We start from the raw sequence: 72,089 nt of genomic DNA on the forward strand, positions 1-72,089 counted from the left end.
AAAAAACTCAGTTTTTCTCTCAATAATCCCTTGGATTTTTCATTGGTGTTCCCCTTACTGGCTTCGATAACCTCTCTAATTTGTGAGATTTGTTTTTACTTTCTCTCCCCCCTCCCTCTAAGAAGCAAACGCAGCCTCGTCGCCTTCAATCACCCAACGATTGGATTCATATATGACAACGATTTTATGTGTATGAGTTGTAGCAACGAGCTATATGGCAACTGTAGAGTCTCTCTTGCTTGGATCTGGAACAAGTCACCCTCCATCCTCTGCCTTCAACCCAAAGGCAAAGGCAGCTGCTGCCTTCCCTGAAACTGCTCCTGGCTTAAACCCAAGGGCAATCATGTCTTTTGCACAAGATCTGGAACAAGTCACCCTCTTCATCCTCATCATTGAAGTTGAATTGATGAAGTATTTTATGAATCAGATGAAACTTAAATCATTTCATGCTACCACTTTTTAACTAACTGCTTCAAATCCTTTTATTTTTTCAGATATTGTGAGGGTTTCAAGTATGCTGCCAAATCAAGGGTTTAATGAGCTTGATAGATTGCGCCATGAAGTCCAAGTCCCATGGCATCTTCAAATGTTATGTAAAAAATGTTCTTGGGAGTAGGATTAGTGGCTAGAATGGTCTTCCACCAAAGGTACTTGTGTATTTTAATTTACTCTTTTTCTTATTATGTCTTATTAATCAATAATACTTTGTTTTAAGAGATAAATACAAGTTCATGGTATATGTGTATGATCATGTAAGCCTTAATTGCATCTATTGTTGATGTGGCTCCTTCTTTTGTTTAATTAATGGTTCAGTAGGTTCCTATCATTTCATCTCACTGTCTGTAATCGCATCCTTTGTTGATGTGGCTCCTTCTTTGTGCTTAGTTGTTGTTATCAGAAGTTGCCACCTCATTCTTAACTACTGTGTTACCTTGTTATTCATGGTTGTTGTCTCTGCATGTTGTCCATTGATGTTGAGTTGTTGACAGAAAAATCTCACAATGTCATTCTGACCTAACACTTATTGTATCTAAATTCAAGTTAAGTGCTATTATCAGAAGCCGTCATCCATGAATCCATTCCTCAAGTTTCTTCTTCCAAATGTTTGTGACCTTTTGGCTGTGGCTGCTTTTGTTATTCATCGTTGTTGATTCCCCATGTTGGCCATTTGATCTTAACAACTGGATCTCATATTATCTCATCTAAGAAATATGGTTCAGGAATAAAATTTGGAATTTAGACACATACGACCTAACCCTTTTTAACAGATTGTAGCTATTTGTCAGTTGTTGAATCATATATGACCTTTCATTTGTGATGTGAAGGCAAAGATTCAGAAGAAAGAGGGGATTCCATGGCATCAACAGATTTTGATCATTGATGGAAAGATCCTCGAGGATGGTAAGACTTTAGCAGATCATCACATCCGAATTGGATCTAGATTGGAGTTGGTTGTGAGTTTGGGAGGACCATAAAGTTGTTATGTACAATCACCCTATCATGTCCCAAGCCGATGTCTCCTACAGGTATCTACATCGATCATGATTCGAATCTTATTCGATCACTTCTCATTTCAATTGTTCTACACAAGTACCTGTGTCGATTGACTTGATTTTCATTTGATCACACATAATTGACTGATCTTTGTGTGTCCGTATTAGTTTACACCAGAGTTTCTTAGGTTTTGTTCATTCATTTCTGTATCTGATTTGGCCAAGTTTATTTTAGGTAAAATCGTGTTATTCAAAAGTGTATTCTTGTCATTTTGTTATTCTCTTCCGGCTTTTACTAATTTGGAACACACAACTAGGATGATTCAAAATCAATCAGTAACTTCAAATTACTTTCATTTATATTACACACTATTAACTTAAGCTCTGTATTTTCCTAAATTCCTATTTATTGACTGAAAATTTAGCTGATTGTCAGTTGTTGAATCATATATGCAAGTTTTTGTTAAGACTTTGACAGGGAAGACAATAAAGTTAGAGGTGGAGAGCTCAAAGAACATTGATACTGTGAAGTCAAAGATTCAGGACATAGAGGGGATTCCACTGCATCAGCAAAGGTCTTCTGCCTATTCTTTCCTCTAAATGGTGTACCACCATACAACATCTCATATAACAAAATACATGAAATAAAAAAAAGAATATGATAAAAAATTAGTTAAAGTATTGAAATGGGTAAAAGAAGGTAATTCAAATAAATGGTGTATATTTTAAAGAAAAATTTTAATTCATGAAAATTAATAAGCTTACCCACTGCCCACCAATCAATAGCACTGGAGTGGCCAGCTCCTGTTATGACTTCCTGAAATATCATCATAATTTCAAAGGGTAAAATAAAGAGACCATAAATAAGTGAAATTACGTAAATGCCCTTTGAGTACTTTTCATACCAGAGGTGGTGGTGAGCCCTCCTTTTGTGTTTCTTACCTCTGTTAAAAGTGAATTGAGGCCTGAAATCCAAGTTGCAGCTCAAAATTGTTGGGTTAAGAAGGGTGGTGCATTCACCGGTGAGGTTAGGTATGTTTCAAAGTGTCATTTATCAAATTACCATCTTTTTTTTTTCTAAAACTTTTCAATTTCCTATGTCTGATTTCTTCTTCTTGATTCTTACTAAATATTGAAGTTGGTTTTCTATATTTACAGTGCTGAGATGCTTGCCAATTTGGGTGTCCCTTGGGTCATCCTAGGTCACTCTGAAAGGAGAGCCCTATTGAATGAAACTAATGAGGTACCCTTTTCCTTGTGTAGATTTTACTCAGCCTATTCAAATCAATTCACACTTTTCCTTGTGAACATCTTAATCAGTGTTGTATGCAAGTTACTGAAAAAGTTTTTTTTTTCTTTTTCTTGTTTCATTCAGTTTGTTGGAGACAAGGTTGCATACGCACTATCTCAAGGTTTGAAGGTTATTGCTTGTGTTGGGGAGACTCTTGAGCAACGAGAAGCTGGAACCACCATGGAAGTTGTTGCTGCACAAACCAAAGCAATTGTTGGTAATTATTTTAAAACTAAACTTGCTTCTACTGTATGTCAAAAATCAAAAATCTTGTTTTATCTTTGATATAATAAGTAACTTGCACACAAAAGTTATGATTTTGGTGTTTAATGCAAGAAATCACAATATGCCTTTTCTATGTGATTCTGATTTTGGTAATTTTTTGTTGCAAGAGGAAAAGAGGAAAAGAAAGCTCAAGCCGAAAGAGATAAGATGCTGCAAATGCAAGTGTTGCATTCTTCATTTCAATTGTTAGTATGAAACACAGAGTAGATGGGCCAATGTAAACTTCTTATCCATATAACATCTGTTTGGAGCATTGGTCTTAAAGAATTATGAAAGGCAAGATGCAACTTTACTTAGTTGGAATTTGATGTAGAGAGTAGATTAGATGCAAATTTAGATATTGTAAAAAATAGAATTGTATGACATTAAATTTTATGCAATGGATTGTATTTTTTGTATATGATATTTTATTTCTATTATGAGACATTAAATGCAAATTTAATTTAAAAATTAATAAATATATAAATATTTTTTTAGAACATTTAAAATTATGATACGCAAAAATGTGTGTCATCTTCATTTATGACATGGCCTTTCTTGACAGGGGCTTCCTTGATACGCATTGCGTGTCATAAACACGCGCGTCGTAAGGTTACGACACGCAAATGCGTGTCGTCTTCCTTTATGACAGGGCCTTCCTTGATACGCATTGCGTGTCATAACCGCGCGTCGTAAATGCGCGTCATAAATGCGCGTCGTCTCTCTTTATGACAGGGCCTTCCTTGACACACATTCGTGCGTCGTCTGAGCATTTTACGACGCGCAATGAGCGTCGTAAAAGGCCTTTTTTCTAGTAGTGTATTCAACACAGGGTGAATATTTGGGTATTCGATAATTGTTGATGACATGTTCGGATTTGTTTATAGTAACATAATTTCTAGGGAAAGTTTCAGTTTGGTTATACTTGTTGTAGAGCAATGGCTCATTCATCTGGTATTCTTTCGACTTAGGGTCTATCTGTGTTGGTTGTGGTGCATAAGAGGTAATTGATTTGTTTCCTAATATTTTCTCTATTGCTTTGAATAGAAAATAGTTGGATCATAATGTGATAATCAAAAAATGATTATTTTGATTATATCTTATTCCTTTTATATTATTCAATTTCACTACCCAATCATTAGGTTCATGTCATGGGGGCGACAAAGGAGTTTTTAACCTTGATCAATATGAGAAATTTATATTAACTTCCATTATATTGATGATGTGGCTTTGGAATCATGGAATGTTCCTACCAGGTGTGATAGATATGTCATTGTAAAAAACAACATTTTAGTCCAAAAAAGATTATATTGAATCGGGTGCCAACTAAATTAATTTTTGTTAATATGGGCGTTGATCTGGATTTGGTTTTGTGTCCAGGTTGTTCGGACCATATTCTCATTCTTTAGTTGCTAAGTGGAGAGATAGGCTAGTATTGTATTGATCATTGGCGAGATCTTGTGATTCCTAATTTAGATTATGTTAGAGACTTGTTTATGGGGGTTGATTCTTTGAACGTGTACATTATGAAACAATCGGCTTTTTAAGTGGTTTTGATAACAACTATATATATTGGTGCTTTGGAGTTGCCAAAATGCGACGGTTTTTGGCTACAACAATTACTGTAGGGATGTCATTCTTCATAGAATACTTTCATATTTCTATTTTTGATTTCTTTCACAAAAATGACAAACTTAAAGTCAATTAAGTTTTCTTGGTTACCAAACTCATTGTTTGTCTTTTTGTAATTGTTTTGTTCTTTTTCTGTAGTTTCATGTTAGTTTTGAAAATTCAGTCGTTTCAAAAAATGTTCTCAGACCCTAGAAGACCACCAAAGTACTTAATTTACTTCACACACAGGACAATAAGCTTTAGCTATTCGATGTGGCCTGATTCAAGCTGCGGAGATTCAACTAGGGGTGAGCAAAAACCACACCACAACTAAAATTATCTGCAAAAATTGTAACTGTAATGAAAACTGATGGTGAGATTTTCTATTTTTCAAAAACCGCAAATTTGCGGTGCTGTGCAGTTATTAGTTTTCAAAAACCGCACTGCACCTCATATATTATATACAATTTTTTTATTAATTATTAATATATTAAATATTAAAAATAAGACAAGTTTTATGGATGAAAGAAGGATAAATTCTAGAAGACAAAAATGTTGGGTTTTTTTTATGTTTAACTTTGGAAAATGATGAAATTTCACAATTTTAAAATATTTATTATTAATTACTAATGATTTCATGTTTTTAAGATATTAGTAATTGTCTTATACCTTATTCTTTTTTTTATTATTACAAGTAATATGTTTGAACTCTAAACTGTGGTTAAAACCACACAAAATAACTACATCAAATCCATGCGGTTAATAACGGAAACACAAAAAAATAAAACTGCACCGTAAAAATAACCGCACCAAACGGTTTTGAAAATGGATTAACTGTATTTACGGTTAATTGTGAGGTTTTTGTCAATAACCACATGGAACCGTATTAGCCCTTCTTTTTGCAATGAAACGTGTACTAATTAAACCATTAAACAATTAAAGTTAGTTACCTTTTAAGTTATATCACAGCATTATGTTTGTTAAGCAAGCTTTATGTTTCATTTGACTAAGACAACTTCCCATAAACAACGCTTCTTATATATATCGTAATCTCTTTGCATTTATTTAAAAAAATAAAACTTACTTAGAAAATAAAAAATAGCAAGTTTGAATCTCATATTTGTGTAGGATCGAATAAATTAATAATCGTACGTCACTAGTTTCTTGTTCTTGGCTCTTTTCAAGTCTTCAAAACAAGCTACGTGATTGCCCCCACCTCAGTACGAGATTCGACAATTTCAAGAGTGCACACACACACACAAACATACATACTTAAATTATATACACCTACCATGGTTTTTAATTTGGAATTATCTTCTAAATAAACAAATTTTGCCTCGTATCCTATCCATCATCAATAAGACAAAACCAATATGTAAAAAAAAGAAATAATAATATGATGTGCCAACCGACCATTAACAGGTGCATATCACGTATCCTCTCCCAAATTTGTTCACACCAGATGTCCGCATCTTATTGGTTCTTGTTTTTTATTTTTCTGACAGTCTCTAAATTACAAGTTTATATTTTATATCTTTCAAATTTTAAAAATAAAAACACAAATTTAATAAAGAAAACAATAGAAATATATATTTTTTATACTAGTTTATAACCAGTAGGAACCACTGTTACAAAATAAATTAATTTTTCATAGTAAAAATTCAAAAACTATGTCAATTATTTTAAATCAATCATTAATTAAGAGATATACCAAATTTTTAAAATTATTATACCTTCAAACATAACATATAATTAGAAAAAATAAATTTGAATTTTTAAGTGTTGTCTAATATATCTCTTTGACATATGACATAATATTAATGACGAGTTGTATTAGAATGACACATGTCAAATGAATATTAAAATTATTCTTTTATTAAAATATAGATAGATAGATAGATTTAGTAATCATAAAATAATAACGTTTTGTCTTATCTTATTACTTTATTAGTAATATGTACAAAATATTATAAAAACATTCTTTAATCAGAGAATACTAGTAGCTATAATTAAACATCTTCGATATAAGTTTTAAAAGTTTTTCTTTGGTGAAAATGCTCGAAACCTATTGTGAGAGCTTTTTAAAAAAAATCTTCATATTGTAATTTACAAGCTCTTGTAGAGATAACCATTTTGATTGGCACTATTAATTAACCAATTTATATTAGAAATAATAAAATGTTATAAAAGCTAATTTACAAGTTTCATAATAAGCTCTTAAATTTAACAGTAATGATGATTTGACACCAAAAACTTGTGATTTTTTTATACTATGGATGATCTTTGTGTTTGATTTAAGAAAAAAACAAATTAAAACCAATCTGATTAAAATTAGGAAACTAAAATATTAAATATCAAATTAACTCTATAAAAAACCAAATAGCAAATCTAATTTACTAATGATGACAATGTCATTTAGTAATAAAAAATGAAATTTAAATTCCTCTCACATAAATGATAAAATCCATCATATATGGATTTTGGAAAAATCTAAATCCTTTGGAAATACCAAGCGTTGCCGTTATCAATACGGATACCATAACAAAACCATCACCTCGTAAATCTTAATTTTTTTTTTTTGGTCTTAAAATAAAACTTCCCTTAGCTAGCTTTTGGTCAAACTTGGATTCCACCATTATTCGGTGATTAGCAAACGTAATTAAAGAGGCGGGTATTATTTAAACAAGGTTTCTTAATCTACTAATTAAACTCTATACAAAAGTACGTATTTAAGCAAGTTGAACGTGGAACGTGACAGAAACTTTCTTACGTACGTAAAGGAAGTGAAATATTCAATATGTTTAAAGGAATGTTCATTCTCAAGCATGTGATAACGCCTCTATATAAGCTCCCATCCTTTCTTTCCAAATTTCATATCACAAACACAAAGAAATACACCAATATATCTCACACGTTTCTTTACAAAAATGGCTCAAATACTTTTTTCTTCCTTGATTTTCTCTCTCACAATCTTTATTGGGTTTTTTGGGACGATAGAATCTCGTTCTTCTGCAAGGATGTATCTTCAGCAACAGTGTCGAACAGCAATATATCATGATCTATGCGTCCAAACTCTTTTACCTTATACAGTGAAAACCGTACCTGGCCCACAACAATTAGCTAAGATTTCATTAGCAGTGTGCCTGTCGAAAGCTAGGCAGACGAAGGAGTACGTGGATATGGTGGCAAAACAATTCAACAAAACGAAGAATTATAAAGATAGCCAAGCTGTGCAAGAGTGTTCACGACAAATCAATAATGGAGTTAACCAAATAACGCTATCAGTGAAGGAGTTCCAACGAATTGGAAAGGATGCTGAGGAAAATTTCCCACTTCATGAGGATAACATGCAAAGTTGGGTTAGTGCTGCTCTAACGGATATTGATATGTGCATTGATGGAATACTTGGGGATGTGATCGGGGGGAGGGAGAAGGCGATTATGAAGGCAAAGATCTTGAACGTGAAGCAACTCGCTAGTAATTCGCTTGCGATGTTGAACCGGTATACTTTAAGACACCGTGCTTCTCATATCGTCAAGAATCCCTAAATTTGATCAATGCACACACCTATATATATAGACGTACACACAAAGTTATATATAAAGTTATATTCATAATGTATAATTAGTTCATGTTCTGCCGTTTTGTATTATATGTTATTCAAAGTGTATATGTAATTGTGTATCCTCGATGGTAAGTGTGAATATGAAGTTATGAGAAATAAAGAAATCTTATAAAACTTTTATTCAAAGTGTATATGTAATTGTGTATCCTCAATGGTAAGTGTGAATATGAAGTTATGAGAAATAAAGAAATCTTATAAAACTTTTATTCAAAGTGTATATGTAATTGTGTATCCTCGATGGTAAGTGTGAATATGAAGTTATGAGAAATAAAGAAATCTTATAAAACTTTTATTCAAAGTGTATATGTAATTGTGTATCCTCGATGGTAAGTGTGAATATGAAGTTATGAGAAATAAAGAAATCTTATAAAATTTTACCGCAACCGACACCGAGAATCTTTTTAATATTGGATAGGGGACGTAGATATCAATTGTGTGTTTCATATAAGACCTCAAACATGTAGACGAACTAGGACGCCATAGTTACTATCTGACTACTAACAATTATCATAATTACTATCTAATTACTTATTATTATATGTAATTGACAAAACTGCAAAAATGGTCCCTATGTTATGCATTTTTTCTGAGTTTTGTCCAAACCCCGATTTTTTTAGATTGACGATCTTTTTAAACTACTTTGTTTGTGGTTTTGGTCCCTCGTAAAATTAAAAAGACAAAAATACCCTTCTGATACATTTTCTATGTTTTTTTCTATTTAATATAAAGTTTTATTAATAAAAAATATGTGACCTACATCTCTCTCTCTCTCTCTCTCTCTCTCTCTCTCTCTCTCTCTCTCTCTCTCTCCAAAAATCCATAAAAACTCCTTTACCCTCCTCCCATTTTCTCCACCATAGCATCACCACTGCCACCACCTCCTTTCCCCACCTGAAACCACTATCCCCACCCTATTGTTTTCTGTCGGAGCTCTTTCCTCCACCACCTGCAGCCTCTTCCTGCATTATCGAGAAACACCACCACCAAGGTTGGTATTGTTGCTGTGTAACCACCGTAGTTCTCCCCTTTATGCAACTGGCCGGAGAAGGCTGTCAGACACCACCCATCTTTACCTCCCTTCGTTACTCTACCCCGTTTCTTACTTCACCGAGGAAGAGGACCACCACAACCAACAGTGGTGTAACGCCGAAAATTTCAAAACAATTTTTCATTTAAAAATAATCGTTTAATTCTTAAAGTACTTTGCTTAAAATCTCATTCATAATCGAATTACAAAACATAACTCCATTTTCACTTGCATAATAAACCATGATCCTCAAAACATGACTCTTTCTCTGGTGTGTACAATCGAGCCGGTGCTGTCCCGTGATCCTGCGAGAAACCTGAAACACATAACACAAAACACTGTAAGCACGAAGCTTAGTGAGTTCCCCAAAATACCACACATACACATATTAGCCACTCGAGGCTATAACTCTGTGGGTCCGTGGACCCTACTCTATGAACCCTCTGGTTCTAACTCTGTGAACCTTCCGGTTCTAACTCTGTAAACATGCACAGCATAAATCACATAGAAATAATGCAGTACAACACATAGCATACAAATACTCTGTCACATAACTTTGGTTACCTACTCGATGTAAAGTATAGTGAGAAGACTCACCTCGCGTATCTCGATAACTCGCAAATCCCGAAAATCACTCGTGCTCGATCCTCCGAGCTATAATCCTCCTATAACACAATATATCTCTAATTAACACTTTCACAACTAAGGTTGACTACCCCTATCAAGTCAACACTGGTCAACTCTGGTCAACGGTCAACTTTGACCGGACTCGGCGAGTGCACTAGAGCGACTCGGCGAGTCTATACGTGTTCACTGACTCCCTAGGATCCTCTATTGACACATCGAGTACTTCCCTGACTCGACGAGTTCCACCTGGCATGAATCGTGGGGCCACCACGACTCAACTCGCCTAGTCTCAAGAACAACTCGGCGAGTTCCAGATTGACTCAGTCCACCTGTCAACCCTCTCTGACTCTCCCTGACTCACTAAGTCAACCCTTAACTCGGTAAGACCACTCACTGAGTGGTTATGGACAATCTTCATGCTACTCGTCGAGTCTGTTCTTCGGACTCGGCGAGTCTAAGCCATGCATGAACTCAAACTCACTCATGAGGTCAGATCCGTTCTAGTAACTCATAGATCCAGTCCTTCCAAGCACATTTATCACGTAAAGTTACAATCTTGGTGCTCATGCAAAGGTCCAAAGGCCTTATTTGATGATATGGTCTCTAGAATGCTATTCTAAGCTCATGGCCTTTATTAACACTCGTAAAGCTTGAGGGAAAAGAGTCTCTGGACCTCTTTGGGTCCAGATCTAAAGCATCAACACAAAAAGAGGCCAATTACTCCATGAATCATTCCACAAAGAAGCCCTAACTCTAAGATTTACACCAAGGGCTGAGAAAGGAACGAATGGTTACCTCAAATGAAGTCTCTGGACTCAAGAGTCACTGGATTAGCACCTCCTTTGGTCTCCTCTTGCCTTAATCCTCTTCTATATGCAAAATCACCCACAAGTAATCAAGGATCTTCCTTTTTTCTCTCACAAAACGCTCAAGGACTCTTTTAGGGTTTTCTCTGGGGTTGGTGGCCGCAAATGACGGCCATAAGCCCCTTTAAATAGGTCTCATACCCTGAAATTTAGGGTTTCATTAAACAGCGTGGACTCGCCGAGTCCACCTTTTGGACTCGCCGAGTCCGGACGCGAACCCTTTCCCAAACCGCGATCATACTCGGCGAGTTTGAGCTCCAACTCGCCGAGTCTCCTCACAAAACACCAAAATTAAGAAGAATAAATAATACCTGGGAATCCGGGCTGTTACAAGTGGCAGCCCCTCCGCCTCCATCCTGTCGTAACCCGTCACCACCAAACTCCATTGTCGTTGTTGCTTTCTCTTGGTCCCTCGTCGAGCATCCGCCAATAGAAACGAAGCAACAAGGCCTCCCACGCCCAACAACTGTTGCCACCCATCGTTGCCCGTTCCCTTCCACCATCGTTGCAGTCCGCCACCGCTGCCTACTACTGCTGGTTATTCGTCGCCACCTCTTTCTTGTATTCTCCATCATCGGTATGACTAGTCGAGACCAAGAGACCTACGGTGGGTCTCGATTTTTTTTGAATCCCAAACCTACGACCTACCATTCCTCCGAGTTTCAATTTGGGGTTAAGAATGTGATTCAAAGAAGTGGAAAGATGGATGGTAGTAGTGGTGTTTCTTGGTGGCCGGAAAACGGCTCCACCTCCAGTGGGGTGTTCCTAATTGTAAATGAAAAAGAAGGTGGGGGCGAAGTTGGTCTGGTGTGTGTGTGTGTGAGGGAGACTAGAGACTATCTTTATTTAATATATAAACATACTTATAAAAAAGATAACGGAAAATAAATCTAATAAGGGAAATTTAGTCATTTGAATTTTACGAGAGACCAAATCTACGTACAAACATGGCCAAAAGGACCGTCAATCCAAAAAGTCAGGGTATGGACCAAACCTCAGAAAAAATACATACCACAGGGACATTTTTGCAGTTTTGTCAATGTAGTTTTAAGTTGTTCTATTGTATTATATTTTATAATTATTATGATTTATGATACAATAGAATGAAAAAGTTAAGCTAATTCAATCTTGTTAACAAACTTAAATATATACTAAAAGTTCAAACTTAATAAACAATAGGCTTTTATGTAGTTAGAATATCCAAAATAATATAGATTTTAATGTTATAGTTGGAGTTTATAAGATTTGATTTTAAGTGAACAAGTTTGCACCAAGTTAGATGTAAAAATAGATCTTCATATTAAGATTAGAAAAAACTGCACAAATGGTCCTTGTGGTTTGCTGAAAATTGTCATTTTGATCCAAAAAGTTTTGGACTAGCACCACAGGTCCAAAGTTTTCATTTTGTTGCGAGTTTGGTCCAATTTACTATAAACTTTTTGTAATGATGATTTTACCCTTGTTTTTTGTTTTTTCAATTTATTTAAATATTTTTATGATTAAAAGAAAATCTCTCTCTCTCTCTCTCTTGGGTTCCAAACTTCCAACATTCATTTTCCCCAGTTTTGTTTCTTGGAAACTCAAATGACGTTCTTCAAACCTCATACAGTCCCAAACACCAAAATTTAAACTGACAATTTGTAATAAGGAATATTAGCCTCGATCTCGAACTTAATATTCTAGCTCGATGCTTACGATCCATTATCTAAGCATATAACCTGTTTCGCCTTTATAAGTTTTACAACCAAAATTTTCAATTTTTTTCATCATAATCTTAAAAGGAAATGAAATCGCCATAAGTATATTAATGATTGAAACAATGATTTATGGAACCTAAAAACTCGATTTCCCCACCATCATCATCTTTATCATTAGCTCCAACGAGACCATCATCAACCACTATTATCACCGATCTGCAGATTCTTACTCGCCAGTCAGATATGCAAACAAGATCTGGTTCAAGGTGGAGAAACCAGACGTTCAAATGGTGGAGAAATTGAGCATGTCGTCTGGTTCAAGATTAAATTTACGAATGATGTTTGAGATTTACGAACCCACAAATCCGTATTTTGCTTCACATTTTGCGAATCACTAGTCTCGATTTCTCGATTCAAATCATGTGCAGATGAATTCGCATTTTTGCAACTCGTTTTAGAGTTCCTCAACACCGATTTAGAAGATGCTTAGTGTAAGATCTAGATGAGTTGCGAAAACTGACCGACTTGATGTTTAAACTCGGAGATCCGCCATTTTTGCTTGATTCGAATGTCGATAAGGTTAGAAACGATGAATCTGGTGAAGATCTGAGTTTCAAATCATTGGTTTCGTCGATCTTATGCTTTTTACAAGAATCAAAATGAGTTACTAGTGGTTTAAACCTGAAACCTTTTGCGAGCTTGACAAACTCTAGTCATTCTTCACCATCAACATCGAAAATGGAATCATCCATTCCTGGGATGATTTTGGGTGTGTGGCGGAGATGAACAGATCCGAGAAGGGTTTTCCGATCTATAAATGGAGAGGGGGTGAACTCATGAACAAACCCATATTTTGTGTATGGTTTTTGTTTCTGTGATGATTTTTAGGCGGGGATAAAGTAGAAAAAATTTAGTCGGAGATGGAGGTAGCAAATGGTGGTGGTAGCAGACGATGGTGGTGACAGATGGTTGTTCAACGATGGTGGTGGGGAAGATGTTCTTGAGTTTATGACATGTTCTTGAGTTCCTGAACGATGGTGGTAACCAATTTTCAAGAAAAACTCAGATGAGAGAGAGTGAAAGAAAGAGAGAAACTTATTTTTTTTTTATTTTTTTTAATTATAAAATTAAATAAATAAATAAAAATGAAAAAAAAAAGTATAATCATTATTACAAAAAAAATTTAAAATTAACTAATCCAAATTTTTTAGATCAAAGTAGCCTAAAACTTTTTTCAACTAACGGTGGGGATGCATTCTTAGATAAATTTCAATAAAGACCTCAAAGTTTCCGGTTTATCGAATTTGATCCTAAATAATTTTGAGATTAACACTTAGACCCAAATAATTAAAACATAAGGTTTTTCCGAAGGTTTGCAGGGAGTTCTTCAAAACGAACCAGCAAATCAAAGCATAACAGCGCGGGAAGAAGAAGATCATCGTTTACTCTGTCTCATGGCGGCAAGAGAAGTAGAAGATGCAGCAAAACCTTCGGTGGCGGGTGAAGAATTGGAAGAGGACGATGAACACGATTCAAAAGAGGCGGTGTTTCAGAGATACTTTCTACTAGAATGGAAGGTCGTCAAGTCTATCCTCGACGACATCGTTTCCAATGGCCGAGTTGTAGATCTCTCCTCGGTCCACAAGATCCGATCAATTGTATGTTCTAGTTACTATTTAGCATTTCAGATTTCTATTACGTAGTTTCGAAATTGGGATTCGCATTAAACTGATCTCATCAGCTCTTTATGTTCTGGAAAAATTCCTTAACATTATTAGAACTGACGTTATGTTGATAGCATTTTTGGTTATATCGTTGGTTTTTGATGCTTTATTGGAGAACTTTTCACATTGGGTGAAAATGAGCTGCATTTTATATGTTCAGTTACTCATTCACAATTCAAATTCCTATTAGGTAGTGTTCGCTATTAGAACTGGAGCTGCTTAGTTCGAATTTGAAGTGAAATTTGTAGCACCTTAGTTTAAATGTTAGTTGTTCGTGATAATGTTTTGATGTTTTATTGGAAAATTCGTCACTGTTTGTAAAAAAAACGCATTGTTTATTCTGTTACTCATTAGCATTTCATATCTATGTTGCTTTTCATACAGGTGGACAAATATCAGGAACAAGGACAGCTATTAGAACCATACCTGGAGACCATAATATCTCCCCTGATGCTTATTGTTCGTTCAAGGACACTTGAACAAGGTGTAAAGTCCAATGAACTTCTTGAAGTAATCAAGCCTCTATGTATTATAATTTATTCATTAGTGACAGTTTGTGGGTACAAGGCTGTGATCAGGTTCTTTCCTCATCAAGTTTCTGATCTAGAACCAGCAGTGTCTCTTTTGGAGAAATGTCATGGGACAACTACAGGGACAACATTGAGGCAAGAAAGTACTGGAGAGATGGAGACTAAATGTGTTATACTATTATGGCTATCAATACTTGTATTGGTTCCTTTTGATATATCATCTGTTGATACAAGCATTACAGATACTCATTCTCTTGAGGCAAATGAACCACCCCCTTTAGTGAGTAGGATACTAGAGATCTCAAAGGAGTACCTTTCAAATGCGGGTCCCATGCAAACTATAGCTGGATTGCTTCTTTCAAAGCTTCTAACACGTCCAGATATGTTGCCTGCTTATACCAGGTTTTTCTCATCAAGATTCAGATATTACTTAAGTTTAAACTTTATCATGTGCTGTGAAACAATTCTGAATACAAGTTGCAGCCACTGAAATGAAGAGATTTTCCAGTTGTCATGCTAAGCTTATATTTAATACAATTTCTGTTTCTCTTCAGCTTTATTGAATGGACTCATGAAGTTCTATCTTCTGCGACGGAAGATGTAATACATCATTTCCGTTTGCTTGGTGCTGTAGAATCCCTTGCTGCTATTTTCAAGGTCTGTGTTTTTATATCAATTAGCACATCAATCTCTTTAATAGCTATTCATTTGTAAGATGTTACTATTAGTTTCTGTAAGAAACTACATAACATAAAGGGTTAAATGCAAGAAATAACAATGTACTTTCATTGATTTGTTTATTATAGCATCCTACTATCATTTATTCTTATTACAGCATTGTACTTTCAAAAACTACCCACTTACATCAATGTCATCCAAATACTAAGCAATTTTCACTAGTTTTCAAAGTATAATGTCCTGAATCCTGATAAAAAAAAAATGAAATTACAATGCGATTATTAGGTAGATTTTTCAAAGTACAATGCCTAAATAAGGAAAAAAAATTGAACGCACAATGTTGGAACAGAAAGAAATGAAAGTGGGTTGCTATAATACACAAATAAATCTAAGTATGTTGTGATTTGTTGCATTAAGCCCTAATATAAATAATTAAATGTAGTCTAGCCTAGTAATATGAATCATGAAATATATCAAGCTAAATCTAATGTCTTATATACCTTACTCCCTATTCTGCTGTTTGTTTCATTTTGTTTATTATATGATTTTTTGAGCTTGCCTTATAATCTTTCTATGTTAGAGTGGAAGCCGGAAAGCATTACTTGATATTGTTCCTGTTGTTTGGAATGACACATCAGTCTTGATCAAGTCTACCCCTGCAGCTCGTAGTCCTTTACTTCGCAAATATTTAATAAAGTTAACACAACGAATGGGGCTTACTAGTCTACCCCATCGTCCAACAACCTGGCGTTATGTGGTAAGAGATTTGAATTATCTTCAGTTGTTAATCTTAATAACATGCATGACATCATAATTCACTGAATGCACTAAGGAGGAAGAGGGACTTATATTCTGATATTGCTTTTTTTTTCTTTCAATGTAGGGCAAACACACTACACTTGGAAAGAATATATTACAAAATGCATCACTAACTGATCACAGTCATGCATCCAATTTTGGTTCATCCAATTCAGAACAAAATTCCTACCCTCAAAATGAAGAGATGGATGTTCCTGATATTATTGAAGAGATCATCGAGTTGCTATTGTCTGGATTAAAAGATACGGTAGGTTTATAAAATGTTTTTAGAGATATTAAAAATGGTAATCCGTTCTCTATGTTAAAGGAAATAATTATTTGTATTTCTTATAATTGACTTTCAGGATACTGTTGTTCGTTGGTCTGCTGCAAAAGGTATTGGGCGTATAACTTCACGTCTTACATATACACTAGCAGAGGAAGTCCTTTTGTCTGTATTAGAACTATTTTCACCTGGTGAGGTATGGAAAAACACACTCTTGCTTTTTAATTACTGTGTACTTATAAGCCATGTCATGTTAGCTTTTTCATTTATTCTTCAGGGTGATGGATCATGGCATGGTGGATGCTTGGCATTGGCTGAGCTGGCACGTAGAGGATTACTCTTACCTGTTAGCCTTCCTAAAGTCGTACCTGTTGTAATTAAGGTTCTCTACTTGTCTAGTACCTATTTATAGCATTATACTCTCAATTTTTTTCTTATTAGGACATTAACTTTAAAAATCTATCCAGTTATACCAGTGAAAATCGCTTTGTATTTGGATGGCATTGCTATAAATGGGTAGAATTTCTGCTGTAAATTGAAGAAATGGAAAAATATACAAATCAATGAAAGTACATTGCTATTTCTTAACCCATAAGCTATATGATTACCTTTTGTTTGTAGGCACTGCATTATGATGTAAGAAGAGGTCCACATAGTATTGGATCACATATCCGTGATGCTGCTGCTTATGTTTGCTGGGCATTTGGTCGTGCATATAGTCACACTGACATGAAGGGCATACTGGATCAACTTGCACCACATCTTTTAATAATTGCATGTTATGATCGTGAGGTGCCAACTAACACTTTTTCATGATTTATAATTTTATATCATATTGTTATTTGTTGCATGTTTAGTCCACTTAATGAAATAATTGTTGTATTGTATGTAATGAATTTTGCAGGTTAACTGTAGAAGGGCAGCTGCAGCTGCTTTTCAGGAAAATGTTGGGAGACAAGGGAATTATCCTCATGGAATTGACATTGTGAATACGGCTGATTATTTTGCACTTTCTTCACGTGTCAATTCTTACCTTAATGTTGCTGTCATCATAGCTGAATATGATGGCTACCTTTATCCATTCATGGAGGAACTTCTTTTTAACAAGATCTGTCACTGGGTATGTTTGTTTCTCCATTAACTTTTTTGTAGCTTGGTGAATGTGAAAAAGTTAGACCATTTTGCAAATACAGTAATTTCTTATCATTGTTTTTTCAATTATATTTTAAAGATCATATATTCATAAAACACAATATCCAAATAGCACTTAGGGGCTGTTTCTTTTTGACCTTAATGGGTCTTGATCTGGAAAGCTATACATGGCTGATGACTGTTTCTTTTTTACTTAATCTAGACTGAATGGTTAAATGGGTTTAGCCAAAAAACTTGGCTTAATGTTTTCCTCCTATTGTTGCCTTGTTGGTACTTCTAAGCATTCAACTAACTCACAAGTAATATTTCAGGAAAAAGGATTGAGAGAACTTGCCTCAAATGCTTTATCAGCTCTTGTGAAGTATGATCCAGAATATTCTGCGAATTTTGCACTTGAGAAGTTAATCCCATGCACTTTGGCTTCTGATTTATGCATGCGACATGGAGCCACATTGGCAGTTGGAGAGCTTGTATTAGCTCTACATAACTGTGGTTATGCTCTTCCTTTAGGTTTGTACCCTTTGCACATTTAAATAATTGAATCCAAAAAACATCAAATAAGAACATGCAGCAAATAGCAACATGTTTTACTCTTTTTTTCCCAGGACAGACAATGTACTTTATCTTTACCCATAATAGCAATGCTCTTTCATTTATATCTTTTGTTCGAATTTGTGATTACAGATAAGCAGAAAGTTGTTGCTGGAGTAGTCCCTGCAATTGAGAAAGCAAGATTGTACAGGGGAAAAGGTGGAGAGATAATGCGAGCTGCAGTTTCAAGGTTTATTGAGTGTATTTCTATCGTGAACATAACTTTAACAGAAAAAATAAAAAGAAGTCTGCTTGATACTCTTAATGAGAATTTGAGGCATCCCAATGCTCAAATACAGGTAATTCTGTCTACCAAGTTTTTTATTTACCAACTAACTTTTTATAATTTCAAGTCTTCAACTCCTAATATCCTTCCTTTTTTTTTCTAATATGTGCAGAATGCTGCCAATGAAGCTTTCAAACATTTTGTACCAACGTATTTTGCTAAAACAAAAGATAAAGGGACATTTGATATTACCCTAAGATATCTGGAGCAGTTGACTGATGCAAATGTAGCTGTGAGAAGGGGATCTGCATTGGCAATTGGGGTTTTACCCTTTGAGTTTCTTGCCACAAGGTGGAAGATTGTGCTTCAAAAGCTTTGCAGATCTTGTGAAATAGAGGTAACTTTTTATTGATGAAACTCCATGCTAATTGAAACTAGGGTTAAATGCAAGAGATAACAACGTACATACTTATATTTATTTGTTTATTATAGCACTGTATTTAGAAAAAATTTCCCTTTTAATAGATATATCGTCCAAATACAAAGCATTTTGACTGCTATAATTTGTAGATCTCTCAAAATACAATGTCTCAATAAGAAAAAAAGTTGGAATTACAATGTTATAATTTGGTAGATTTTTCAAAGTACATTGTCTTAATAAGGTCTAAATACAATAAAATAACAATGTACTTCCATTTATTTCTTTATTACAGCATCCTTTGTTAATTTCTTTCTACTACGGAATTGTAGTTTCAATTATTTTTCTTATTACGGCATTGTACATTGAAAATCTACCAATCATGACATTGTATTTCCAATTTTATTTTCTTATTAAGTCATTATACTCTAAAAAATCTATCCAATTATAGGAGTGAGTTTCTTTGTATTGGGAAAAACTGAAAGTAAAAATGCTATAATAAATAAACAAATAAAAGTATGTTGCTATTTCTAGCATTTACCTATGAAAAAAAAAGTTAAAAGTATAATGTTAAAATAAATAAATGAAAGTACGTTGCTATTTCATGTAGATATGCCTAGAAACCATTTGATGAGTATCTTATTTGCGTGAATAGGATAACCCAGAAGATAGGGATGCCGAAACACGGGTAAATTCTGTTAAAGGACTTGTATTAGTGTGTGAAACACTCACCAATACTACAGAATCTTCCGGATTCCAACAAGATGAGTACACCTCTCTTTTTGCAACAATAAAAACCCAAGTGATGCAAAGTTTGTTGAATGCACTTGAAGATTACTCTGTTGATAACAGAGGTGATGTTGGGTCTTGGGTTCGTACAGCTGCAATGAATGGGCTTGAGAAATGTACATATATTTTATGCAAGAGAGATAAATCAGTTGGAAATGAGACACTTTTTGATGCTGATATTGCAACCAAATTAGTTGGAGGAATTGTTAAACAAGCATTGGAAAAGATGGATAGGTTAAGAGAAGTGGCTGCAAAAGTTCTTCAAAGGATTTTATATAATGATGTTGTTTTTGTTCCTCTAATACCATATAGAGAAAAACTAGAAAAACTTGTCCCCAAGGATGGTGATTTGAAGTGGGGGGTAAGCTAGTCGATTTTTTTTTTTTTTTTGGACATGTCATTAACAGGTTGTACTGTATTTGACATGCATCAGACTAGGACTAAGACTGACGTCAATGAGACAAAACTAGAAAAAAAAATGCATTCTTTTCCCATTGACGTCAGTCTCAGTCCTACTCCATTGCATACCAAACACAGTATAATATGTGTGACATGTGGGACCCTATTGATGTATTTGTGTCTTGTATTAACAAGAAAACCATCACGATGTACTTTCCTGCAGGTACCAAGTTGTTCTTTCCCTCGCTTCGTTAAGTTGCTTGAGTTTGATTGTTACAGTAAATATGTTGCGTCAGGGTTAGTAATTTCCATGGGTGGATTAGAAGATTCTTTGAAAAAGGTTTCACTTGGTTCTTTGTTAGATTATCTTGAAGCTATTAAAGTTAAAGACAAGAGTGAAACAAACGCCAGAGAATCAAGCTTGTCAAATAACATTCTCTGGGTTCTTCACAAGTACAAAAGACGCGACAGAGTCATAATTCCCGCCTTGAAGGTATTATTGTTTCAACTTTATATATTGTATCAACACAACAAACACCCAAAAGGATGTTACTAAAATGATGTGGTGTTGTTTTCAGACTATAGAGATTCTTTTCAGCAAAAGGATCTTCTTACACATGGAGGTTAGTCCACTAGTGTAACATGTTGTGTCATGTGATGTGGGCCTACATGTTGGTATTAAAGTGAGGTGTGTGGATAATGATTTGCAGGGTCAGACGGGAGTATTTTGTGGGGGTGTTCTGGAGTGTCTTGCTACCGAGTTGAAAGGAACAAAGGACTTCTCCAAGTTATATGCTGGGATTGCTATTCTTGGATACATTGCTTCAATTTCAGAGCCTCCTAATACCCAGGCTTTCGCTCATCTTCTGTCTTTCCTTACCCATCGATATCCCAAGGTATGTGCTTTTTTTTCTTCTTATTAAGACATTCTACAATGCTGTAATTGGAAGAAATGAATGCTATAAATAATAACCGAATCAGTAAAAAGTAAATTGGTGTTTTTTTTTTTTTTTGTTGCATTTAACAATCTTTTATTCCTTTGGTAATTCCTGTTGACAGATTCGAAAGGCTTGTGCTGAGCAAGTTTATCTTGTACTTATACAAAATGGGGAGGTTGTGGGTGAGGAAAATTTAGAGAATGCAATGGAAATAGTTTCTGAATGTTGCTGGGAAGGTGACGTGGAGGAAGCAAAACGACAAAGATTAAAAGTATGTGAAATTGCGAATATAGAAATGGGACAAATTCTTATGCATACCTCAAGGACATCAGGTGCATCATCATCATCATCTCAGCAGAAGCCTAAAACTAATGATGAAAATGCATCATACTCGTCGTTAGTAGGATCTGCTGGATTTTGAAAGCTTTTTAATTCAATTCAATTTCATAATGTATGTCAAACCAATATTTTTTTTTAGAAATTATATTTGAATTTAATGAGTGATATCATTACTTTTGCTTGTTCTAATATTTTTTCATTTCATTTTTATTTAACAAACCGCCCGAGAATCTCGGTTCTGGACTAGCCAAACAAGTTCCAGCGGGTTCGGTTTGTCAAACGGCTATTAAAAAAAAAAAACAAAAAAACAAATACAGCAACTACTATATGTTAGTGTTAAAATACCATACCATATTCTATGCTAGTTTACATGTACAAGCTTTCAAGCATAAAAAGAAAATTAAAAGTGACCAAGAACACCGATCATCTATCCAGACATGCCCTTCAAATGGCTTTAGTGTTAATGGAAGGAATAGCAAACCGAGTATAATACGTTTACTCTGGTTTTAATTATTATTATGTATTTTTTATTTTTTTAGTTTAAATTAATGAAAATTTTCCGATTTTACTAATCATACAACTGCAAATTGCCAAATTGTTTATTAGGTGGTTATCTTGTCTCTATCTAAAAGAAAATCAAAACGATAAATTCCCGTTGAAAAATTGGTCAGTTTGTGATTATCCCTAAACCAGAATATTAATATCAACCAGCTAACTTTCGAATATACATATTCATGTATTCAAATATAAATATGTATAAAATACACTTCTGATCTGGTCAACGTTAGAATCTTCAAACCACAAACCAAACCATGAAGGCATGAACTATCTCAATTTTAATTTTTAAGTTTTATTCCTTAAACCAACCGAATTGTAGTAATTTATTGGGCCGGCTTATCTAGTTTTGACCACATCTCAACACCCCTTATTCAATACTCTTGCGGTTTCAAAATTATTCTTTACAGACAAAAAAAACATACGATTAAGGAAACATTAATTATCATTAACTTTATATAATAAAATAACAGCTTTGTCTATATTTTGCAAACACACAGATTAAAAAAGCATTTATTATCACTAACTTTATATAATAAAATAACAATTTTGTCCTTATTTTATATTTAATATTCTATTAAATATTTAGTTTGTTAAGTAATAATAAGAAGTATTTTGGCAAAGATATTATTTATTTTTAAAAGTAGATTATTATTTTAAGACAAACCAAAAAAAAAAAAGATGAACTATAATTTTAAGACGAAGAGAGTATAACACGACCTATCACCATTTTCAAAATAAATAAATAAAACAAACAAATTTACAAACATCAAAGAGAAGCATCAAATTATGATCATATATTATGAACACACCAACAATTGCTTATGGTCCAAAGACCCAAACTATATGATATATCATTAAAAAGTGAAGAAAATAATATCAAACCATGTGAAAATGTGTACAAATTGGAAGCCAAAATTCTCAATCAATTCTATCATTATTCATACCAACGTAACGTCACAAATAATTTAAAACCTCTCTCCCTCACTTTTAAATTTTAATCTTATCAATCATATTCCTCCTCTTTAATATTACAAGGTGGGCCCGGCCCATCCCACTACGAGCTTAGCCATGGGAAAACCTTGGGAGATGTGGGCAATCGCCCTGTAAGAACTTCCACTCCCGTCTCAGTTACCTGAAAACATAATTATTTTTTAAATAAATAATAATAATCTAGTAATAATTTCACAAATTGATTTATGATAAGTGTAGCAGCCATATACCAAGAGAGTATGCTCAAACTGAGCGCTGCGCTTGCCATCGGCGGTGACAGCTGTCCAACCATCAGGCCACATTCTGTCACGCCAGACACCTATAAAAAAATAATATATATATTAATTATATTATATTTTTAGTAAATAGAAATTGGAAAGCATCTATTTTGTGTATTTTTTTTTATAGACAATTACCAGTATTTATCATAGGCTCGATAGTGAAGGTTTGTCCAGCTTTCATCACACCAACGGTTTTATTTCCTACTTCATGTTAAGGTCACAATACCAATAAACCAAAGGAATGGAATGGAATAAACAAGGCAACGGAATGGAATAAGTCATTACATTCCATGATCATGTTTGATTGGCATCGAGGCTTGTAGGAATTAAATTTAACATTCCATCATATACGAAACAAACACTAGAATGCTAATTTTAGGATACTGGCATAATGGGGTATGTTTGGTGCACAATGGAAGAGTTCTCCGATACCATGCCCGCAATAGGATTTCACCTGAAATTTAAAAGAATAAACATCTTCGGAATCAATGCAAACAGAAGATGGGAATAAATAAATAAATAAATAAAAATTGTATAAATTATTACCACAGATAAGCCTGCCATGGTGGCATGTCGATTTATAATTTCTCCGATTTCACGAAAGCGTACTCCAGGTTTCACTGAAGATAACAAGCAATAAATAAAAGATATTAATTAGGAAGTCAAGTGTTTGGTATGAAGGAATGGAACTGTTGATTCCATTCAATCGAAGCAAAGTGCAAAACAATGATGAGTAATACTTACCGATAGCTATTGCTTTTTCCAAGCACTCATAAGTACATTTGACCAACTGTAGAGATGCCTCATCAACATTACCAACAAAATAAGTTTCATTCAGGTCACCTAAAACAAAAATGTAATCAATGTTGTCAACTGCATATAAACCTCTCAACAATGGAATTAAGATAAAGCTCCTCACCATGGACTCCTTTATAATAAACAGTTACATCAACATTCACAATATCTCCATCTTCCAGTTTCCTGCATCAAAAAATTTCAAAATTCTTGAAACTTGATACATTGATCCCATTATATCATGATTCATGAATGAAGATCAGAAGTAATTAATCAAAAATTTAAATTACTGATACATTGTATCTTGAAAAAATCTACCTAATTATTTATAGCAATAAATATTGTTCTGTATTTGGATGCCATTGCTATAATCAGGAAGATTTTTCTAAGTACAATAATGTGATTAAGAAAAAATGACAATAGGATATTATAGCAAACATATCAATGAAAGTACATTGCAATTTTTTGCACTTTAAAATATGATGATGTGAATTAATCGCACAATAGAAAGACATGGAAGTAGGATGCTGCAATAAACACAAACTTAAAACATGGTTAAGTGCAAGAAATGGCAACGTAATTTTATTTATTTGTTTATTATATCATCCTACTTTCATTTCTTTCTAACTTCTATTAAAACTTTGAAAAATCTACTCAATCATAGCAACATCATCCAAATACAAATGCTATAATCAGAAAGTTTTTTCAAGGTATAGTGTCCTAATAAGAAAAAAAATATGAAAATATAATGCTATAACTGGGTAGATTTTTCAAAGTACAATGCCTTAATAAGAAAAAAAAATCTAAAATGAAAGTAAGATGCTATAACACATGAATAAATGAAAGTATGTTGCTATTTCTTGCATTTAGCCCTTTAAAAAAGACAATCTGATTTAATAGCATTATTTAAAAAAAAAAAAAAAAAAGGATAAGGTAGATAGATACCTTCCATCTGGAATCCCATGGCAGATTACTTCATTAACAGACCTGTGGACACAACAAGGATTCATGTTTAATGAAAAGAAAATAGGATACATGGGATTGGAAAATCAAGTACACAGAAGTACCTACGTGCAGCAAGATTTTGGAAAGAAATGATAATTTAATGGAGATGGATATGCTCCTGCAGTGAGCAATTGTAAATTTCATCAGTGTAACTTTCTTTTATAAATTAATAATAAGTATACATTTCATTTTTTTTTTAAAAAAGAATGATGAATTACATATCCACATACCAGCAGCAATGGTTGCTTCATGGACAACAGCATCAATTTCATCAGTAGTCACACCAGGACGCACAACACGAGCAGCTGCATCTAAAACTTCTCTTGCTATCTGTGAAATAATAAATAAATTTAATAACTTATACCCTCTTGAACTATAACTGATGATTTTACTACTTGCTCAAGATTTGTCATTTGTAATAAACTTACTCGGCTAGTTTCTCTCATTCTCTCAATTTGCTCTGGAGTTTTTATCTTCAGAAAACAAAAGCATTTGAAAAGACCATCAGATCACCATAAATAAAGAAAAAAGCTCTCCAACATGAATAGAAAAAATAGATTACCTCAACAACATGTTGCAGATCACTAATGGGCTCGATTTTTGGAGTTCCCTACAAAGTTACACGTTTAATATCATCAGAAAAATACATCTAATGAATATAAAATGTCTGCAAACATATCAAAGAATATATATATATATATATATATATATATATATATATATATAAGCATGCATCAATGTTCACAAAGTAGAAGCTTATTACAAAAATTTAGTCATGAATCATGATGTTAGTGACTTACATCAACTGCCCAATCAGGTAGCTCAATTCCTGCAGGTATTATACGTTTTTTTGATATGGGATAAGGCCTTAATGGTCTGCAAAAATATTGGGAAATATGAAAAAGATAGTTCAGATAAAACGTGCTAAAAAGAATATGAAGCTTTGTCTAAAACAATACCCTGTCCAATCAAAATGAGGAATTTGTGCTGTTCGAGACTGTCCTTTCCTAATACAATAAAGCCAACCATCACTTGGTGAGGCTATATTAAGTTCCCATGGATTGCTTGCTCCAACTGATGATAACTTTGCTTTCAAATGAACTGATTTATGAGAGCTCCATGATGCCTTGAAACAGTCTTGAGTGCTGATAAGAGTAACAATTATGTTAAAGTTTGATGATGACTAAAGTGTACTTGAGGTACTTAAATGGTAAGGTAAATGGCCAGTACTAATGATAAAAATAGGGCACAAGAGTAACAAACCAGAAAGCAGCGCCTTCACGTGGAAGCTTCAATTCAACACATTTTGGACACCTGAAATAAGTTGAAAGGGGAATGAAGTTAGCATACGAATAATGTAAGCAAAAGCAACTGGAACAATCAATTCATGAGTTCCTATGTTATTTGATTGATTCGGTACAGTTTCATCCTTTTATATAAACCCTAACAACTTCCTAACGCAAAATTGGAAGTTACGGATTTCATAGACGTAGTGCTTCGACCAATTTGTAATACAATTATCAAATCATTCTCGCAGTTTTTTCAGCAACAACACTCTTGAAGTTTAAAAGTGATATGATTAACATCCAAATCGAAGTGCATCTTTTTTCTGAGAATATTGAACGAGTTCACGTGACTTGAGGCAAGTAAATTTCAAAATCGTACGCAAATACATAAATACGTACTGAAGAAGAGCAGGCTTGCCACATTTAACACATGATAAACCACTCTCCGTAACATCTGTCCCTGCCATGACTATCAGCTGAGCTTCAAGAATTGAATTAATTCCAGTGTAAGTAACGACAACCGAGATTGTTATGAGATGAATTCACAAATCGAAAATTAAACTTGCCTTATGAAACGAATTTGAATGATAATTTAGTAGAGATAGAGAGAGACTAGGGTTTGCAGACAATAACCGAGAGTTGGTGATTTGTTAGCGGCGGCCCGATGTAATACAGCCGAGGGGTTTTGTTGAGCTTCAACTTTTGCTTGGGGTGCTTTTTGTAATTATGTAAACTCTTTTAAATGTTCTTTGCAATTGCATTTTTTTAAACTGATTTCCAATCCACCCCAAATTTCATTTCTTTTTTCATTCTTTTTCAAACCTATTCTATTTTCACCTTCGACTTATGGGGGGAATACTATTCATATTTCAAAAAATGGAGATAAAGTTTGGTTGTCAATTTTAGTCTCTTTCATTTTTATTTTATACATTTCTAGTTTATTTTATCTATTAATTATAATTTAAAGGCAATATTTTATATTTATAATATCATGTTATATACTAATTTATATTAATTAATCATAAATATATAATTTAATTAGTAGAGGGGTGTATTTGACAATATATATAAGTTATAAAAATTAAATATTCTAGGAATATACTTTTTGGGTAAAAAATAAGATAAAAAATAAAATATGATTAAAAATGAAACACTATTTATTTCATTTTTTGCTTCATTTATGGGAGGGGGCGAGAGAGAGATGGGTTGAAGATGGTCTAAGGGTTAACAATAACATTATAATGGCTAACGAATTATACTAATGTATATAAAATTCCATTATGTATAGTTTATTATATTAAGAGGTAAAGCGGTGACGTAGTCCATATTTGGCACCTCAATAGAGGCTGACCTGGGGTTTCTAGATAGTCGGTGGTGTCCTTCAAATTTTCCGACACAATGTAAAAAATATTTGAGAAATTTTTCCGTCATAACCTAAGTTTTCCTAGCATGCTACATTTAAAATTATGTATGTTGCCCCTTAGATTTTGTCATGCGTTCGTATTCGTAACTGGTTAAGAACATTTCTACCAACTGTTGAAGCAAAGAATGTATAGTCCTTCCATATTTCGGATTAATTATATGGTGAGCAAATCTTGTTGCTTGTGCGAATGAAATTGCACTCATGGCCGGTGTAGGGAAAAGGCAAGTTGGGCAGTGGAATAGGGCCCAAAAATTTTAGGGGCCTTTTTTTCCTTTTTCTAACTTAGGCGCTTCAATCGTTCTTCCTCCTTCGGCCTCCTTCTTCACCATTTTGCGTCGCAAGATCTCATGTTTCCAACAGACCACGATCACTAGTCCTCGATTACCACCATTATACCCTTAACCACATTTAAATCCAAACCAACAATCACAACTCCCAGAAGAAAACCAGTTTCAAACGCACCAATGGGATTACTCCTCTGACCCAATTACGCATCAATGTTCAAAACGATTCGATTAATCAACAAAAGCTTATCAAACTCCTAATTTCTTCAAAATAAACCAAGCTTGAACATCAGTTCTAAGAAATTTGTAAGCCCTACTTCCTTTCTGCTTCTTATAAATTGTTTCTTTTTAGTTTTCTGATAAGGATTGTGCAATTGATTCTAAGGGTTTTTTTATTGACTTTGATTCCGGTAGTGATGGGTAGTGTTAAATAACACTTCATAAAAAAAATGCTTTTGTTAAGAACGTGGCTCGTAGCAGATGGGGTCTAATGAATAGTTTAAAATAACAAGAAAAGTTTCCATGCCAGACACATGATACATTGATAACATACATTGATAACAATCAATTAATGTTATGAAAAGAGAGACAAATATGTCATTTATTAGAAATTTGGTTAGTTTGTTGGACAAATTGATATGATACGATTTGGGATTTAGTGACTACAATAATGTTAGATTTTTGTGTACTAAAATCATATGAGCACCATTGATTCTCACTTTTTTACAAACAGTTGCATATAAGGCCCTTATCTAATTAACTTCTTATATACTTAGGCGATCACCTGCTACTACTATATATAGATCATTATGAAATGCAAGAGTTTATTATAATATGTATAATATATGAGATTATGCACAAAAAAACATAAACCTGCAAAGGAAAAACTAAATGCAGGTTAGTTCCTTGATTTCCCTTTGATATCCTTTGGGTTTGGGTGATACAATCAACATTTTATATATTCATCAAATTATACTTTCACGAGCTTACTAGAAGGTTCTCCACAATGACACAATTAGTCTTCCGAAGAAGAAAAGTGTATTGAAACCCAACAAACCGAACAACTAAATCTAGAAAAATGAAAGGCAAAAAAGCAACCATGGTGCAAAAAGGTCCTAAAAATATATCGTAAAGTGTCTAGGGTTGGGCTAGGAAGGTCTCTTAACGCCTCCTTTTTTCTTCTCATCAGAGTTATTTCACAAAGACGGCAGAACGTCGCCGAAATGCGGAGGGTCTCTTAACGCACTCAGCCACCTACAAGGCGGCAAACGTCACCGAAATGCAACAGAAATGGCGACCAACAGGCGGTGGTGGCGAAAACAACGATTATAACCCCGTACAAACCAAAAAGGAACGAAGGAGATGAGAGAATAGATACAGTTAGCCTTACCAAGAGCTTTCTAATCACACACGGCCCGTGTTTCGTCGGTCACAGGTTCATCTTCAATCTTGGTGGGGTTTCTCCGGCCGTTCACGACATCACTAGCAACAGCAGGGGATTTGACGGTGGCGTTCGAAGACAAGGTAACAAAGGGTAGGACGGAAGTCGAACTCGACATGGCAACGGCGGCTGAGAAGGATCCGAAGGTGGTGGCGGCTGAAGAAGCGTGGCTAGGGTTAGGGTTAACATGGATGAGTAGGGTGACGGGTTTTAACCTGTCTCAATTGAACTTCTTAACATTTTGACACTTCCGGCCCCTCCCCCTCAATTCTTTTCAATCCAAGTCCATATTTTACTCTTTAGCCCCTGCTTCCACAAATCTATTCATTTTAAATCCAATGATTACCAAACAGCCCTCAGCCTTCATAATGTCTTACAAAATAAATCATGGAATTACACTTTTAACCCCCAAATTATATCATTTAACTCCCCGAAACCAACACCATTTATAATGAATTTTAGGGTTACTATAAAATAATATAAAATATAAATTACATCTTGGGGTTCAGGGTTTATTATTTAATTACTTCATTTCAAACACAAAGTTACAATGTGCCTCCTAAATAAAACCTTACTGTTTGACCATGTAGAAATTCTACCCACAAGGATATAGAAGACCATCTCAATATGACCTCATGAAAAATGCAGATCTGTCTAGAAGGTTAAAGACATTGGATAAATCCACGGTAAGATGAAAAGAGACTCGTCGTTGTGGCGCTCACTCAACACTCTGTTGACGCTATGTAATACGACATCAGCGCCACCAGACACTCCTTTGACCCCGAACTGAAAATCATTGAGATACTTGGTCATCTCTTTTTTTTTCTTTTTTTTTTCTTTATGTGTATTTTGAAACCAAAATGAATTGAATATACATAAAACCTCTATATAAAAATCGGAAAGTTAGTTTGTGTACATGGCTAATTTTTTAGGCCAAATAAGACAAAACTACAAAATTGGTCTCTGTGGTATTCAAAAAACTTTGGATAGGATCCAAAATGTTTTCAACTTGCATGGATGGTCCAAAATCAAGAATTTCCTTTGGTTTTGGTCCTTGAACAATTTGAAAAGACTATTTTACCCTTTTTATTTGTTTATTCTATTTTCTTTATTAACTTAAGTATTTAAATCTTTATAAAATAATAAAAATTAAAATCATACCCCACCCAACCCTATCACTACACCGGTAACCCCCGTCCCTCCTCTCTCTCTCTCTCTCCATCTTCTTCCTCCTCACCTTCACCATAACGCTTTAATGACTTATTCTCCCCCAAAACCCACATTGATTATCAATTCCAAAAAAATCCTTTCAACACCCATTTAATGTATACAAAAATCAAATCAAACCCACAATAGTGGAAAACATTTATAATGCTACAACCCTAGAATTCAGAAGAATAACATGTCTAGATTGAACATAAATTCATATTCTATGGAAATTAACAGTTAGCAATCACTGAAATATGAAGACGGAGAATGAAAGGCATCATCAAGAATGGGTTCTAGGATCTTGAATATGACAACTTGTTTTGAGATATTGAATCTGATCCGATAATCTGACCATCAATTTGCCGTTGTTTTTCCTTGTATCAAAAGCTATGACTCTACTAGATCGTGCGGTTCACTGAAAACCCACAAAAGAAGAAGCAGATGATGAGTTTTGCGGATGAACACACACACACACACTTAGTGTGATTTTTATGAGAGGGAAAAATGCATCAATCTGTCACCGTAAACCACCGCTAGCAACCTGTATTCACAGGTTTCATCCCCACCAGAAATCGCCGTCTTTAGAGTTGTTCATCTTCTTTCCTTTTCTCAAACCTACAGATCAGAAAAGAAGAAGAAGAAGAAGAGAAGGGGTCGATATTTTTGCGGGTTGCTAGTGACCAAACTTCATACTTGTACATGTCAATTTGATTCAGAAGAAGAAAAAGGCTTCGATTATTATTATTATTATTATTTTTGCAGTTGGAGTTCTTAGGAGTTTCGATTCGATGAGAGAGAGAGAGAGAGAGAGAGAGAGAGAGAGAATAAATAGGAAGAAATAAGACACTGGTAGGGTGAGGGTAGGATAAATAAACCTTTTTATTTTTTAATTAAAATAATATTAAAACAAATATAAAAATGTAAGAAATAAATTAAGAAGGGCATAAAAGTCCTTTTAAGTTTTTTAGGACCAAAACCACGGAAAAGTTTTAATTTTAGATCTTTCATGCAAGTCGAAAACTTTTTAGACCCTATCCAAAAAATTTTAAAAACCATAAGAACCAAATTCGTGGCCAAATAAATTTATGAATATTCACCCGAAGGTCTTAAAATTTTGTTGGAAAAGGATCTAGATGATGCCACCACCCCTTGACTTTTGACCATACTTATTTCTCACATTAAACGTGTTTTATTATTGTAGTTGATAGGCTTTTTAAAGTCAATTTTTATTAACCATTTAAATTCTATTAAATGTCTTTATAGATTTCGAGTTTCCTACAATTAATATCTTCTTACAGCAATAATTTGTTTACCATCTTTTTTTATATTCTCAACTTTAATTTTTTATTAGTTGATTAATTAATATAATCCATTTAAATATCTAATATCAAATATTAAATTAATAACAATTATATCATATTTTTATTGTTTTATATATATATATAACTAAATGCATCATATTATTATTTTTTATATATTAAAAAAACACCGACATGGTTATTCTCTAAACTTTCTATATTGTAATACATATATTTCATTGAATAATATTGTCAAATAATGTTTCTTATTAAACACTAGGTGTGATCTCGTATGTTATACGAGTTATTAAAATAAAATATTAAATACGAATGATTAAATGAGAAGTTTATTTTAATTTGAAATTTAAAATAGGTATAAAATTATAAGAAAAAAATACATGAAAAAAATTAAAATTATTTGTTTAGTTGTTAGACCCGTATACTAAACGTGTTAATTATAATAAAATATTAAATACAAAGGTAAACTGTAAATTTATTTAAAATTAAATTTGAAATTTGACATTAATATAGTAATTATGGTATGTTTAATTTATAGAAACTAAATTAGTGATATATATTGAATTTAAAAATGAAAAATGAAGTAAATAACAAGTGGAAAATAAATATTTTAAAATTATGATAAAATGACATGTGAAATAATGAATGAGAGAATGACATGTGACAAAATTATTTTCATTTATTAGGGAGGATTTGAACGTGCGTTTTAAAATGATAAATTAGGTGAACGTTTTTTTTAAAAATTTATATGGATAAATATAGAATAGTTATTTAAAACAAACTTATATAATGGTCAATAACTAGGAAATGTTTATGATAATAGGTTTTGTTAAATAAAATACATAGAATATTGATATGACCAAAAAGATTTTAAAACAAAACTTTATCGTTGGTTATGAATTTAATTGGGCGTGTTAAGCATCATATTTTAATAACCTACCAATCTTTTGAAAAAATTGAATAAATAAAGAACAACATGCAATTGAATCGGTTTTTTTCACATTATTCATTATTTTTTTTCTCTTTTCTACAAAAAAAAAATAAAATAAAATAAACAAGTTTTATGCCAACGCGTTTAGCATTACGTGCTCACCGTAAACTCAAACATATAATAAGTAAACAAGGTCAACTTATATATCGGCTATCGAGTGATTTTTTTATCCGTCTTATGGTAAAAGGACTCCGAGAATTCATTTGCAATAATCATAATAAAATAAAAATAAATAGTTTTAAATTGATTATTTTCAAATAAATGGATCGATGAATAAGCAAGTTTACATTGTAAAATTGTTCTAAAGGATAAGACGTCATAATTTCTAATTTTCTATAGGAAAGTTGCACATTTTTTTAAAAGATTTTGTAACTAGGTTTGAAATTATTCTTGCACTTTTAAAGCTAAATATACATTTATGGATTTCAGAATATGCTTATTTTATATAGTCATATAGTCATGCACTATTGTTAAACATAACACTATACTATTGCAATTCTATGGAAATTGAGCGTGGATTATTGAGAAAGTACTATGGATTTCAGGATAGGTAATGTAAATACGGAGGATATAAATGTTGGTGATAGGTTGACGAGGGTCTACAAGCGAAAATCTAGAAACTTGGAGGGCCGAAATGGAAATACGAAAAAACACGTAGAAGTTAAGTTGGATACACTATAAGGCTATGTTTGACATACTAATTAAAAAAGTCGTGGTTAGCTCAAAAGCTAGTTAGGGATGTCATCAGGAGCAAACGGGGAGAGAGGGGGGGGGGGTGGAAGTAGCAAAGGTACTCCACATCTTTTCATTAATAATTCAAGAAGACAGACAACGAAGCATAAGTCATAATCAAATGTCACGAGCTACTATGGCGTTCAATGTTAGACATGGAAATAGTGATAACAATAAGTCAAGATCTTATAGTAATCATAATCACAAAGGCTTTAAGAAGAATCAAGCTTTCTGTACACATTGTAAGAAAGTTGGGCATACACAAGAAAAGTGTTACAGGTTGCATGGTTTCCCACCAGGATTTAAATTCACAAATAACAATGATAATAAAGCTAATTTTCTTATTGCCCTTGGTACAAATTATGAAAAAAGTAACAAAGCATACGTGATGGTTTCACAAGCTAAACTGATGCTCAGTGTCAACGGTTCATTGCTATGCTTTCAGGCAAATTAGCTTCTTCAAATATAGTCACTACTTCATACAGTTTCAAAGCAGGTACCCATTATATTCTAAATTCAAGTTTTGGATGATATACATCAAACATATAGATCATAGATTCAGGGGCAACAAGGAATATAAGCAATGATCAAAGTTTGTATGTTGACAAACAAAAGATTTTTAATACCGGAGTTAAATTGCCGAATTAAATGATTATTCAAGTGCATCTGATGTGCAATGTTCAACTTAGTGAAAATCTTATTTTAAGAGATGTTTTATATGTACCACATTTTGAGTTAAACCTCATATCAATTACTTCATTAAATAAGGATAAAACTATCATGGTTGGTCTTTATTATGATCATCCCATTATCCATCAGATGAGCAACACCAAGATAATTGGCAGGGGTAGTTTGACTTCCATAATAACTAGGTTATTCTTCCCGAATGACTAAGTTATTCAAACTTCCACAGTCGGTCATACGTCGGAAGTAGGTATGAATTAAGACTGTCATGAATTGGGCCTGTAGATGACTAAAGGTGTTTAGCCATATCAATGGTTGCTATAACATTCATGAGTGCTCATAAGTTCTGAGTATTGGAATAAACCCACGCTCACTTGTATCACTTCATGGAATTAATATCGAGTGATCGTGAGACGGTAATATCATATAAGTCTTCAAACCTAGAGATATGACTTGTTACCTATGAGTTGGTTATACATTGATTGTATGTAAACGCATTGGTAACTCAATGTTATAAAACGTGCCTTTGTGTATGATTCAACAAGTAGTAGAACAAGCATATGAGTCGAAGTTTATCTGTTCCTTCTTGGATTAGAAGCGATATCTGGGGCCCTTCGATGATTTTGTGTTGACCCATGTACCAGGCCCGATCAGAACTAAGTTGATCTGTTCACTTAAGTTCTATGTCAAACAAATCCGAAATCGAGAAACAAACTGTTGGACAATAAGTAATACATTGTTCCATGTATTTGTGCGACTGATATCTAGAACAGAGGATTATATGATCACTTATCTAAAATGACGCTTCATAGTTCAACAGAGTTTTGAGAGCTACGATTGTCGGTTGGTTCCTGAAGTCATATCTGCAAATATAGTTATTAGACTTATCCAAGTGGGGGACTGTTGGATACGGTGTCTAAGTCCATAACAATATTTGAGATGCACTTGACCTGACCCGGCATGGTCCATTTGGGTTGCACTTCATCCGAACGATTTGGATAATCTTTTGAGAATTGTATGTTTATGATTTGTTAATATATTATAAGTTATAATATATTAATATGAAATCATATTATTTAATTAGTATTGATCATAAATTAATTTAGAATTAATTTGGTGATCAAAAAGGTGAATAATTAAATATAGGCTCTTGTATTTATATAAGTGTGGGCTAATACTCATTTGGAATGGGCTTGGCATGCATGGGAGTCCATGGAGCTTTTAACCCATGGATCCTTGGAAAGGAAGAGTCATGGGTATTAGGGTTTACATGGATGTAACCCTAATCCTCCACACTATATAAAGGAGTCCTTAGCACTTGATTTGGCACTAGTTGTGTGTGTGCAAGAGTGGTGGCCAATTTCAAGAGTGTGCATTATTCTCTCAAGAGTTTTCCAAAGTTTGTGGTGATTTGTGATTTCCATTTGAGGCATCCACACTATTGGTGCTAGGCTCTCAAACTCCAAGCAATCAACCATTACTAAAAGGTATGTCATTCTACTAGTAATTTTATGATTCAAGTTCCCCATGCCATGCTAGTTAGGATGTAAACCTTGGAAATTCTTATTTGCATGTACTTAGAGAAAAACATAGATCCAAGGTTTATAGGTTTTCATGTACACCATAGGAGTGTTAGAATGCTCAAAACTCAACAGTTGGATCATGACATGGTAAATGCTTCAATCAACATCATTTCATTAAAACTATGACACCAAAGATTTCGACATCCCTTGAATAAGAAACTCAAAATGCTTAGTAATGAGTTGTCTTTAAACAAAGGGATAGATAAACATGTGTGTTTGATTTTTCCTTTAGCAAAGAAAAAAATGATATCATTTTGTATCACATAACAAATTTCCAAGCAAACCATTTTATTTGATACATTGTGACATATGGGGGTCGTATCATATTGATTCTTACCAAAGACACCAATATTTTATTACAATTGTTGTGTCACACTGTAATGCCCCAATTCTCAGGTATTAATATTGGCTTTAATTTTCAAGTTTCAAGGTCTACTCGATGAGTTGGATGCCCTGACTCGTCGAGTAGCAGCGGGTTTTTGGCCACGTGTTTAAGTGACCAACTCGTCGAGTCGGAAGAGTGACTCGACGAGTTGGAGCTGGAGAATGAAAACCTAATTTCTAGGGTTTTGCACCCTATTTAAGGAATCATTAGCCTCCCTTAGTCCCTTACAACCTCTAGAGAGTCCAACAAACCCTATTTCGTGTGAGAGCTTCATTTAAGTGTGTTTTTGAACTTTGGAAGGTGGAACTTGTGAAGGGAGCTTGAAGGTCAAGTAGCTAGCAGAAAGGGACTCATATGGATCTACAAAATCTATCTCTGTTAGCTTCATTCGAGGTATCAATTCATGATATTGGCCTCTTTTCTTTCTAATAATTAATGAACAACTAACTAATGATCATGAAATTAGTGAAGACATAATTAATTAAATATATTCGAACTATGAAAGATATGATCTAGTGATTTCTTGTCAATGATCATGACAATCAATCTAAGTATAGCATGGATATCTAATGCTCTCTAACACACTCAAAATCATCGATTAATATTATCTAACCCTAGGCTTATGATCAAAGTCCTAGTCATACAAACCTAATGATCATAGATTCATGTGATTCAAGTATATCAAAATAGAATGATCATCTAATCCTACTAATAATAAAATATAAACAATAAAAATCATAACTTTACCATGAAAGGTAAAGCAAACAATCAAACACAAGTAAAATCCAAATTCAGTTAATCTTACTAACGAAATCAACCAATATCAACAAGGGTTCATCAATGTCTAGTGAAAGTAAAGGTTTTTACACCATATTTAGTAGACTAAATAAGAAAAACATCACCAAAAGAATGCAAGATGCGATCATCAAGCAAACCCGAAGTGCAATCTTGATAAAATAGCGTTTGAATCTTCAAATCCTTGCTCCAATTGAATCTCTAGCTTCAAAATCGACCGTTGGAGGGTTTTTTCTCGTGAATAATCACAACCCTAAGGCCTCCACCTTCTGGAATCGATTTCAAAAATATATATATATATATATATATATATATATATATATATATATATATATATATATATATATATACTTTCCAAATTCTTGCCACCATGTCGTGGTTAGACACCACCACGTCGTGGCCCTCGTGTTTATCCTGTATTCTCCAAATCAACATCAAGAGTCGCAAAGATTCCATTCACCACGTCGTCGTGGTGATCACCACGTCATGTTCGTTAAGAATTAGCATTTTATCAAAAGATGGAAGTCATCCGAAAAATTGTCTAGTTTTCAAATCATTTTAAATCTCATCAATCGGAGTTACGAGTCATGAGATATGGTCAAAACACCGACGAGGGGTCAAGCTGCCAGCAACATCCTTTTAGTGTCTTTTTCAGCTCCGTTCTCCTCCTTTTGCATCCTAACTCTCATTTTAACTATAATTGAACATTTTCAAGCACATTAAGTATTATATCTAAAAATATAACATTTTAATCAAAACACATTAAGACAGAGGCCTAAAATATATTGTTAAATAACGCCATATCATCTTGACCACCATTTACTTCAATAGGTTGTGAATCGTTTATGACCGTTTGCTAAAAGGTCGATTGCCTTTGTTGGTGTCTTAGGAATACATGTGAGTTTTGAAAGGTCAACATAAAGTTAGTGATTCCACATATTTTTTATACTTGAAAATACTTTCGAGTTCGTTAAGTTAACTCTTGTTGTGTTCTTTGTTCTTAGTCTATGTTAGTATGTATTACACTGTCTCTTAATATTCTAGTAGTTGGATTCAGATAGTTTAGTAACTAGATCTTATCCTAATTTTTTTGGATAAGAAGGTTTATTATATTACTTACTTCATTCGTGTTAATATCTCAAAAATAACTCATTGTTGGTACTAGGGTAACAATATGTTAGTATTCCTTTATCGTATTGCGTATACTACTTTCTTAATTACTACGTTTTAAGTTTGATAAGAGCATTTTGAACTCGTTTCCTCAAGTTCGAGTGTACTATCACTGCTAATTTAACAAGTAGTGTTGGGTAGCTAGTTTTAGTTTAACAAAGTTACGATGAGTTCCTATAATCGAGTTATGACCGTTGATCGTAAAAACCACGACGCTTCATCAGACGTCACAAATGTGTTTAGAAAGTTATGTCTGCTTCGACTTGCCATCATGTTGTAGCTCGCAACCATAGGTGGGAGTGCCAATCCCATATATATCTATACATATCTCTGCCACTCACTTAATATTTAACGATTATAAGTTGGGAGCTAGCTGAAAATCTTTTAGTGTGTTGATGAATCGTGTCTCAGTTAACTATTGTTGTGGGGGCCTCCCATGGTTGGTCGTGTTGTTTATCTCGTTGTGTCATATGTTTTTACTTTTATATATATATATATATATATATATATATATATATATATATATATATATATTATTTATCTTATACAAATATATAACTAGTGTTTTTTGCGTTGTCAAGTATTTGGGCAAAGTAACCACTAGGTACTAAGCTTATCCAAAGGGTGACTATAATAATGATTAGAATATTAGCGTTTCCTAGCAACTGGCCAGCATCACAATTTGGTATGATAGTATATATCATTGTGATTCAATATAACAACACGGAATAATACTAGCTAAAGAGTTTAGGCAGAGTATCTACCAGACATAATATGATCCTAATGTTATGAGCATAATTATCTAACTACAGATAGTAATAACTATGTATAGTTGCATTTTGACATGTATTCCCTCCCGAAAAGGTTTGGAAGATGGGGCCGTGAACTCACATGTAATTTATGAAACCGTTGATGTAAGGTAGAAAAAACGAGAGGTCTAGTACCCGAGAGGCGTTCGGGAGCCACTTGCATAGACTTTGAGAGAGAGTGAGGTGTGTTTGAGGTGTGAGAAAGGATCAATCTGAGGCTGATATTTATAGGGGATTTTGAGATGCACGTTGCACATTGCACGCTTGAACCACCCTGGTGTTGACACATGTCATCTTCTCATGGTGCCACATCATTCGTATCCTGGAGGATCAGAGTGTCAGAATGTGTGCCACGCGTTGCGCGCAAGTGCGCACGAGGATGTTTTCTTATCTTTGAAAATTCATAACACTCACACGAATTCAGTTTTCTACGACTCTTATATATCTTTGTAGGTCTTGTTGTTCTCTACGACTTTCCTTTTGGTCGTTTTGGCTAGTTTTAACTTCCGTTTTTGACTACTTTTTATTACCGTTATGATTTTATAAAAATCAAAACTCCCTCATATGGTTTCCGTTTTCGGCGTTCTTCGTTTCATAATTCCTACTTTATGTAGTACTACGATAGCGTAGTTGGAGACTTTTTCTAAAATTCAACTATTCTCTTTGTCGTTTTTCGTCGTGGAAACTTCTAAGGTACGGTAGATATTTATTTACTAAATAAAATCATATCTCACTCATACTGAGTCAGATTGTTACAAAATTCATATTTCTGGGATCGCGATAGCGTATAGAATCTAAGTATTTTAACCTGCTTGCATAGTGACACGAGTTTTAGCGCACTTATTTTTGAGCCTAAAGTTTGATGTCATTAAGGTGTTAGTCAAATATATTGACACATATTAGGTAGTTACAAGATCGTCCTTATTATAGTTTTGTGGTTTACTGTTACATACAAACAACGGTTGATGACATATTTTTTGGGTTGTCACATCCTCCCCCTATTGAAGGAAATTTCATCCCCAAAATTCAACTTGTAGTGCTTGTCGTGTAGGAACCTTATTAAGAGGATCTTAATGGATTTAAAATTTTTGAAATTATTCATATGGCATAGTTTTATAGAAGTACTCCCTCTTCTTAAGTGTTTTTTTTTTGCAATGAAATTTGGAACTACCTTGAGTTCTTTTGTGAGGCTAGTGGTTGCGTCCATAAGTGTTTAATGATTAAACTTTTCTTTTGAGTTTTAATTCTATTGGGTGCTTGTTGACTAGCGAAGGGTTGTTTCATGAGGCAGTTGGATGTATACTTCTACTTCTAATTCTTCAAAATTTTGTCATTCTTTAAGTGTTTATTTGCTCAGAGTCTTATTTCTCTTTTTGTTTTACACTAAGAGGAAACCTAAAGTTCTTATTGGTCAGTTGTGCTAAGGTTCCATTGAGCCTCTACCCTTTTCGTTCTGCGATCTCGTTGCTCTTATTTTAGGAATGATCATGAGTTGACTTCGAGTTGCGGTTTCTTTCATACTAGATGTGGTGGTATTTATATAAGGTTTTCTTGTGTTTATGTTACTTTCGAACACGTGGTCTATTTTAGCTATTATCGGCTTTCGTAGAGTTTTGCTCGGTGTTCTACTTTTGACCAAACGGTGAAAAGTTTTTGAAAAGAAATAGGAATGTTGTGGATTTACTTAACCTAGTGGTTTTTCGTGAATTTCATATTTTTCATGGTTTTGAAACGAATAATCTAATACACTTCCTTACTAGGTCTATGGGTAGTTTCTCGCGTTTTCTACAACTCTTATGAGAGTCGAACTTCTATCAGTCCTAGTTGTGTGGTCTTTCCTAGCATAACCTTAACAATTTAGTATTATACACACCTTTATATGGTGGTATAGGTATGAATTGGGAAGTGGGAGTTTTCTTTAAGGGTCATAATGTGGCTTGCCCTAAATGGCATGTTTTATTATAAGAGGATATGGTCTTCTTAATCATAGTAAGTGTTGGGTTGAGTCTTTAGTGTATTCCTCAGTGTAGAGTTTAACTATCATTATGCACTTCATATTCTTCTAAGGGATTGAGTATGCATTATCTATTCCCGAGGTTCTGATATTAGATTTTTACTTAGTTAAGTGGTACACTATAGGTGGCGAGTTTAATCCAACTGTTCTTGTCACACCCCAAAACCGGAACGGCGGAATCGTTATGGGGTGGAGGACGTCATGTACAGTATCACAACACAAAATAATAGTAAACAATCAACAACATCATCCATTGCATTAATAATATAATTTTTATACAAGTGTTTTCTGCGAGGTTTATAAGACACTCAAATAATGTAAATCAAAATAAGAGATGAGTCTTGAATGGGCTCCATCTTCTCAAAACCTGGTCGACTGTACCTGTCTACCGATGAGCTAAGAATACAAGTTATTTTGAAAGAGTATATCAGCATAAAAGCTGGTGAGTTCATAAGTATTTAGTGTCATTGTTTGTATGAAAATGTTTGTAAGTGTTTGATGTATAAGTTTGTAAATGTTTGTAATACATGTTAGTAGAAGTTTGAAGAAAATGTTGGTAAATGTACAATGTAAATGTTTGTATAAGTAATTGTATCTCCTAGAAAATCATATATTTTCTACTAAAAGTAGCCTTCTACCAAGGCATCAAAGTTATGTATGTTTGTTTGTTGTAAAAGTGCATATTCTTCCCAAGTATGACTATCATTAACAAAATGTAGTTTATACATTACCGTTTGTGTGAAAAGATCACAAAATGAATGCAATGGGAAAATGATTTAGTATTGTAGTACGTATGCGGAAACTACCTTGATATTACTTATCTTAAAGCCAATGAATTATAAGATAAGGTGAGATTTGTAACCATACTGATTGACGGCGGTAAAACACGATGATGAAAGACGTCGAAATAAAAGTGACATTTGTCACCCCTTGGCTTGGTCGGCCGGGGACTATAGCTAACAGTCGGGGTGCGGGATAGTCTGTCCTATATAGATCTATACACACAATGCCCGCTCTCCCTCCAGGAGACTCTGGTTACCAACATGACAAGGGTGGAATCCGCGTCATGTAGTAGAAGTAAATCTCATATTCTAAACGTTATGTTGGTGTATGTTCCTTCTATTTACTAGTAAATGTATATGTAATGTTTCTCATAATAGTAAGTTCTCTTAGTTTCTCATCATAGTATAGTTGTATAGTTTCGTATAATAGTAAGTATTGACTCATGAATGAACTGACTCTTTGTATGCTTCATTGAACTAGAAGTAATGAATAGTATTATCCTAAACTATGCCTATTATAGTTTACTAGTAGAATTGTTGGTATGACTGAATTTATTGAACTGAGATAAAAGCTTTTATGTCTTATACATATATACATAATATATAACTAAGGATCAAACGACACTCGGACAAACAACCGGGTACTCTAAGTCCACAACTAAACGAGGAACAGGAAATAAAGTGAGTCATCAGTCCTAAGTCCTTCAAACCTTACTTATATAACTATATATGCATTAGACATGACTTTGACAATACATGTACAAGTTTAAAAAGAAGTTTTTGTAAAACCTTTTGATGAGTTTAAAAACAAATATTGATGACTTGATGTCCCTTTATAAAACGATTTAAAAGCAGTTTGGCATATAGAAACAAGTTTGATAAAGAGTTTAACGTGTAAAACAAGTTTGGTAAAAAATTTGAAGTAGTTTGTTTGATAAAATAGCTGAAAGTATAGTAAATCTATTTGTTTGATAGTTATTAATCACATGTGATTGATGTAATAACTATAACGTTTCAACTTGTATCCCCCCCCCATAAAAGCATTTAAAATCATTTAAAAGGTAGATTAAGGGGTATGAACTCACCTGTAGGGAGTGGTTTGGATGAAAGTGTTGGACAAGGTGCTAGGTGGCAAGTGAAGACTTGAACACACACACACACACTGATCCTATTTAACATATAAAGACACATATATGTATCTAATTAGTGATTATAACACTAATTAAGCAAGTAAAGATACCCTAGAACATGGAAAACACTTTGATTCAAGTGTTATAAGATCATAGGGTTGCATCTAAGGTTTTTATGGCCTTGCTATTGAGTTTACGACCCAAGGACCAACTCTCCATGAGTTTACGGCCTAGGGTTTGCGGCCCTTATGGGTTTACGGCCGTAAATCCATGGTGACTTGTACTAATTCGTTGTTTAAGGTCCTTAGCTCAAGGGGAAGGTGTTCTAGGACAAGTTCCAAGCCTTAGGAAGGAATGTAGGGCAACTTTGCACCCTATATTAGAGTTTACGGCCAAGGGAGACTGCCTTGGCCGTAAACTCCCTTGGTTGCTTGATTCTTTGTGTTTTCAAGTCCTTAATTCATTATATTAACTTATAAACATGCAAAGGGGTTAAGGACTTACAGATTGAAGGCTAAAAAAGGGAGTTTTCGGCCCAAAACAAACAAGTGTTCTTGAAGATCTTGAAGATCTAAGCATAAAAGATGGAATTGTGGGTGGATTCAAAGGTGAATCAAGTAGAAGTAATGTAATCAACACAAAGATGGAAGAGTTTGCTTACATTAGTGAAGATTGGAAGAAAACTTGAAGATCCTTGGGAGAGAATTTCGAATTCTCTAGCTAGAAGTGTGAAGAATGAAAGGAAAATGACTAAGTGTCATATATATATAAGGGGTTTACGGACACCTTGAGTTTACGGCCGTAAACTCCAAGGTTTTGGCTGTAAACTCCTCTTTTGAGGGCTTAAGGCTTGTTTGACAGGTTACAAGTTCAACTGACATTCTCATTCAATTATTCCTTTGATGCATTAAGCTCAGAATCTCCATACGGACTCTAAACAGTGCTAAAAGTTAGCAGAAGTAAGTTTGACTAGATTGGAATGCAGGGTTTGTATAAATAGAAATTTTGGGTTGTCACAGTTCTTAGCATAATTGCGGGTTTATAGGATTGTTTCTCCTTCTCTTACCCGATGGCCTAGGCTAGCTGATTCTTCGCCTCCGTGGAAGGATCCTAACTTGTTGCTCATGAACTTCTGGTAGATGCTTCTTTGTTGGTTGCTACTATGCTAGAGGTATTTTCCTCTTTTGTTGACTCCGAAATTCATTTTCTTCTTGTTTCGATTAATGATTTGTGGTACACTTTTGGGTTGCTTTTGATTTATTCTAATTTCTTAGCAACCTATCCGCGTATAGTTTTCTTGGGTAGATTTGTGGACTTATGCCATTTCATTCTTTCACTATCTGTTTATTGTTTGTTTATTCCAGTTTATAGCTTTTCGGTAAATCTAGCGCTCATTTAATTGAAATCATGGGTATTCTAGGTAAAAATTTTAGGGCTTTAGGTTGAAAGAGGTTAGGTAAAATAGCGTAGGGTTTAAAAACTTCTGAATTTCTTGGGATGCACGCCACACACGCGAGTGTTCTGTACGCACTAGAACCATACATATAAAATGTGTGCTGGTCCCCTGTCGACGTGCATTCCCGTTTTCCTCTTGCTTTTCATGATTTATGGGCCCCACACGAGACTTTCATGCTGCATTTTCTGGGTTTTGCCATTTTCTCCTGTCAATTCCTTCTTCTTCTCAAGTACACGTGTCCTAATTCTTAACACATTTCTATTGATAATGGATCCTAATTAAATGTTTTTAGGTGTTGGGGGATTTTGAGATTTTTCCAATTTTTTTTATAATGTGAAATTGATGGATTAAATAGTTCGTAATTTGACCTATTATCATAGTTCTATATTCGATTGTTATTAAAATTTGTTAATTTGACCTCCGTTTGATGCATTTTGAATTTTTGGGAAAGTCTAGGGTTTTTTCAAATCCGGATTTCTATTGTGTTTTAAACCAAATTGGTGGTGTACTAAGCCTATAGAAGTCCCGAATATTGAACCCTAATGAATATTAGGTTGAAATTTGGATGAAATCGTGCCTTATGAGTGATTTGTCGCCGACGTGTTCTTGGCATATGCGACACATATGAAGATGTGTGTGATGCATCTTCAAATGCGTGTCGGCTGTCTTGAAATGCACGATAGGGGAAAAAGCCTAGATTTCCATTTTTAATCTTTATTTTAAACTTTACTAATGTTCCTGGTTAATTTCCTTAGGTTCCACGATGAACATGAGACAACTGGTTGGTCTGTTTCCTCATGACTGGACGACACATTTGTTCCTATCGTTTCCAACAACTCCTCCCGAGCAAGAGTCTTACATTAGGAGGGGTTCAGAGCTGCTGACCAAGTAGATTAGCATTCCACAGTCTATTGATTGGTGGGTTGTGGGTGATGTGGGTTTGACATCGTTATTAGAGCATTTCTCACACGATCATTTCATGATGACGCGTGTCTCGTGACTTTTGTCAGTCACATATGGCGTCATGTTTTAGGGTTTCGAGAGATCATTTTTAGGGAGCTCTGCATAAAGTTTCTTTGTAGTGTCCGGTTCAATCAAGAGACTAGGTTTTGGTCAGATGGTTGAACCTTGTCTTTTAAGCTAGGTGGACTTGCCCATTCCTGCAGTCTGACGAAGCTCGGGCATCATTTGGGGTTTTCTTCTACAGAGGATGTTGATCATCTCTTTTTGGAGTCCTACTTGGACAGTTTTACTTTATGAGAGTCGAAGAAAAACAACCATTTGGATGTATGGGCCCTGGCCAGCAGGGAGTATGTATTGAGGTTAGCAAAGGAGAGTAGTTTCAGATTTCCTTTGCACAAATTTATCCATCACCTGATCGCTTCTACTATTAATCATCATGAGGAGCATGATAAGGTCCCTACAGATGATATTTTTTCCTACGTGATGTCTGCTTCACACCGATGTTCACCTCCACATTCCTTAAACCATGGCTCCTTCCTTTCCTCCAGTTTAGCTCTAGGCGCTCAGCCACAAAGCAAGATCTGTGGTGGCCATTTTATCAGCCACTTGGCTCGGTCCTATATGGTTGATACTCGTGGGATGACTCATTTGTTGGATAAGGTGTCTAAGTCCATCACTATTTCTGGTAAATACTTGACCCGACCCGGCATGGTCCATTTGGGTTACATGGCACCATGTAATTGGATAAACTAAATGAGAGAAATAACACATATGGTTTATTAATATATTATAAGTTCTAATATATTAATAATATTATTTAATTAGTTTTGATCAAGAATTAATTTAGTGATCAAAAGAATAACTAATTAAATATATGGGTAGATTATGTAAATCTTCAATATCTTATATAGTGAGCTAAAAGGCTTCATGGATTATCAAGTTGGGTTCCACCCATAGGATGCTCCATGGAGTTAACCCATGGATTGAGAAATGAAGAGTCATGTTACATTAGGGTTTTACCTAATGCAACACACTATATAAGGACCATGTATCTCCCCAAAATCGGTTGCACTAGTGACACACTAGAGAAACAAGAGGGCTTGGCCGATTTTGAGTGTGTTAGAGTATTCTCTCAAGTTTATACTTTGCATTTGGTGTTGTGTGAAGCATTTGAGGCATCACACTTGAGGTGATAGGCTCACAAGGTTTCAAGGAACACTTTCAACAACAAGGTATGTAGTTCTATCTTTTATACAAAGAAAATTGTACCCTATGTATGCTAGATAGGTTCATAACCTTGGAAAACAACTTTGCATGATTATTAGACAAACATAGATCCAAGGTTATTAGGGTTGCATGAACACTTAGGAAGTGTTAGAATGCTCAAAACCCATCAGTGGTATCAGAGCCTAGGCTTGCTTGTTTGATTTTTGTGCAAACTACTTGAAAAATCAAGTTTTCTGTTTTCTGCCCGTATGAACTCGCCGAGTCCATGGGGGGACTCGACGATTCCATGCACAAATGCAAGCTACTCGACGAGTCAGTTCATGCACTCAACAAGTAGAGGCTACATAAGTCAGAATTTCGATTTTAGTTGCTGGAAATGGACTAGAAACATTACCCTAAATTGTTTTGGTACTTGAAAACATGTTTTAGATGGTGTAATGTTTATGTTAATCCATTTACAACAACAAGTTATCAAAATTACAAGTTTTTAAGTGTAATTTTTTATTCTTGAAAGTGTTCATGTTCATGTTCTTGATCTTATGATGTTTAGATGATCATAGGAATTATTTGTAACCTATGTGGTAGATTAATTCATGATCTTTATGTGTTTTAATGGATTCCATAACTTGTCCTCAAGTTATGGAAAACCAAAAGTCACTTTGTTTTTAAAACCATTAAAAGAACACATGGGTTATAAAAATGAAGAGTCTTCATTTTTAATACTCTAATAAACTCATAAGTTACAAGAAATGAAAAGTTTTGAAAGTTTACAAAACTTGCCCTCAAGTTTTGGAACAAGTAAAGTCTTGATTAAAACTTTAGTTCCAACCCTTAGAATTTTAAAAGTTAAAATTCAACCCTTATACTTATAATATTATAAGTTAATATATATATATATATATATATATATATATATATATATATATATATATATATATATATATATATATATATATATATATATGTATAAGATTAAAGTCGTCTTACCGCTAGTACGCCTCATTCACGAAGCCGGTCTATAAGGTGGGTATAAGGTTGTTGCCTATAAAATGACAACTTAATGGGTGTCCACTCTCACCCACCGCTTGCTTAATTGGTGGAGGGTCGTTAGCCGAACGGGTAAGACAAGGACTTATAAATTCTCATTAAAAGTATGATGAATATTATAAAGTAACTAAATGTTTTATTAAATTCCCAATCTTAGTTACTTTAGGAAAAATGTGAATAAGGTACTAATCCATGAAATTACACTTTACACTTTGACTAAGTCGTTAGTGGAGCGTGTGTGGTTAATCGGCACACTAACTTGGACTTAACAAGGTAGGTAAAGGGTGACTTAATATTTATCATAGCATCGATGGAGTGTGTGTGGTTAACCAGCACATCGATTGAGGGGTAATTTATTAAGGGTACCAAGTAATTTGCATGGTTACTTCACACCTCGTTTTGTGATCCTCGGCATCCCAGTCACAAAACTTGGAGGGCACACTCGAGATTCAAACATGCCTTTGAAAAGTTCATTGAATCTCAAAAGAATCTAGGAGTTTCTAAGAACCAAATTAAATATTTTAATATTTCGACTTTGGTGGAAATTGGTGAATCGTCATTCACCTACCTTTCAAATATGTTATTACTTAGATTACGACATACCTCTTCTAAGTATAATATATTGTGATTGGATCCTAGCCTTAATACTACCTTTGGGTGTTTTATGAAACGACCAAAAATTTCGTTTTTCAATATAACCATAAACCATAATCTGAGTGTCATATCATAAAACCATACGTGATGTATCCCAAACAAAATAAAAACACTGTGCGGAAAACTGTATCATACTATGTCATAACAAATCAAAACTAAATCAACTCCCAGGATAAAAGCTAAAGCTGTGGTGTGTGCGATGCCATCATCCCGAGCTCTTCCCTCTGCTTGCGGAAGTACCTGAAACCAAAACTGAAACTGTAAGCACGAAGCTTAGTGAGCTCCCCCAAACTACCACATACCATACAATATATAAATAAAGCACATACTGGGCCTTGCCCACTGCATCAGACTGAATTCTGGAACTAGCTGTATCGGACCGAAGTCCGGAACTGACTAAGACCTTGTCCCCTGCATCGGACCAGAGTCCGGAACTAACTGCATCGGACCGAAATCCGGAACTAACTGCATCGGACCGAAGTCCGGAACTGACTGCATCGGACCGAAGTCCGGAACTGACTGCATCGGACCGAAGTCCAGAACTGACTGATCATGGCATAGCATAAAACATAACAACTATCATAATCACATATACTGCATACTGCATCGGAACAGAGTCCGGAACACATAACACAAACATGCTTGTATCACAAAGACATCAAGCACTCTAACTACTGTATCAGACCAATGTCCGGAACTACTGATAATTAAACGGGCCGGCATTGTGGCCGTAGACCCGTTCCTACTGGAAGGAAACTCACCTCGTGAACTGGCTGCTGTGTATATGGCTTTGGAAGCTAACTGCTGCTGCTCCGGTATCTCCCCGGCTACAAGTCCATAAACACACTAAATCAAATACTAAACACTGCACTGGGTAAAATGACTCTTTTACCCTTGGTCAAAGTCAACTCTCGGTCAAGGTCAACTCTCGGTCAAAGTCAACTCTAGGTCAAAGTCAACCCTCAGTTGACCTGACTCGCCGAGTTGGGCCGCCAACTCGCCGAGTCTCTAACCTCACTTCTCAATCCTACTCGTGGCTACTCGTCGAGTATGACATCGACTCGACGAGTACCCTCTCGATCCAAAAACTCAGAAAATCTTCATCCGACTCGCCGAGTCATATGAACAACTCGACGAGTTGTTCTTGAGCTTAAGAAGATTGCCTTGGACTCGCCGAGTTGTATGAACAACTCGCCGAGTCCCTCCATTACTGAGTCTACCCTCAAACTCGCTGAGTCCACTCCACTACTCACCGGTCCCACTCGACACCGCTCAAAAGGAAGAAATCGGGGACTCGCGACTCGACTCACCGAGTCGTTCTTCCGAATCGACGAGTCACCGCCATGCAACTATTCTACACTCGATTCTGCTCGAATCCAAAACATACAAATGATAGATCTGAGTCCAATAAGCTGATTTACCACGTAAAGTTTCCAACTTTACGTGTACAAACACATGAACAATGGAATAAAGGCTAAAAGATGCTTAAAAGGGGTAGATCTAGGGTTAATATGCAAAATAGCTCCATAAAGGCAATAGATCTGGGCTCTACAACTCCTAAACAGATCTAAAGATATCTCGGCATATTAGGGCTTCCATATCAACATAAGGCTTGAGAAAAGCATCAACTAGATCTAGAAAGGGTTTTAAAGAATAAAAGGGAAGGGAATCTGAAGAATACCTCAAAGAGCTCTTGCTTTCCCTTGAATCTCTGCTCTACAATCCTTCTCCTTGCTCCTTTCTTCTTCTCCTTCTTCAAGCCTTCACAAATGCACACAAGATCACTAAAAACACTCAAGATCGAATTAGGGTTTTCTCACAGCTTTAGAGGGTGAAGGAGGCGAGATTGGGGGCTATAAGGTGGCTTAAATAGTGGGCAACCCGGGGATTTAGGGTTTCTCCCAGACGGACAGACTCGCCGAGTCCAGAATATAGACTCGCCGAATCGCCAGCTAACACGTGCTCGAAATCCCGACCCTACTCGGCGCGTCAGGCTATGAACTCACTGAGTCCCTCTTGCAAAACTTCAAAATAAATACCAAGGAATTATCATACCGGAGACGGGTCGTTACAATTCTCCCCCACTTATCTCAGACTTCGTCCTCGAAGTCTGTTACGGCTGAATCTGCAAATATCTCTGGGTAGTGCTCTCTCATCTCCTCCTCAGCCTCCCACGTCCACTCAGACCCCTTCCGGTGCTGCCACTGCACCTTCACTAACTGAATTACCTTGTTCCTCAAGGTCTTGGTCTTCCGGTCCAGAATCGCGACCGGCCTCTCAATATAATTCAGGTTGCTATCAACCTGAATATCCTCTAGGGGAACGACTGCTGACTCATCCACCAAACACTTCCTCAACTGAGACACATGGAAAGTGTTGTGGATCTGACTAAGCTCCTCAGGAAGATCTAACCGATAAGCAACCCGACCCACCCAGGCCAAAACCCTGAAAGGACCAATAAATCTGGGGCCCAACTTGCCCCTCTTCCGGAACCTGATGACACCCTTCCAAGGTGAGACCTTCAGAAGGACCATATCTCCCACCTGGAACTCCAAGTCCGAACGCCTCCTGTCGGCGTAGCTCTTCTGCCGACTCTGCGCAGTCTGCAGTCTACTACGGACCTGCTGGATCAACTAAGTCGTCTTGAGCACCACTTCTGTGCTCCCGATGACTTGCTAACCGACCTCGCCCCAAAAAATAGGGGTCCTACATTTCCTCCCATACAACATCTCAAAGGGAGGTCGATCAATGCTCGCATGATAACTGTTGTTATACGAGAATTCCGCTAACGGAAGATACGTATCCCAACTGCCACCGAAATCTAGAACACATGCCCTAAGCATGTCCTCGAGAGTCTGAATCGTCCTCTCGCTCTGCCCGTCCGTCTGAGGGTGGAAAGCGGTGCTGAAATGGAGACGAGTACCCATCGTCGTGGAACCGCTTCCATAATCTGGATGTGAAACAGACATCTCGGTCTGACACCACCGATACCGGCACTCCATGACGTGCCACAATCTCTCGCACATAGATATCGGCTAACTTTTTCGCCGATATACTCTCCTGGATCGGGATAAAATGGGCACTCTTCGTCAACCGATCCACTACTACCCATATCGAATCCACTCCTCGTGCGGTCCTGGGAAGCTTGGTGACAAAATCCATGGACGCGGCTGGAGCATTGGTGAGCCCAAATGGCATCACCACAAACTCATAATGACCATACCTGGTCCTGAAAGCAGTCTTCTGTACATCCTCATCTCTAACCCGCATTTGATGATAATCGGAGCGTAGGTCGATCTTGGAGAACCAAGATGCTCCCTGAAGCTGATCAAACAAATCATCTATCCTCGGAAGTGGGTAAAGGTTCTTCACCGTTACCTTATTCAACTCCCGATAATCTATACACATACGATGCGACCCATCCTTCTTCCTCACAAACAGGATCGGCGCTCCCCAATGCGAACTGCTCGGCCGAATGAAACACTTGTCTAACAGCTCCTGCAGCTGTGTAGACAACTCCTGCATCTCAGGGGGAGCTAGTCGATATGGTGCCTTGGCTATCGGAGCCGCACCAGGAATTAGGTCGATCCTGAACTCAACCTGTCTCTCAGGAGGTATCCCCGGCAAATCCTCGGGAAACACATCCGGGTAGTCTCGCACTATAGGAACATCATCAACTGTCATCTTGCCCTTCTCCCAGGCATCCAAGACGTAAGCTACGAAGCCGACGCAACCCTGCTGAACATAGCGCCTCGCCCTTGCGGCGGAACAAAAGGTCGGTCCACGCTGTGGCCTCTCGCCCTGAATCACTAACTCTCCCCCACTGGGAGTGCGAACCCTCACTAGCTGAAGCTCACAATCAATCACTGCCCCATTAGGGCTTAGCCAATCCATGCCCACAATAACCTTATTCCCTCGCAGGGGAATAGGTACCAGGTCCACTGAAAACTGCTCATCAAACAACTGAAGGGAACACCCTCTATGCACTCTGCCGACCCTCACGGTCCTATCATCTGCTATCTCAACCTCTAATGGACAATCCAGCTCCCCAAGAGCTCTACTAAATCTCTTGCTAAGCGCAAGCGATACGAATGATCGGGTAGCCCCCGAATCGAACAATACCATAGCAGAAATGCCGTTCACAGAGAACGACCCTAAATAAAACATGCAATCATAAGCAATATTCAGACGATAATAATAATAATAAAGAGATGAAGGGAAGATACATACCCGTCACCACATCAGGAGTCGATCGTGCCTCCTCTGCTGTCATCTGAAACGCCTTACTCTTCGCCACTGGCGCATCAACTCGGCCCTACCGGCCATCTGTAATCCTCAAGGTAGCAGGGGCAGGTGCAACCACCTTCCCTGCTGCGGCTAAGCTCGGACACTGGGACTTTTTATGTCCCCTCTGATTGCACTGAAAGCAAATCAGATCTGATGCTGCAACGGTAGTAGCAGGGGCCGTACAATCCCTACTCAAATGCCCAATCCGACCGCACTTGTAGCAGCCGGAACTCCCTGCCTTGCACGCCCCCTCGTGCAATCTCCCACACTTGCCACATCGACCGTGGCTCTGCTGACTCCTAGATCTGTGATCTGAAACCTTGGGCTTTTTTCCCGAACCGCCTGAACCCGAAACCGCCTCCGGTTTCCTCTTCTTCTCCATCTCGAGATCAATCTCCCTCTCCCGAGCCCTAACAATCATATCTTCCAGCGTTTTACAGCTAGACCGACTCACAAACTGGCGGATATCGCTCCGCAACATCTCATGATAACGGGCCTTCTTCATTTCCTCATCAGCCACGTACTGAGGAACGAGAAGAGCCCTCTCCCTGAACTTGGCGGTGATCTCCGCCACTGTCTCTGTAGTCTGGGTGAGGTCCTGAAACTCCCTAGCTAACTACTGCACCTCAATAACCGGTGCGAACTCCGCCCTGAACCTGGTAGAGAAATCAGCCCAAGTCATGGCGTCTAATGCTGCGTCATCTCCAATGGAGTGTCCGACCTCGTCCCACCAATCCTGTGTGTCCTTCAGAAGACAGGATGCCAATCTGACCTTGTCCCCCTCGGGACACCTACTAGTGCGGAAAGCGTTGGCCACATCCGCCAACCATCTGGTACTCGCTATGGGGTCCCGAGCCCCATGATAGTCCGGAGCTCCACATGCCCTGAACTCCCTGAAAGTAAGGGTGCGCGACCCCATCATGGCCGCCACCTCGGCACGGAAGGTGCCTAATCTCTCATCCATCAGCTCCAGAATTCCCTCCTTGATCGAACCGAAGATCACAGGAGTCTGCTCTAAAATGATGCGCGTAATCTCCGAAGAAAGAAACTCTCGGGTCTGCTCATCTATGCGCTCGTCCCCCGAGCCTGAACCTGATCCCTCCCCGGCACCTCCGCTGCCGGCTGCTGGTCTGGAACGCAAAACCACCATTCTGAAACACATCACAACTATATCAGAAAACTGAAATATCACAAGGGATCATTGATACTACAACTAGCTCCCTGGTCTTGTCTCAGCCTTTCTTGATTCGAGTACGGATCCTTTGCTTTCAGTAGTACGGGCCCATACTACCTTCCATATATATCCGTACTTTCTTCAAGAATTGCCTTGACTTCACCAAGTCACTTCTACTACTACAGATCTCTGCTACTCTCATCCTAGGCTTGCCCTAGGGAAACCTCAGACTCAACTCAACTAGTCCTCAGCTGCTGAAGGTCTCCTTATAATGCTAATTAGCCACCACCTGAACACCATCACATGTGACGAGGATCAGATAATCCTTCAAGTAAAAGACCCGTCCCTGTAACGGTTGGACTCAAACAAGAGCTGCACAATAGGGCCAGTTCCAGCACTCTGAGATTATTCAACCCTGATCACATGTGGTGTGGCGTGTTCACCTAATGGCTAACTCCCATCACTCAGAACCCCGCAAAGCACGAAGCAAGCAGCATTCGAATAAAGGAAACATACTCAGGCAAAACTATTCTCATAACGAGAAACTGTACTAGCATACAATGCTAAACTCATACTATCAGGCATAACCTAGACACGTGATGTGTGTAAAACCCACTAGTTTTAAACCTACTTTTAATTATCAAATAACACATAAAAGGCAGTGAACCTATCAATTGTGGTATAGCTAAATAAGCAGGGTATCGAACACAGGGAACGGCAAATTAAACTAAAAACTAATTTAATCTAAGTTAATTAAAAAAGCAGGGGTTGTTCTCTAGTTTTACAAGACTAGAAACTTACTAATTATTACTAATTTAAGCTAGGAAATAACGATTTAACTAGATTCAATAATTGGAAAGGAACTTCTGTTTAGTTCAACTTGGTTAACTCTATGGTTGATTTTTAAGGTAATAGTGCAATGGATTAATTCTTTCGTTGGTTACCGATTCAAGTGATTAGGTTCATGTTCACTACCCTAATCCTTAGCAAATAAACTAACTCAAATAGTGGCCAATTGTCTAATTTAATTATATTTACTAGATTAATTATTCGGGTTAAGTTAGACTTGCAATAGTTAACTAATTTAGTCTTTTTAATTAACCTCTTGTTTGATAGTCATCTTACAAGCTTGCACATGAATTTACTCAATTTTCTTATTAATTCTAGTTTCATATTCATTAATCCTAGACATATAACTATGTGGTCACAATATATCATATGAGGGTAATAATCAATAGATGTTCATGCTAATCAATTATCTTCCTATTAACAGAAAATTAATTATTATTCACACACAAGGTTCTTTAGGAAGCTAAAATAACAAAAATTCACCAACTTAGAATTAATCCTACCAATCAATCAAACCATATTGTCAACTTTGTATCCCCAAACAGAAGTCTAAAGGTTTTAGCTCATAATTAAAGTAAATAACAGCAAACAATCAAAGTCAAATTGCTTAGTCATGATGAATAAACAAAAGAATAAATGGAATGATGAAATTTTGCCTTAATTACTCTCCGGAATCGAATTCTAGCTTCCTTCGTTGTCTTCTAGGGTTTTTCAGGCTTCTCAATCGTAGCAAGATACTTCTGAATCGTCCCAGAACTCCCCCTCATCGATCTGTGGAATTATCTTTAAATAAGCGATCCGAATCGTCGAGTCACGTGGTGACTCGTCGAGTCCCTCTCACATTCCCCGTATTGCGATAACTATCTGGGATCCCGAGTCATTATCCTTCTGATTCCTCGACCGGACTCGTCAAGTAGCTATCTGACTCGACGAGTAGAAGCTTTTTTTAAGTGTTTTTCCTTCTTCATTCCACTCTCGAGCTCCTAACCGCTTCTCTTGCTTCCTTTTGCTTCCGAGCTTCATCTTTGGACTGAAAAACATAATTTAACACTTTTAAGTACCTTTTGTCCATAATATGCGATAATTTAGCTAATATACGAATAAAAAACTATACTAAATACACACTAAATATGCACATATCAAAATACCCCACACTTGTCTTTTGCTTGCCCTCAAGCAAAACTGAATTTTAACACTTTAGAATTATGTATAACAACTCCAATCTAACCCAACCATTATGCCAAGACCGCAACGCATGCATTTGTGTCTAAAATTTTTCCAATAAACCTCCCATACTCTAAATACTCACAATCCTCATAAACATTCGCCCACTCACCCCGAACTATGCTCATTTTATGCAACCCTCCGAATCCATCCTCAGAAAACCTCTTTACCCTCAAGGTATTTTTAATTGAGCAACCCAAGCATACATATTCTAGAAAATTACAATTTTTCGATACCACTATGAAATTTTTTGAATTCTCCACTTTCTTGATAATTTGATCTTTGATATCTTTGAATTCACCAACTTGTATTGACTTTTGGCATCTTCAACTTTTTTGGATTTCTTGGAATTTTGATCTTTTGATCTTCACTTTATTTGCTCCAAAATTCTTACAACTTTTCTTGTAATTCTCTCTTTTTTTTTACATGTATACCTCACTTTTTTTTTCACTCAAAACCCTACATGCTTAAGCAGGGGCGCTCAATCTCAACCTTTATTGGCTAATGATAAAAAATTTCCTGGATACATTTCAAGTTTAGGCTGCTAAACATATTGCATCCCTCAAGCTGAGCAAGGTCGTGTTTTTGTCTCATGATTTCACTAGAATAAGGAAGCCACAAATGCACTAGAACGTATATAGACTCAACTAAACATTTGGGTTATCATGCAATTATTAACACAATCCTAACATGGAATCCTAATTTTTTTTACCAAAGTTTTCTAATTAAGTCCTAAATAATACTTTTGGTATGCAAAAATTTTTAAAATTGACTATTATGTAACCAACCCCCTACCCCACACTTATGTGATGCAATGCCCTCATTGCATATGATGCATAAAAACATAAAAAGAAACTAAAGAGGGAATTGGAACAAACTCCCCTGGGATAGCAGTGGATAGGTTGATCACTCTCATTTAAGCTCCAACTTCAATCAACTTTAGACATGGTAACATCTCATCCATGCCTTGGGTGTCTCGTCTCGTGTGGGTCGCTCCAAATACGCGGAAATCAGTGTAAGATCTTCAAGAATGGATATGGAAGAATAAGTGAGCAAGTGGGACAAGTAGCAGCATCAAATCAGCAGTCCGTCGGTATAAAAATTGAACGAATCGTCGAGTCTTATGGTGGACTCGTCGAGTACCAGCGCGCCTTCTCAGAATATGTAGAAATACAAGGCGACTCGTCGAGTCAGCTTAGTACACTCGTCGAGTAGGCCACTGAACGAAAAAACTTGGTATTTTGCAACTGTTTTAGCCTCTAAAAACTTCTCTAACTCTTCCTCATGTTTAGACTCAATTGCTCATACCCCCTAAGACCGGACTCGACATTTTGACGTTAAAATTCCACTTCCTTGACTCGCTTTCACTCGTGATAACATCCAAGCTATAACTCTAAACCATCCTAAGCAAGCAATCCTAATCCAATCCTGAAAAATAACTAAAGCATACAATCATTAAACACAATAAAATCTCAAACAAATCATACACACCAAATAAGAATAAAAACAAAACAAAAATAAAAATTGTTTAATTAAAACACAAAAATCAATCTTCGTCCTCCTCATCATCATTGTCGGCTCCATTCTCTAGAATGCTTAGAGAATGGATATCAACTTTAGACTCGGCAAGTTTCCATGGTCGCGCAGTCAATTCTTTTCTGAAATCCATGTGGACTCGTCGAGTCGTGGTCAGACTCGGCGAGTCGCTTAAAAAAATGCATACTTGTTAAAATTTTGTTATGTATTGTAAATCATTTCACCCCACACTTAGCTTATGCACACTCTCAAGCAGACATGCCCGATGATTTGGAAGATTAAGATTTTAAAAAAAACGAAGGGAAAATAAAAAGAAAACTAAAACGTAAAAGAAAGCAAACTCTATATAACGGGTTGCCTCCCGCCAAGCGCTTCTTTTTGAGGAGTCATTAGCTAGACTCCTTCCCATCTACGTTTTGTCATCTTCGAGCATCGGGAACGCATGCCTAACTTTTTGTGATTTGTACTTGGTCTTGTAAGCGTGGATCTTTTTCTTGTAAGCTCTTTTTAATGCATCCCTTTTTCTTTTCATTGCCTCATCTTCAGCTGCTTGGGCTTCCCTTTTTCTCTTTTTCTTCTTTACCCCCTTCTTTTTTACCAACTCTTGAACCTCCTTCTCTTTAAATTTAATAACTTCATATTTCATAATGGTCCGTGCTCTAGGTTTAGTGGTGAATAGGTGATCAGCTTCCTCCCTCCTTTCCGTTATCTCTTCGTTCGTTCCAGTGCTTAACCCATGTTCAAGATGAACCGTATGAAGACATGCTACATCGGCGTATTGGACTCTCCTTTCCTTTCCTCTTTCTGCTGTTTGTTCTTCTAAAGAATCCTGTATATTATTGAAATCCAAGGTATGTGAAGGACTAGTAACAAGCAGATCTAAGTCGGCCAAGTGTTTGCCCAAATCGACTGGACTCGTCGAGTCCATTAAAGTGACTCGGCGAGTCGGTACGAATTCCATAAAATCTTGGGTTTTTTCTGAGTGGGCTCCTTCCAGTAGCTTTTCTAATTCATCCAAGTCCTTGTTAACATCTCCTTCTTCTTCAGAGTGTATCACAAACTTGCTTGGGTCTTCTTTCATCAAACGTGCAAGCTCTTGTTCTAATATCTCATCATCCAATTGGATCATTGAGACTTCATCAATCTTTTCCTCTTCTTGCTTGATTTCTGGAATAGCTTTAAACGTCACAGCCTCATCACCCACTCTTAATGTCAATGTAGACTCACTTATATCAATTAAAGCACACGCGGTGTTCAAGAAAGATCTCCCCAAAATAATTGGAATTTCGGGGTCTTCTTCCATATCAACAACCACGAAGTCTACTGGGAAAATAAACTTGTCAACTTTTATAAGGAGATCTTCACAAACGCCTTTTGGATGGATTGTTGTCTTGTCCGCCAAATGGATCTTCATATTCACTGGTTTTGGTTCTGGTAGATTCAACTTCTTATAGAATGACAAAGGCATCATATTGATGCTTGCCCCTGAGTCAGCTAATGCTCGTGTGAAGACTTTATTACCAAATTGGCACGGAAGCACAATATTTCCTGGATCACCCTTCTTTTTAGGCAGTTCACTCATCAAGACTTCTGCAACTTCAGCCAAATCCTTCCTAGCAGCAAAAAGGCCCTTAAGCAAGTTGAAGTATTTTGGCGTTTGAAGTATTGTTTCCACAAATGGCACATTAACTTGTAAAGTGTTAACATGATTCATGAAGGTTCTGTATGCTTCAACTTTTTCTGCAGGCATGGCTTTGGTTGGGTATGGCAGTGGAGGCTTATAAGGTTTCGAAGAACTGATAGGTTTCTCAATTTCGCATGGACTCGTCGAGTCCATAGGAGTGACTCGCCGAGTCGGGTCGGGTTTGGCTGGCTCCGATTCTTCTACCTTTTCTTCCTTCTTCTTGGAGATCCTTAGTGCTTTTGTAAGTTTTTCTTCACTGTTGGAGGTTATTACGCTCACGTTCTCCATTCTTGGATTGGGCTCGGTGTTGCTCGGAAGTTGACCCGGTCTTCTTTCATTCACTTGATGTGCAAGCTGTCCCAGCTGTTTCTCAATGTTGAGAATGGAAGCTTGCTGATTCCTCAACATGTTTCTGGTTTCTTGCATTGCTACATCGTGATCATTATGTCTTTTCTCGGACGCGGTTATGAACCTTGTGAGTATATCTTCTAAATTTGCCTTCTTTTCCGTCACCAGCTCTTCCTTTTGATAGAATCCCCTCTCCCTCTGATTGTATTTCTCCTCCTTAGCCTTTTTATATTCTTCGTATGGGAGCCATTCCTTCTTCGGTTTCCTCCAGTCTTCATCGTATCTATCGCCACTAGAATAAAATACTTGAGCCTTTCTATTTCCATTCTCGTCTCGATCACAATCCTTGGTAAGATGGGGCCGCCACAATTTTCGCATCCTACCCTAATAGCATGGATCGTTTGATCCATTTTCGTCATTCTTCGGTCTAGGCTATCGAGTTTAGCTATTACCGCCGCCATGCCATCGTTCACTGAGTTTACTGCTCCACGACTCACTTCATTCCTCGGATTGTGGTATTCTCTAGAATGCTTAGAGAATTCTTCAATTAATTCCTTTATTTCCGGAGGTGGCTTTCGGGTGAGCGGGCCTTGTGAATCGAGTAGTTGCCTTGTGGTGACATTAACTCCATCATAAAAGATGGAGACCTCTTGTTGGCTATTAAGATCATGGTGTGGGCAATTTCTAAGTAGGCTCTTGTACCTTTCCCAAGCTTCATAAAGAGATTCACCGGGTTGTTGCTCGAAGTTGGCAATGGCTTTCTTTAGCTTGGCTATCTTGGAAGGTGGGCAGAAATGGTCAATGAACTCTTCTTTCATCTTGGCCCATGTGGTGACCGATCCGGGAGGAAGTGATTTTAACCAATCTTTTGCAGCGCCTTTAAACGTGACAGGAAGCATGCGAAGAAGATGGATCTCGCGAGGCACATTGGGTACATTGAAGTAATCTGCCACATCATTTACTTCATCTAAGTGCTTATAGGCGTCTTCATGATCTCTCCCGTAAAAAGGGATCTCCTTGAGTTGAGCGAGAATATGGCCCTTTAGCTCAAACGTAGCGGTTGCGGGAATTGCGGGTTGCACAAGTCCCAGCCCGGTGTCATCACGCATCCTTTTCTTCCACTCCCCCATGGGGACTTCATCGATGTTAGCCATAGTGATAGCTAACTCTTTTTCGGAATCGGTTTCGTGATCGGAAATATGCTCTTCTTCTTCCTCGGTCTCGTACTCGATATCTTCGTGAATTGGTTCTTTAATTGTTAACGAGGCACTAGATGCTCCTGATTTGCTGCCTTTCTTCTTACTGAAAACGGATTTCAAGTTCTTGAGTGGTGAGTTCTTTGAAGTTGCGGTTTCTCCCACGGCTTTTCCTTTGCTTCTCTTTAGTGCGGATTCCGGGTCTTCCAAAGGTGGTACTAGAGGTGTGTCTGATCCTCGGGTCATGAAACAGCTGAAAAAAAAAACGAAACAAAAGAAACGAAACGCGTAAAAGGAACAAAAACGGAATAAAAAATAAAGACTAAAACAACGATGGACTCGCCGAGTCGGCACGAGTGCACTCGGCGAGTGCAAGGCAAAAACAGAAAAGAAAAATCTCTAGTAAAAAAAACGGAATTGTAATAAAACTAAGTCTACTTACTGGATTTGCTTTGTAAACAACTTTGTGTAAGATAAATCCCACACAAAGGATCGATTAAACTAGACTTTATTATTAGTTTTAGAACCGCTCCCCGGCAATGGCGCCAAAAACTTGATATGTGTAAAACCCACTAGTTTTAAACCTACTTTTAATTATCAAATAACACACAAAAGGCAGTGAACCTATCAATTGTGGTATAGCTAAATAAGCAGGGTATCGAACACAGGGAACGACAAATTAAACTAAAAACTAATTTAATCTAAGTTAATTAAAAAAGCAGGGGTTGTTCTCTAGTTTTACAAGACTAGAAACTTACTAATTATTACTAATTTAAGCTAGGAAATAACGATTTAACTAGATTCAATAATTGGAAAGGAACTTCTGTTTAGCTCAACTTGGTTAACTCTATGGTTGATTTTTAAGGTAATAGTGCAATGGATTAATTCTTTCGTTGGTTACCAATTCAAGTGATTAGGTTCATGTTCACTACCCTAATCCTTAGCAAATAAACTAACTCAAACAGTGGCCAATTGTCTAATTTAATTATATTTACTAGATTAATTATTCGGGTTAAGTTAGACTTGTAATAGTTAACTAATTTAGTCTTTTTAATTAACCTCTTGTTTGATAGTCATCTTACAAGCTTGCACATGAATTTACTCAATTTTCTTATTAATTCTAGTTTCATATTCATTAATCCTAGACATATAACTATGTGGTCACAATATATCATATGAGGATAATAATCAATAGATGTTCATGCTAATCAATTATCTTCCTATTAACAGAAAATTAATTATTATTCACACACAAGGTTCTTTAGGAAGCTAAAATAACAAAAATTCACCAACTTAGAATTAATCCTACCAATCAATCAAACCATATTGTCAACTTTGTATCCCCAAACAGAAGTCTAAAGGTTTTAGCTCATAATTAAAGTAAATAACAGCAAACAATCAAAGTCAAATTGCTTAGTCATGATGAATAAACAAAAGAATAAATGGAATGATGAAATTTTGCCTTAATTACTCTCCGGAATCGAATTCTAGCTTCCTTCGTTGTCTTCTAGGGTTTTTCAGGCTTCTCAATCGTAGCAAGATACTTCTGAATCGTCCCAGAACTCCCCCTCATCGATCTGTGGAATTATCTTTAAATAAGCGATCCGAATCGTCGAGTCACGTGGTGACTCGTCGAGTCCCTCTCACATTCCCCGTATTGCGATAACTATCTGGGATCCCGAGTCATTATCCTTCTGATTCCTCGACCGGACTCGTCAAGTAGCTATCTGACTCGACGAGTAGAAGCTTTTTTTAAGTGTTTTTCCTTCTTCATTCCACTCTCGAGCTCCTAACCGCTTCTCTTGCTTCCTTTTGCTTCCGAGCTTCATCTTTGGACTGAAAAACATAATTTAACACTTTTAAGTACCTTTTGTCCATAATATGCGATAATTTAGCTAATATACGAATAAAAAACTATACTAAATACACACTAAATATGCACATATCAACAGGCTATCCTACTGCTGTCTACTCAATACTAGCATGCAATACTCATAAAGTTGTAACACATAAAGCAGGCACATAAGGCATCCTCCTAGATCCTTAGTCCTATACTAGCATGCTGTTCTACTGAAACTGAAACTAAACAAATAACTTGTATGGGTAATTTGGGAGTGCTTACTTGAGCTCGGCTGATCGCATGCACCACACCCTTATCTCGTTTTAAAATTTTTCTTTCTTTCTAAGTGCTTTCAAAATTCTTTAGAAAATATTTTCCTTTTTTTTTTAAATCTTTTTATCTTCCCCTTCGTTTGAGTTCAGATACACCCAGAAGTGTATCCGAATCCCTCAAACCAAGGCTCTGATACCAACTTGAAATGACCAAAAATACGACCCAAAAATTTCGTTTTTCAATATAACCATAAACCATAATCTGAGTGTCATATCATAAAACCATACGTGATGTATCCCAAACAAAATAAAAACACTGTGCGGAAAACTGTATCATACTATGTCATAACAAATCAAAACTAAATCAACTCCCAAGATAAAACCTAAAGCTGTGGTGTGTGCGATGCCATCATCCCGAGCTCTTCCCTCTGCTTGCGGAAGTACCTGAAACCAAAACTGAAACTATAAGCACGAAGCTTAGTGAGCTCCCCCAAACTACCACATACCATACAATATATAAATAAAGCACATACTGGGCCTTTTCCACTGCATCAGACCGAAGTCTGGAACTAGCTGCATCAGACCGAAGTCCGGAACTGACTGGGACCTTGTCCCCTGCATCGGACCAGAGTCCGGAACTAACTGCATCGGACAGAAGTCCGGAACTGACTGCATCGGACCGAAGTCCGGAACTGACTGCATCGGACCGAAGTCCAGAACTGACTGATCATGGCATAGCATAAAACATAACAACTATCATAATCACATATACTGCATACTGCATCGGAACAGAGTCCGGAACACATAACACAAACATGCTTGTATCACAAAGACATCAAGCACTCTAACTACTGTATCAGACCAATGTCTGGAACTACTGATAATTAAACGGGCCGACATTGTGGCCGTAGACCCGTTCCTACTGGAAGGAAACTCACCTCGTGAACTGGCTGTTGTGTATATGGCTCTGGAAGCTAACTGTTGCTGCTCCGGTATCTCCCCGGCTACAAGTCCATAAACACACTAAATCAAATACTAAACACTGCACTGGGTAAAATGACTCTTTTACCCTTGGTCAAAGTCAACTCTCGGTCAAGGTCAACTCTCGGTCAAAGTCAACTCTAGGTCAAAGTCAACCCTCAGTTGACCTGACTCGCCGAGTTGGGCCGCCAACTCGCCGAGTCTCTAACCTCACTTCTCAATCCTACTCGTGGCTACTCGTCGAGTATGACATCGACTCGACGAGTACCCTCTCGATCCAAAAACTCAGAAAATCTTCATTCGACTCGCCGAGTCATATGAACAACTCGACGAGTTATTCTTGAGCTTAAGAAGATTGCCTTGGACTCGCCGAGTTGTATGAACAACTCGCCGAGTCCCTCCATTACTAAGTCTACCCTCAAACTCGCTGAGTCCACTCCACTACTCACCGGTCCCACTCGACACCGCTCAAAAGGAAGAAATCGGGGACTCGCGACTCGACTCACCGAGTCGTTCTTCCGACTCGCCGAGTCACCGCCATGCAACTATTCTACACTTGATTCTGCTCGAATCCAAAACATACAAATGATAGATCTGAGTCCAATAAGCTGATTTACCACGTAAAGTTTCCAACTTTACGTGTACAAACACATGAACAAGGGAATAAAGGCTAAAAGATGCTTAAAAGGGGTAGATCTAGGGTTAATATGCAAAATAGCTCCATAAAGGCAATAGATCTGGGCTCTACAACTCCTAAATAAACAGATCTAAAGATATCTCGGCATATTAGGGCTTCCATATCAACATAAGGCTTGAGAAAAGCATCAACTAGATCTAGAAAGGGTTTTAAAGCATAAAAGGGAAGGGAATCTGAAGAATACCTCAAAGAGCTCTTGCTTTCCCTTGAATCTCTGCTCTACAATCCTTCTCCTTGCTCCTTTCTTCTTCTCCTTCTTCAAGCCTTCACAAATGCACACAAGATCACTAAAAACACTCAAGATCGAATTAGGGTTTTCTCACAGCTTTAGAGGGTGAAGGAGGCGAGATTGGGGGCTATAAGGTGGCTTAAATAGTGGGCAACCCGGGGATTTAGGGTTTCTCCCAGACGGACAGACTCGCCGAGTCCAGAATATGGACTCGCCGAGTCGCCAGCTAACACGTGCTCGAAATCCCGACCCTACTCGGCGAGTCAGGCTATGAACTCGCCGAGTCCCTCTTGCAAAACTTCAAAATAAATACCAAGGAATTATCATACCGGAGACGGGTCGTTACATTTTATTAAGGACTATCTCTATTTCTAAACTAAAATTTTCTTCTCTTCAGATGTCTGCAAACACTGTTGCTTCTGGCTCTAATCCTAATGGCTCCTTTTCTCTTATGAACTTGTGTGGGAAAGTCACTTTTAATGGATCCAACTTTAATGAATAGATCAGAAACATCCGAATGATTACCCGTTACGAGGATAAAGAATATGTCCTCGATAAGGAGCTTAAGGAGATTGATGAGACAGTTGCTACTCCTCAAGAGATCGTTGACTTTAGGGCACAAGAAAGGGATGCCACCAAGGTGGCATGCATCATGATGGCCACTATGATAGCCGATCTTCAAAAGTCCTATGAGGACTACTACCCTTTTGAGATGCCCCAAGATTTGATGGAAAGATACCATCAAAGTGCACGACAAGAGAGGTATGAAATCATCTCCTCCATGATAACAACTCGCATGAAGGATGGAGAACCCATCACGGGCCACATGCAGAAAATGCAAAGATTTGTGGACCGCTTGCTGAAGCTAAATGTGAACTTCCCTGAGGAGCTAGCAATAGATATTATTTTGCACTCCTTACCTTCATGTTATGATCAATTCCGCATGACATACCACATGAACAAGGAAGAGGTCACTCTCAGCAAACTTCAAGGACTCTTAAAGACCACGGAAAGTGGTCTTAAGGGTAAGGCGGTTGTTACTACTCCTACTCCTATCAACTCCGCCCCTGTCTTGGCAATCGGGAAAGGACGAGGGAAGAAGAGAAAGAGTTCTTCGAAGGGTACCAAGGTTAGGACCCTTGATGGCTCTTCTTCAAGTGGAACCAAGAAAGGTTTCATCACTCCTTCTTCTGACCCAAAAGAGGTTGAATGCTTCTATTGCCATGAAAAGGCACATTGGAAGTGGAACTGCCCAAAGTACCAGCAAGATGTAAAGGATGGGAAAGTTAAACCCAACCATGCAGGTATTTACACTATCTTATCTAATAACTCACCCCATTCTAATTCTTGGGTCCTTGATACCGGTTGTGGTATTCATATCTGTTATGATTTACAGGGACTAAAAAGAAGTGAGGATGTGGAGCAAGGAAGAATAAAGTTGATCATGGGAAACAGGAAAGCTTCACCTGTCACCAAGATTGGAGTTTATACTTTATCGCTAAGTAGTGGGTTTAGTTTAGATTTGAATAAGTGTTGTTATTCGCCAGAAATGGCAAGAAATATTATTTCCTTTCATGCATTGTATAAACAAGGTTTCACCTTTTCATTTGATAATGAAGTTGGTTCGATTAATGGTTTCTTTAATAATGTTCTTTATTTTAAAGCATTACCTTGTGATGGCGTGTATGAAACGGTATCTGTGGTTGATAACTTAGGAAATAATGTATTGTGTATTGATTCTATTAATAATAATAACTTGGATAAAGCATCATTATGGCATTGTCGTCTTGGACATATAAGCAAGAAATGCATAGGCCAACTCCAAAAGGATGGAGTCTTGGAGTCATTTGACCTAAAGTCAGATGATAGTTGCGAATCATGCTTACTTGGAAAAATGACAAAGTCACCCTTCACAGGTTCTTGTGAGAGGGGTGAAGGTTTGTTGGACCTTGTACACACAGATGTGTGTGGACCATTCAAACATGCCACAAGGGATGCTAATCGTTATTATTTGACTTTTACTAATGATTATAATAGATATGGATATGCCTACTTAATCAAGCATAAGTCAGAGACTTTCGAAAGGTTTAAGGAATTTAAACAGGAAGTCGAGAATCAATTGGGCAGGAACATTAAGATGCTTCGATCCGATCGAGGTGGTGAGTATCTTAGTTCAGAGTTCCTTGACTATCTTAGGGAATGTGGGATTGTCTCACAATTGACACCTCCCAGGACACCACAGTTGAATGGTGTGGCTGAGATGCGTAATCGAACCTTGTTGGATATGGTTCGTTCCATGATGAGTCGAGCTTCGCTACCAATTTCATTCCGGGGGTATGCCTTAGAGACTGGTGCCCATATTCTTAATCTAGTCCCTACAAAGAAAGTTGACAAAACTCCTCACGAGATGTGGAATGGTAAAGTACCCAAACTAGACCACATCAAGATTTGGGGTTGCGAGGCTTTTGTGAGGCGCGAGTCTCATGATAAGCTAGAACCCCGAAGCGAGAGGTGTATTTTCATCGGCTACCCATAAAGATCCTTTGGTTACCTCTTCTACAGAACTAGTGATAATGTGGTCTTTGTAGCAAGAAGAGGAGTCTTTCGAGAGAGAGAGAGAATTTATAAGCCAAGGAGACAGTGGGAGGCAAATTGACCTTGAAGAACTTCAAGAGTCAAGCGGTGAAGGAACTTTATACCCTAGCCCTCAACCTGAGGATGAAACTCCTGTTGAGCCAATTGACGAGTCTGTACCTCTGAGGCGTTCCACGAGAGTTAGGAATGCACCTGAGCATTACTATGGTTTCCATATTACTGCGGAAGGTGAGACACTTATTAGTGATGAGACACTAGTAGGACTGGATGAACCTAACAACTACACGGAAGCCATGGCAGGCCCTGAGTCTGCTAAATGGAAAATGGCTATGGATAGCGAGATACAATCCATGTATGACAGCCAAGTTTGGAACTTGGTTGAGAATGTACCAGGTCATAAAACTGTATGGTGCAAATGGATCTTCAAGAAGAAGACCAACATGGATGGTAACGTACACACTTATAAGGCTAGACTGGTTGCAAAGGGCTCCTCTCAAATTCCTGGAGTGGATTATGATGAGACCTTTTCCCCAGTAGCCAAGATTAAGTCTATTAGGGTTATGTTAGCCATAGCTGCATTTCATGACTATGAAATTTGGCAAATGGATGTCAAAACCGCTTTCCTTAATGGAAAGTTGACTGAAGATGTTTACATGAGTCAGCCAGAAGGTTTTGTCAGCAATGAGTACCCTAATAGAGTGTGTAAGCTTGAGAAATCCATTTATGGATTAAAGCAAGCACCTCGCAGATGGAATCTTTGCTTTGATGAAAAGGTCAAGGAATTTGGCTTTTCTAGGAGTGAAGATGAATCTTGTGTTTATGTCAAGGCTAGTGGGAGTATAGTTAGCTTTTTGGTGTTGTATGTGGATGACATACTACTCATAGGAAATGACATCCCAACTATGCAGGAAGTTAAGTCCTGGCTTGGGAAGTGTTTCTCTATGAAGGACCTAGGAGAAGCTGCCTATATTCTAGGGATAAGGATTTTGAGAAACCGGAGTAAAAGACTAATTGGACTTAGTCAAAGTACATACTTGGACAAGGTGTTGAAGAGATTCAGCATGAAGAACTCCAAGAAAGGAGAGTTACCCATCCAGAGTAACGTCAGATTGAGTAAGACACAAAGCCCAAGTACCGAGGCTGAGATAGCAGAAATGAGTCAAGTACCTTATGCTTCAGCAGTAGGCTCGATCGTGTATGCTATGACGTGTAGTCGACCTGATGTAGCTTTTGCCTTGAGCATGGTTAGCAGGTATCAGGGGAACCCTGGCAAGGCTCACTGGATTGCGGTAAAGAATATCCTCAAGTACCTACGGAGGACTTAGGACTAGGTCCTTACCCTCGGCGGGAGTGATGACTTGAGAGTTGTAGGGTATAGTGCTAGCTTCCAGACTGATAGGGATAATTTCCGCTCTCAGTCGGGCTGGGTCTTTACCTTTAATGGAGGAGCAATCACTTGGAAGAGTTCCAAGCAGAAGACAGTGGCTGATTCCACTTGTGAATCAGAGTATATAGCAGCGAGCGAGGCAGCAGAGGAGGCAATATGGCTAAAGAACTTCATTGGAGACCTTGGAGGTGTACCAGCTATAAAGGAGCCTATGGAAATTTTCTGTGATAGTGAAAGTGTTGTTGCCTTAGCCAAGGAACCAAGGGATCATGGTAGTGAAGGGTTTTGAGCATTCTAACACTTCCTAAGTGTACATGCAACCCTAATAAACCTTGGATCTATGTTTGTCTAAGATACATGCAAATAATTATTTTTCCAAGGCTTATATCCTAACTAGCATGGCATGGGGAACTTGAATCAAATAAAGCTAGTAGAAACACTTACCTTGTAATTGTAGTTGATTGCTTGGAGTTTTAGAGCCTAGCACCAATAGTGTGGATGCCTCAAATGAAAGTCACAAATCACCACAAACTTGGAACTTTGAGAGAATAGTCACCACTTCTCTTGAAATCGGCCCTCACCTCAACATGTGTCAACTAGTTGTGATTTCAAGAACCAAGACCTCCTTTATATAGTGTGGTGGATTAGAGTTACATCCATGTAAACCCTAATACCCATGTCTCTTCATTTCCATGAGATCCATGGGTTAAAGCTCCATGGAGAATCCATGGACTTCCCCATCCAAGCCTAGCCCATTCCAAATAAGCATAAGCCCACACTATATAAATATAGAAGCCCATATTTAATTAGTAATATCTTTGATCACTAAATTAATCCTAGATTAATTATAGATCACTACTAATTAAATAATATGATCTTATATTAATATATTAGAACTTATAATATATTAATAAATCATAACTTGTACTATTCTCAAATATTATCCATAAATTGTTCGGGTGAAGTGCAACCCAAATGGACCATGCTGGGTCGGGTCAAGTATATACCAAATATAGTTATGGACTTAGACACTATATCCAACAGTCTCCCACTTGGATAAGTATAGTAACTATATTTGTAAGTATAACTTCAGGAACCGATCAACAATCGTAGCTCTTTAAACTCTGTTGAACTAGAACGCGCCATTTAGATAAGTGATCATATAATCCTCTGTTCTAGATATCAGCCAGACAAATACATGGAACATTGTCTTGCTTATTGTCCAGCATTTGTTTCCCGATTTCCGATTTGTTTGACATAGAACTCAACTGAACACATCAATTTAGTTCCGACCAGGCCCGGTACATAGGTCAAAACAAAATCATCGAGGGGCCCAAATATCAGCTTCTAATCCAAGAAGGAACAGATAAACTTTGACTCATATGTTATTTCTACCACTCATTGAATTACACACAAAAGCACGTTTTATAACATCGAGTTACCAATGCGTTTACGTACAATCAATGCATAACCAACTCGTAAGTAACAAATCATATCTCTAGGTTTGAAGACTTATATGATATTACCATCTCACGATCACTCGAGATAAAATTCCATGAAGTGATTCCAGTGAGCGTGGGTTGAGTCCAATGCTCAGAACTTATGAGCACTCATGATTGTTGTAGCCATGTCCAACGCCTTAGACCTCTGCAACCAATCATGACAGTCTTGATTCATACCTACTTCCGACATATGACCGACTGTGGAGGTTTGAATAATATGATATACCAAACATAATTATTCTGGAAGTCAAAACATGCAAAAGAAATATAGTAAAAGATCGACAAGAGATAGCAACACTTTACTCATAAATAAAACACCTTTTATTCATCATCAAATGTTAATTACACTTTACAAATTTCATAATTTATCTAACTACTAAAACTTATATCATCCTTTAGTCCTATGCTCCGAGCATGCTGGAGATGCTTAACCCTACTCAGTCCCTTCGTGAGGGGATCTGCTGGGTTCTCATCCGATGATACCCTCTTCGCCATGAGGAGTCCTTCTTCGATTCGATGTCTGATAAAATGGTATTTTCTGTCGATGTGTCTGGATCTCCCGTGATCCCTTGGTTCCTTGGCTAAGGCAACCGCACTATTGGTGTCACAGAAAATCTCCATTGGCTCTTTTATAGCTGGTACAACTCCAAGGTCTCCGATGACGTTCTTTAGCCATATCGCCTCATTTGCTGCCTCGCTTGCTGCTATATACTCTGATTCGCAAGTGGAATCAGCCACTGTCTCCTGCTTGGAACTCTTCCAAGAGATTGCTCCTCCATTTAGGGTAAAGACCCAGCCTGACTGAGAGCGGAAATTATCCCTATCAGTCTGGAAGCTAGCATCACTATACCCTACAACTCTCAAGTCATCACTCCCACCGAGGGTAAGGACCCAGTCCTTAGTCCTTCGCAGGTACTTGAGGATATTCTTTACCGCAGTCCAGTGTTCCTTGCCAGGGTTCGCCTGATACCTGCTAACCATGCTCAAAGCAAAGGCTACATCAGGTCGAGTACACGTCATGGCATACATGATCGATCCTATAGCTGAAGCATAAGGAAGTCGACTCATTTCTGCTATCTCAGCCTCAGTACTAGGGCTTTGTGTCTTACTCAGTCTGGCGTTACACTGAATAGGTAACTCACCTTTCCTGGAGTTATGCATGTTGAATCTTTTCAACACTTTGTCCAAGTAGGTACTTTGACTAAGTCCAATTAGCCTTTTACTCCTGTTTCTCAAAATCTTTATCCCTAGGATATAGGCAGCTTCACCAAGGTCCTTCATAGCGAAACACTTCCCAAGCCAGGACTTTACTTCCTGCAGGGTTGGGATTAGGGATGAGCATAGGCGGGTACCCGCCTCATTTGGCAAGAACCGGAACCGGAACCAGAACCGGCGGTTCCTAGAAAGTTAGAACCAGAACCGGAACCGCTCTAGGCGGTTCCTAAATTTTTGGAACCAGTCCCGGAACCGGCGGTTCCGGTTACGGGAGCGGGTAACCCGGTTACATTAACTTTGTTAACTTTTGTCGATAAAACCGCAACTTAGTTCGATCCAAATCGAATCAATTCGTACTAAATAGGGACAGAATCGGACCAATATATTCTAAACTGGTCTAAGTAACACATACATATTTATATGAAATACTAATATATATATATATATATATATATATATATATATATACCGGTTTCCGCGGGTACCCAGCGGGTAGTGGTTCCGGAAAAATGAGAATTGGAACCGGAACCGCCTAAGGCGGTTCCATAACTCTAGGAACCGGAACCGGAACCGCTTAAGGCAGTTCTGGTTCTAGAACCGGCAGTTCCGAGGCGGTTCCAATTCCAAAAACGGGTACCCGGTTCCGATGCTCATCCCTAGTTGGGATGTCATTTCCTTTGAGTAGTATGTCATC

At 36.9% G+C, this 72,089-nt stretch overlaps 4 protein-coding genes across 5 annotated transcripts; 3 read left to right on the forward strand and 1 right to left on the reverse strand.

Annotated features, from left to right (window-relative positions):
* The first annotated feature begins 214 nt into the window (after nucleotides 1–214).
* Nucleotides 215–3,084, forward strand: LOC128127193 (uncharacterized). The gene is made up of 6 exons (XM_052765616.1): nucleotides 215–411; nucleotides 495–531; nucleotides 1,326–1,401; nucleotides 2,402–2,525; nucleotides 2,652–2,736; nucleotides 2,869–3,084. The coding sequence occupies exons 1-6, from the start codon at nucleotides 215–217 to the stop codon at nucleotides 3,067–3,069; spliced, it is 720 nt and encodes a 239-aa protein (XP_052621576.1). The 3' UTR covers nucleotides 3,070–3,084.
* A 4,454-nt stretch (nucleotides 3,085–7,538) lies between these two features.
* LOC111876944 (pectinesterase inhibitor 9) lies at nucleotides 7,539–8,365 on the forward strand. The gene has a single exon (XM_023873500.2). The coding sequence runs from the start codon at nucleotides 7,587–7,589 to the stop codon at nucleotides 8,205–8,207; it is 621 nt and encodes a 206-aa protein (XP_023729268.1). The 5' UTR covers nucleotides 7,539–7,586; the 3' UTR covers nucleotides 8,208–8,365.
* A 5,490-nt stretch (nucleotides 8,366–13,855) lies between these two features.
* On the forward strand, nucleotides 13,856–21,558 carry LOC111876922 (tubulin-folding cofactor D). Its single transcript, XM_023873475.2, has 17 exons — nucleotides 13,856–14,159; nucleotides 14,610–15,157; nucleotides 15,310–15,412; nucleotides 16,014–16,190; nucleotides 16,317–16,499; nucleotides 16,597–16,713; nucleotides 16,795–16,899; nucleotides 17,139–17,309; nucleotides 17,422–17,637; nucleotides 17,981–18,179; nucleotides 18,354–18,559; nucleotides 18,659–18,883; nucleotides 19,560–20,054; nucleotides 20,316–20,585; nucleotides 20,671–20,715; nucleotides 20,803–20,988; nucleotides 21,152–21,558. The coding sequence occupies exons 1-17, from the start codon at nucleotides 13,956–13,958 to the stop codon at nucleotides 21,449–21,451; spliced, it is 3,750 nt and encodes a 1,249-aa protein (XP_023729243.1). The 5' UTR covers nucleotides 13,856–13,955; the 3' UTR covers nucleotides 21,452–21,558.
* Nucleotides 21,559–22,742: 1,184 nt separating this feature from the next.
* On the reverse strand, nucleotides 22,743–27,002 carry LOC111876920 (methionine aminopeptidase 1A). Of its 2 annotated transcripts, none has more exons than XM_023873473.3 (17): nucleotides 26,851–27,002; nucleotides 26,684–26,760; nucleotides 26,262–26,312; nucleotides 25,958–26,143; nucleotides 25,799–25,874; nucleotides 25,561–25,608; nucleotides 25,427–25,471; nucleotides 25,229–25,328; nucleotides 25,065–25,116; nucleotides 24,939–24,980; nucleotides 24,118–24,179; nucleotides 23,943–24,041; nucleotides 23,745–23,818; nucleotides 23,583–23,652; nucleotides 23,334–23,399; nucleotides 23,148–23,236; nucleotides 22,743–23,059 (listed from the first exon to the last, which is right to left on the reverse strand). In XM_023873473.3, exons 2-17 carry the CDS (start codon nucleotides 26,749–26,751, stop codon nucleotides 22,982–22,984), a joined length of 1,206 nt encoding a protein of 401 aa, XP_023729241.1. In that variant the 5' UTR covers nucleotides 26,752–26,760; nucleotides 26,851–27,002; the 3' UTR covers nucleotides 22,743–22,981. The 2 variants fall into 2 exon arrangements, with proteins under 2 accessions (XP_023729241.1, XP_023729242.1); XM_023873474.3 differs by having other exon boundaries at nucleotides 26,684–26,765; nucleotides 26,851–26,990.
* Between the last annotated feature and the right edge of the window lie 45,087 nt (nucleotides 27,003–72,089).

Source organism: Lactuca sativa, chromosome 7 (assembly GCF_002870075.4).
Source record: "Lactuca sativa cultivar Salinas chromosome 7, Lsat_Salinas_v11, whole genome shotgun sequence".
NCBI lineage: Eukaryota > Viridiplantae > Streptophyta > Magnoliopsida > Asterales > Asteraceae > Lactuca > Lactuca sativa.

Excerpts from the sequence above, each read along its gene's own strand:
- LOC128127193 (XM_052765616.1), top strand. The coding sequence starts at position 215 with ATGGCAACTGTAGAGTCTCTCTTGCTTGGATCTGGAACAAGTCACCCT. Across the intron at positions 2,526-2,651 it reads GCATTCACCGGTGAGGTTAG|TGCTGAGATGCTTGCCAATT; the intron begins GTATGTTTCAAA and ends CTATATTTACAG. Across the intron at positions 2,737-2,868 it reads TATTGAATGAAACTAATGAG|TTTGTTGGAGACAAGGTTGC; the intron begins GTACCCTTTTCC and ends TGTTTCATTCAG.
- LOC111876944 (XM_023873500.2), top strand. The coding sequence starts at position 7,587 with ATGGCTCAAATACTTTTTTCTTCCTTGATTTTCTCTCTCACAATCTTT.
- LOC111876922 (XM_023873475.2), top strand. The coding sequence starts at position 13,956 with ATGGCGGCAAGAGAAGTAGAAGATGCAGCAAAACCTTCGGTGGCGGGT. Across the intron at positions 15,413-16,013 it reads CCCTTGCTGCTATTTTCAAG|AGTGGAAGCCGGAAAGCATT; the intron begins GTCTGTGTTTTT and ends TTTCTATGTTAG. Across the intron at positions 16,191-16,316 it reads CAACAACCTGGCGTTATGTG|GGCAAACACACTACACTTGG; the intron begins GTAAGAGATTTG and ends CTTTCAATGTAG.
- LOC111876920 (XM_023873473.3), bottom strand. The coding sequence starts at position 26,751 with ATGGCAGGGACAGATGTTACGGAGAGTGGTTTATCATGTGTTAAATGT. Across the intron at positions 26,313-26,683 it reads GGCAAGCCTGCTCTTCTTCA|GTGTCCAAAATGTGTTGAAT; the intron begins GTACGTATTTAT and ends AACTTATTTCAG. Across the intron at positions 24,042-24,117 it reads TTATTATAAAGGAGTCCATG|GTGACCTGAATGAAACTTAT; the intron begins GTGAGGAGCTTT and ends TTTTTGTTTTAG.